This window comes from Rhipicephalus microplus, unplaced genomic scaffold, assembly GCF_043290135.1.
Source record: "Rhipicephalus microplus isolate Deutch F79 unplaced genomic scaffold, USDA_Rmic scaffold_15, whole genome shotgun sequence".
Lineage (NCBI taxonomy): Eukaryota > Metazoa > Arthropoda > Arachnida > Ixodida > Ixodidae > Rhipicephalus > Rhipicephalus microplus.
Window position 1 is genome coordinate 9,864,795 of NW_027464588.1, and position 72,089 is coordinate 9,936,883.

The following is a 72,089-nucleotide window of genomic DNA, read 5'->3' on the forward strand; positions in this document are numbered from 1 at the left end:
AAAGAAGAGCCAAAGGAAATGATGTTTTTAGAATTGAGACTATTGCTTTCACAATCGAGTGTTGGGTATAATTTCTAAATGTTTCTTTGAGTGGCTTGTGAAGCGTCAGAATAAGTAAACGATGATCGACGTTTTCTGGCTGATGACAGTAAAAGCAAGGAGGAGACTGTAACTGACCAGACCTGTGTAAATAAAACTTAAGAGGTGAAGTCGAGCATCGAAATTTTGTGAGCACACCTCCAATTTGCGAGAGGGGCACCAATTATTATTCCAAGAGAAAAAAAAACCTGTCACCTGCACCCATGCCATCTTGTCAAGTCAAGTTCCTTGAAGATATAGCGAATACTGACGCTGGGAGATTGGCAATGAACAAGATAGTTTTCATGAAATACTTCTTTAATAACAAGTTACGGTTGCGCTATTTACAAGAAAAGAAGAAAGGTGAAACAGGACGAATTTGATAGTGCAATAGTAAGTCAACTGACGTGTAATGCAATGAAGCGGTGTATTTGAATTAAAAATTATTTTGGAAAAGTATTGAAATCTATCGAACAATGATTACAACACCTAAACCTCTTTGAGGTTTTGACGAACTCCTGAAATGCGTCAGCAATCTTCCCCTTGCTGTGGTCAAGAGACAAACCCCTAAATAAAGCACACTTTGAGCCTACAAGTCTGTTCTGAGGAGGCGGCAAACGCCATGCACCTAAAGTGTTTTAGGGTAAGGCAGAGTATCTGTTACTAGAAGTGATGTAATGTTCGGTTAACTCATTTACTCCTTAAAAAGAACAAAGAGGGAAAGCTGCCAGACCAGCTCTGTGTAAATGTATATTTAGCTGCTGATTTCAAGAACCCAGTCTAGTGATTGCAACTTTCAATCCTCTAGTTTGAGATATTTTACTACTCTAATGATACTTGAAAAGCTTGAATTATGATGTGGCCGTTAGTGAAGGTGTAGAAAATTTCTCTAACAGCAGTTGCTTTCCTCTTCTAGGGCCTGTCAAGAATTTTATGGCAGTAATACCTCAATAACAGGCCCATACCAAGATGACTTTGCCAGCGTGTCTGTAATTTCATTTACAAATAAGCCCTTATTTCTTAAACCCAGACCCATTTGATCAAAATGAGACGCGGGGGAATGAAGTCTTTAAAGAACTTGCAGTAAAGGAGCACATGCTTATAGTGAAACTGTAAAGATTACTGCCGAACCTACTGCTGCCGTTATTTTACGGAGAGCCCTATAATACGATTGCGAAAATGGCCAATCTTCTTAATAATGTAGAGAAATAGGCTTTAGCATGATAATTTCGCTTTTAGATGCCACTTGAGCCACTTGCTCGATTGGAAGAAAAAAGGTGTTTGCGAAGATGATAAATAAATTGTATCACTGATTTGTAGCTTTTTTTCAGCGAGACAAGAGGCATGCAATAAAATTTGTTGTGGACTTCATGACTAATGCTACTGAAGATACGAGGTCAGTGTTATTTGTGATGTGTACAGTTTTAAAATACTATCAAAATGTCAATTGGAAATGAGGAGTCACAGCGCTGTCTGTGACTTGAGTGCTACTTTGTGAAGGCTCGTCAGATGTGGGTGACAGTTCTCAATTACGTACACGTTCATCCTCTCACGCCAAGAGGCGGAAATAACTCGGAGTCTGTCAGCTGCTTTTCTATCATGCATATACATTGTTCTCATTGTTTCACTCTAATGAGTTGTGGTGCGCCCAGCGGTGATCCTAGATTGACTTTTACACTGAAGTGGATGTTACTGTGAAACTTGTACCATAACTTCAGTGCGCGTGCTTTTTGTTCAATTCTACGCTTTGTTTTGCTGCTGCTTTCTACATCTAATGGGGCTTTTTCACATCACCTATATTGCTTGTAGTGTTGGCTGGTTATATAGTCAAGGCTTTTAGGCAAGGTAATTTTATTAGGACATTTTTTATTCGGCAAAAAGCTGTTAGCAGTGTGAATACAACATATACACGTTTCTGAGAGGAATTGCTTCGGGCAGTAAAAAAAAACAGCTGTAAAAAACCTATTAAATTCACGCGGCCAGCCACCTTGATGTCAAGCATGCTAAACAGACGTAACAAAACATGAGGTTGCTGTTACCATCTGCCATCGTTTATAACAGTATAATTAAGCTCTCCTTCTTTGCTTCACGCACATCATTGCGTTTCAATCTTTTTTGAACCTAACGAGCTTAGACCTCATGAGCAGTTAGGTAATACAGCTACAATAAAAAGAACCCAGGTCAACGTGTGACGTGTGTAGCTTCCAATAAAACTGTACTAAGTAAATAAAACCTAGTATGGATGTATGTTGAAATTCTATTGCCAAAGATAGAGTTAGAATCGTCGCTCCATTTGTAAGAGAAGAAACATGTCTGCCATTAAATGGAAAAGTGATGCCCGCATCTGCAAATATCAGTATTCATTACATTTCATGCAATCAGTAAATTTTAAGAATATGTATACTTATAATCAGGCTTTTTGACCGGCAGTTCATCTCGCGAAAAAGTGCCGACATCAACTCACTATGCACTCTCTGCACTTTTCACTTACGGTAGCTATTGCTTGTGTTGCATTCGTCGTTACGCCTGCCTCGTCGAAGGCACCGCACAAGCTTGAACGTAACGTTACCGATACGTTCGAGGTGAGTTACATTTCAGAAAATGTACATTTTTATTCCTTTTTACAGCAGCATGTTCGTCTCGGTGAATGCATAGATATGCCCGCCAGCCCCTACAAAGCTTTTTTTAATGTATGGGTGTAGATATTTATAGATATTTATACTGACAGCGTAAATTTGTTTATATGGCATAGCCGTACTAAACTATTTCAGCGTAGCGTCAAGGTAAAGTGCCGGGGTAATTGCTGTAAAGTTCTTGAAAGCGAGTCAACCAAGGTACACAAATTACTTACGGTTTCTATAAGACCTCATTCTATACCCGCTAATATATTTTTTTATCTGAGATCTTTACATCATTAGAAAAACCAATATAGAACTTTTGACAGTTTCTCAGTTGGTTGAGTGTACACCATATATTTATTTGAGATAATTGAGGGTGTCAGCTTAATGAGAAAGAGCCAAAGTTGCTGAAAAGACATCTCCTATAGCACTTTGTAGCAAAACTGTAATTTGGGCTGCTTTGTAAAACTTCATTTGTGTGGCTTTGTCATAGTCTTATATCTATAGTCCTTGTTTGGCACTCCACTAAACCTTTTTCCTTCAATATAAAACCTAGAGCTTCTTTTGAGCAAGTGTTAGTGCCAAGCATGTTGCTCGTTATGATGAACACAGAGACTGTAACACAATTTGCATGCTGACGAGCCTGCAAGCAATTTCTAGTCAGGTTATTGTTTGACACTCGAATATGAAACAATTTTTTCTGAAAGTTTTCAATTTTTCTTATACACCATAGTTGACCTTCCTGACAGCCATGGGGTAGCAAGCACAACACACAAACGATGCGTGCGAGTCCTGATTCGAGAACTCTTTTATCTCTGGCTTGATTCTGTGGTAGCGCACAAGAGTTGCTTTGGGCTCCCACTCTTTTCGGACCTCTGTTCGAAAACTCCTATTGTAGGTTTGCTCTGAAGCGTGTCTATAGCAGTGTGCTATTACAAATCGCCTAAGAAGTGGATTTTTTTAGGCTCTTCGGACAAAGCAAAAGTGGAGGGACGCCTTTCCTTGACAACTAGAACTTGATGGCCCAGTCGGGCCCCCTTGGCATGCTATTCTGAATTGGTAGCCTGGCCTCAGTTTCCATTTGAAACCCCAACCACGGCTCAAGAAAAAGAACGTCTGTGCGAATAACGTTGACTCTTTATAGCTATTTTTGAAAATCTACCGGAACTACAGCTGGAAAGTGCCACGTATACCATAGACTTTTTTTTCTTTTCTAAGTCATTGAATGACGCACTACAAGTCCTCATAATAACATGCTAACCAATTTAGCAGCACACTATGTTGATGCGATTGCTGATGATGACCAATAAATATCTCGTAGTGGTTTGTATTGAAGGGCCTTCAATTTCCTCTCTTAATGTACAATTCATGTGTGTTGACAACTGACGCAATTCTACGTTTCTGCCTAGCAACATTGCATGCGTTAACAAGACTCCTCTCATAATGAGGCATTCCCATAGGAGTTTTCCCAAAGCAATTACATAATTGCATGGCTCTTTCGTGAAACTTCTGAATGTACTACATGCCTCAGTTCGATTACTGCACTAAAAGAAGGTAAATAAGAGTTCATTTAAATGTTTCAAAATTGCGCTCACTGGCAACGGTTACATCTCCCTCACAACCAACTACGCCCACGCCGGAACTTCTGCGAAGCGACTTGTTTAATGCTACCACGGTGAAACGCTTCAGCATTGCTTTGTTTTATCTTTATTTTATGCATTGTGAAGTACAGGGGTGACGTGCACACAACACAATCATATTTTAGAACTTTTCTTTTTCAGTACACGGGCGCTTAGGAGCTTTCAGTCATCAACCTCCTTGCACTAAATACACTAGCATATATAGCAGACGGTGGATACAGTAGCACAATTCTCTGTCTTTAGACAAAGACGATTCTCAATCCTGATATAACTGGCATCCGGAGACGGTGCCATGGACACAAATAATGCCGAAAAGCCAGTAATTTTGATGAGTCTCTCGTGAAGGCAAAGGCGCTGTTAGCTAAGTAGATGACTGGATATGAAATTTTTATTGAGGTTCGTTACAAGATGCCACGCTAGCGTCACCGGCGCAAAGACGAAGGCGGGAATGACAGCTGGTTAGCTCGTTCCGTATGCAAGCAGAGCAGTGAAGAGATTCTAGACGTGTGTGGCACAACAAAACGATAGATTTATTATGCTAGTATATGACACAAGAAATGCAATGCTTAAAACAACAATGAACACGCAGATAAAGTAAACAAATGAGCTTACAAGCCAGGTGTAATAACTGGTACTAAGTTGACGCACGATAAAAAAAAAACTGTTCAATAAGTGAACAGTTCATTCATTCACACCACTTAGACGCCTGCCTCAAACTACGTTGACGCCCACCATATTCGCCCACGTCTATGCCGCTTTGTACTAAATACTCCTCAAATAGGCAAACAAAAACACTTCTCAAATATAAATAAGTTTCAAGTATAATGAAATAATGAGTTTCAAAATAAACACATTTCAAATATTAAAATGCCGTACCACTTTTTATTCACTTCCTTCTTCTCTCATAAGTATACCAAACATCACGAAATGTAGATATAATTGAAGATCATGCGCTAATAATGTTACAGCTAGCCCATACATTTGTGTGTGGTGCATTTTGGTTACACCAATGTCTGTTCAAAATTATCTATTCTATTGAAATCGGTATATGTGCAGCGTTTCTGCGATTACTTTTGTTATTTTTAGCAGCATGTGCTTCGCATAGCGGCAAAATACGTCCATTTCATTGCAGCTACAAAGTTTCCGAACCAAATCCTTTTTGTTCATTTTACTGTACTTAACGTAAATATATACGCCTATACAAGTTAGGGTGTCACATTTTCAAGTGTATTTTGACTGACTTTGACGTTTGAAAAATAAATAAGAAACAGTAACAAAAGTCAAGAAATTCGTAAATCATCACGGATCCTTCATGAACAGCCAGAAAAAACAAGGCATTTTTACATTTTTTCAACAGGATGGCTAATAAATAGGCAGGCATTGTTGAAATCAAAATTACTGGTGGCGTAAGTGACAGTGCAGGTGCAACTTTGGTAGCTTTATTAATCTTTTTAATTCTGCTTCTTTCCTCTCACCGTAAAACCAGTAAATCAACAGTTGTGTTGAACATCTAAATATACAAAAGTGCACCTGTTCTACACCAAGCGGCACAATTGTTATAGGACGTTTTTGTTGTTATTCGTTGGATGCGGACGAATCACATTCACCCTGCTTTTTCATTGTTTGTTTTGCAGCTATTCGACAAGTTTTCTTATGTTGTACTTGTGTATAGTTCAGGCGAAGACCCTGAATTTCAATGCCTGACCCACAAGCGAACTGAGTTGGATATGCAAGCAAAAAAAGCCACGTACGTTTGGATGTTCAAGGGTGGAAACGGCCGTACTAGGTAAATGGTTCACCATTTCAAGATCAAAGTGTTTACCAGATATATTGAAATACATTTATTCATATGCAAAAACTACACTTCAGAAAGACAACACTAAAGACATTATGCCTGATGAAGTTCTCCCACCAGAAGTAACAACAGTTTGCACACAGGCAGTGACAACAAAAACCGAAAGCAACTGAAACGCTTGCATAAAAGTAGTATTTCACGTGCAACTTTGAACGCATGTAAAATATAAAATAAAATTCTTCAAGTGAACACACATAATCAAACGTATCATAAATGACGCCAATAACATTGAACGCAATTAGCAGGCAGTATGCACTTAATGAATTACAAAAAACTATGAAAGAAGTAGTTGAAATACTTGGGGCTTGATTATTTTTTTCTGTTTGTGATTTTTTTAGGATTTCTTCTATACTTTTGTTGTTGTTGCTCAAGAGTGTTGTAAACTGGTAGTGTTCGTTTGTACTGTCTTGATGAATTTTTGGCTTTTCTCTGTAAAAAAAAATAGTGATTGCAAATTAGATTGCGTAGTGCTTTCCCAAACCGATAGGCAGCAATAAAGGTATGGTTGCACATGCCACATATAGGGTGAAGTATCTTTAATCGGAACAGGAGCTGATATAAGACAAAGCCGTGTATTTTTAATTTTCTCTGTGCCTTTCTACGTTCCATGCACTGCTAGATGAAGGAAGCCTAATGTGAAACCAGTGAGCTTACAAATGCTTGACATACAAGTTTTCTGCTATCGTGAACACTCTTATACTATTTCTGAACGTTGGGAATACAAGCTGCAACATATGAATTTGTCACTGATTCTGCTGCAGTCTTTCTTTTCACCAATGAGCTTGAAAAGTGGTCACCTCGATCATCATCAGCCTGATTACGCGCACTGCAGGGCAAAGGCCAGTGGCATGGCCCACAAGTAAGGTGGTCGTGTATTTACTGCTACCACGTTATACCTGCGAACACTGTAATCTCATCAGGCCATATATTTTTTCTGTATCCCCTCGTGCGTTTGCCTTCTCTGTTAATACAGTCAATTATCCTTAATGTCCAGTGGTTATCCTGCCTACGCGCTACGTGCCCAGTGCATGTCCGTTTCTTTTTCTTGACTTATATTATGATATCCTAAACCCCGGTTTGTTCCCAGACCCAATCTGCTCTGTTCTTGTCTCCTAAGGTTACATCTATCATTCTTCTTCCAATCGATTGCTTTGCCACCCTCAATTTAAGTGGAATGCTCTTTGGAAGCCTACAGGTGTCTGCACTGTAAGTTAAGTAGCGGCAAAATGCAGCTGTTATATACCTTCCACTTAAGGATTAGTGGTAGGTTACCATTCATGATTTGAATATTCTTGCCGAGCGCGATCCGCCCTATTCTTATTCTTTTAGTTATTTCACTCTGATGATTCGGTCCCATGGTTACTACCTGTCCCATGTAGACATCAATCAATCAATCAATGAAACTTTATTTTCATGAATAGATATATGCAATTACAGGGATTATTTGGACCGATAGCCTAAAGTGGCTAGCGGACGGTCCAATACAATGTGCAACATAAAAAAGTGTACGGGTCAGCTCTGAGGTAACAACATAAAAAAAACAAAAAAACAATCATATGATACAGATAACACAGTAATACAATTTTTCCTGCAGATATGCATACTTATTAGCTTGCAGCTAGTTTCTATACATAGGCACTTATTAAAAAAAGATATACAATGAAAATCGAAACAAACATACACATGCTTACATGTCTTGACTCCACAGAAAAAATGATTTACATGCCATGCTGAAATTACGTGCCGTTTTAATCTCTAGGGGGACCGTGTTCCATATTTTTGTTCCATTAAACTGTATCAGGCTTTCTCCGTAAACATTAAAACATTTGGGCAGATTGAAATTACCATTCGAAGCATGTCGCGTATTGCGTTTAGGAATTGAAAAAAGATGAGCAGGCAAAGGTGAATTTCTATTAATTATGTTATTTACTGAAACGGCAATTTTGTAGTCACGCATCATCGGAACCGAGAGAATGAGTTGTGATTGGAAAATATTACTTACTGATTCACCTTGGCTTATGATTTTCAGTGTACGCTTTTGAAGTCGTTCAAGAGTTTTTAGATAACTGTTGTACATCACACCCCACGATTCCAGACAGTAACCTATGTGACAATGACACAATGAAAAGTAGAGTGTGCGAAGTATAGCTTATGAAAAATATTGGCGAGCTTTTATTAGAGAATAGCAGCCATAGGCTACCTTTGCGCACACGCTCTGTACTTGCTCATGCCAGTGTAAATGTTCATCAAAAGTGACGCCTAAATATTTAAAACAAGGAACTTGTTGAATAGGAGCGTTGTTTATTGTTAGGTTAAGAGATTCAGCGTCAATACGTTTCCTACGAGAGTGAAACACCATGTACTTTGTTTTAGTACAGTTAACAGTCAGCTGATTCCTGGCAAACCATTCCGAAATTTTCGATAAATCGGTCATCGCGTCATTTTGTAAATCTGCTAAGGAGTGTCCTGTGAAAACTAAAACAGTGTCGTCCGCGTACATCAGTGCCCTTGTCCTCTGTAGGGATCGCGGGACATCATTAATATAAAGAGAGAACAATATAGGGCCCAAAACTGAACCCTGTGGCACCCCGCATTTAATATAACCGTAAGATGACTTGATGTCACCAATGACTACCTTTTGTTTGCGTGCCGATAAATAACTAGAAAAAAAATCAAGCGAGTTACCTTTTATCCCTTAGAAATGCATTTTTTCCAGTAAAGTGGAATGACTAATAGCATCAAATGCCTTTGGTATGTCTAAAAATACTGCTATTGCTATGTTGTTTTCATGTAGCGTGGAATTTAATATATTGCGTAAGCATCGAAACAGCAGTTCAAGTGGACCTGTTTGCAACAAAGCCATGTTGCTGGGGACAAAGTACATTCTGTTCACCCAGGAAGCGCCTTAATTGCGACGAAATTAGTTTTTCAAGCGTAGTGTTAATACTACTCAGGACAGATATTGGTCTGTAGCTGTCCGGAAGATTCCGATCACCAGATTTGTACACTGGTATTACTTTGGCGGTCTTAAGTATACTAGGATAAGTTTTAGAGGAAAATGCATGATTAAATATATAGCATAAGAGACCACACAAAACATCAATATTCTCCTTTAAAATCCTTGATGATATGGCGTCATGGCCAGCTGCCTTGTTCCCTGGTAACTTATTAATTACTTGTCGGATGTCATCCTCAGTTACATCACATAGATCGAAATTATTGGTAACAGTACAGGGTGCATTTAAATTCGGCATATGAGCAGGGAACTTCCTTGCAAGGCTGAGACCTATATTAGTAAAGTAATCGTTAAAGTTTGCGGCCACTTCACGAGTTGGATTATCAGGTATAATGCTTTCTTTGCTACCCATGCCAGTGACGTCTTTAACAATCTGCCATATCTTCTTCGTGTTACCATCATTTTCTTTCACTAGGTTGGTATAGTAGCACTTCTTGAATTTTCTTATCATTGCTACTGACTTATTTCTGTAAAGCTCAAAATTTTGATGGTAGTATTCATTGCTCCTGTTATTTTTCCATTTGTCGTAGTAAAAATCTTTCAGCTTCAAAACCTCAAGTATATTTCTATTCATCCATGGACATATGGCATGGTCATAATTTCGGCGCGAACAGCTACGCGTTGATCGTTCAATGACATCCACAATGCATTTTACAATGTTATCACACTCGACGTCCACGTCTTCATCATACAGGGCATCAAAATTCGTACCTTGCAGTAGTTTTTGCACGGAATTATAGTCGACACGTGTTGTTCGTTTAATGGCAGGTATGTTAGGAGCACAAATGTGTTTCTGGGGTAAAAATAGAAAGGTGGGATTGTGATCCGCAATAGCAACAGCGTATACGCCTGCCGATACATCCAGGTCAGCGTTACACAACACGTGATCAATAATCGACTCCGAGTGGTCTGTTATGCGAGTGGGTGATGAAATAACATTTCTCAGATTAACTGATTGTAGCAAAAACACGTAATCATCACATGTATCTCCAGACACGTCTATGTTAATATCACCGCAGACAATAAAAGGTGCTTTAGAGGCCACAATGGGTATCATGGTACTTTCCATCACAGTATGAAGTCAGCCACACTTGAATTTGGTGGATGATAAATTACACTGATGATAACGCCATTTTGAAGATTAATAAAAAGAGTCTCTGCCGATGAACTGCAGCATGAGCTATTGCTAAGGTGAACGAAACTAAAACAGTCTTTGATAAATAGCGCCATGCCCCCTCCCCGTGTAGCACTGTTTCTAGGTTGCGAAAGCATGACGTAGCTGGGTAGATGAACTGATTCGCTTTCTCGAAGCCAAGTTTCAGTTATAGCGATGACATCATATTTAAACGAGTGCTGTGATAAGTACGAAAGCAGATGATCGAAGTTCTTCTTTATGCTGCGAATATTACAATGTAATACTGCGAAATGATCCTGCTGCAGCCATATGTTTTCAACCTCAGAAAAAGAAAACGCCATTTAAAAATATAGGAAACTCCAGGTTTACAGAAACAAGCAGGCAATCCTCAAACAACTTTGGAAAGATCCTCAGCACATGTGACGTGAAGCACACGTGAATTATCCCCCTTCCGCATCAAAATCTTTCCACCAGTTACCCAGGTGTACTTCCAGTTTTTTCCCGCTTTGTCTTTAGAGCGGCTGTTAGCAATTCCTTGTTTGCCGGACACAAGTGCTCATTTATGTATACTGGAGATGCGATGCTCTGAAAACCTAAAGCTGTCGTGTTAAGTCGTTGCTTCTTAGCAGTCCTCAGAACATTATCTTTCACAGCTCTCGAAAGAAACCCAACTATGATGTTAGGTGTTGACGCGTTCCTTGATGGCACTCGGTGCACGACGTCTATATCTGTTTCCTTGACTTCAACTTTCAGGCAGCTGGCAAGCTGTTGCATTATGGAGACCAAGTTTTCTCCTTCCATCACAGGAACTCCCTATATTTCTAGGTTATTCTGTCTACTGTATTGTTGCTGAGCAGTGAGTTCCTGTTTTATTTCCTTAATATCCTTGGCGAGGCGACTGTTTTCGCTTTTAATCGCGTGGCTTTCTGCTCGCACCGCAGCAAGCTCTTTCTTTGTTTCGCCAAGTTCCACCCTGAATTGCTCAAAGTGCTCATTCATGAAGTTGATTGACTGTCTAAGAGTTTGTAGTTCGCCTTCAATAACCTTTGTGATGTCTTTCTTTAGCTCATCATGTTTGGCATCAATTCTAGAAGAAAAATCTGACAAGGCCTTAGCTAGTTCCTTCACAGTAGTGGGCGGCTTATCACCCATAACACCCGTCATTCACTGAGCAGTCCAGGAACTAAGAAGTTAAAGTACAAGTCGTTCACGTACCTGCGTAAAGCAAGGTAAATTTTTAGCTGTCGTTCAGCCTCGTTGCTGCCTGAACTGCTCGTGAAATTACGGCTGATCCTCGCTGGAGCGGTGGTTTTATAGCAGAGCTGTGACGTCACGGTATTTTAGGGGGCGTTGTTCCCGGTTCCGCCCACTTGATTCCTAGTAGCGCTGATCGCTTCCGAAGACACCTTGTCTGCTTCCACCACCAGCGTTCTGCGTAAAGCAAGGTAGATTTTTAGCTGTCGTTCAGCCTCGTTGCTGCCTGGACTGCTCGTGAAATGACCAATTTGTTTCGTTACAACCTGTTTCTTACAACCATGTTTACAAACACATGTTTCTTTACAACCTTCAATGTTTTTTCACCTACCTTTAAGCACTGTTTTCTGCCGAGACTGTTGTACAATACTTTAGTTTTACGCATATTAGTTTTCAGACCTAGCCTTCTGCTTTCCGTGTCAAGTTCTGTAATCATGAGCTGTAATTCGTGCCCTGAGTCGCTCATCAAGGCAATTTCATCAGCGAATGGCAGGTTACTAAGAGACTCCCCACTAACTCTTATTCTGAACCATTCGCAATCTAGGGCCCTGAAAACATCCTGTAAACACTCGGTGGATAGCATTAGAGAGATAGCGTCTTTCTGCCTTACGCCATTCTTTATTGGGATTGTGTTGCTTTGTTTATGAAGAACTATGGTGACTGTGGGTCTGCTGTACATTTCTTTATTATGTTTACATAAGGTTCGTCGACGCCCTGATTCCGTAGTGCCCGCATTATTGCTGATGTCTCGACCACGATGTAAGAGACACCCTAGTCTCAACTGAGTCAAATGCGTTTTAGTGATCTATGAAGGTTATGTATATAGGTTGGTTGTATTCCATGCATACCACGAACGCCTGATTGATAGTGTGATTATGCTCTATTGTACAGTATACTGTGTGAAATCCTGCTTGGTCATTTGGTTGATTAAACTGTCATCTCGCTATATTTTTGTAAATAGTTTGTAGAGAACGGACAGTAGGCTGATCGGCTTATCATTTTCTATGATCGACGTTTTCTTTCCTATAATTAAGATGATATTGGCGTTCTTCCAAGCTTCTTGTACATTTCTTGTCAAGAGACACTGTCTGTATGAAGTGGCCTGTTTACTAACACAATATTTCCGCCATTTTTAGGCAAGTTCGTATTTACCCTATCCTGACCAGCGGCTTTGCCTCTTTGCATTCCTTCTAGAGCTTTCATTACTTACCTCTTTGTGACGGGTAGGGTGTGAAATTTGTGTGTGCTAATACTGATTCATACCATATCACCCTGTTTGTTTGGGTTTCTGTACCACTCTCTGTAGAACTCCTCCACCACCTCGACTATCCTATCGAAGTTGGTTATGACATTGCCTTCCTTGTTTCCTAACGCATACATTCCGTTTTTGCCTATGCACACATTTGCATTTACAGCTTTTAGGCTTCTGCCGCTCTTTACGGCCTGCTCGATTCTGTCCAAGCTATACCTCGTGAGGTCGGCTACCTTACGCCTATTGATAAACTTTGAAAGCTCCACTAGGTCTATTTTGTCGGTTGCAATTCAGGCTTGCATGATGTGTCGCCTCTTAACGCATTTTTCATTCTTCTGAGACAGTTTGCCAGTGTCCTGTCTAGTGACTGCCCTCAAAATTCTATAGCCCACTCTTTCATGATACTACTAAGATTATCGTTCATTCTGTCCATGCTAACAACGTATACGGCTGCGAATATACTCTAAAGCCATACTTTATTTCCTGTACGTTCACTCTCTTCACTGGCTCAATAATTGACTTCTTGCGTATCAGTTTATGCATTTGTTGTTCTAAATTTATGTTAATTCTGGCTTTCACCATTTTATGGTCACTGCATCGGATCTCGCCGACTATTTCTGCATCCTGTACAATGCCTGGATGTGCACACACAATGAAGTGTATTGCCTTTTTTGTTTCGCCATCAGGACTCCGCCACGTCCGCTTAGGGCTAGCCTGTTTTCTGTTGAATGTATTCAAGATCCGCAAATGATTATGTTCCGCGAGCTCTGCTGATAGCTCCCACCCGGCAGTTCTCAATCCGAGGCCATATTCCCCCACTGCACAGTTCCCGGCTGGTTTCTTGCCTACTTAGGCATCAACGTCCCCCATCAGAATAGTATACTGTGTCTTTACTTTATCAACTGTGGACTATACGTTTTCATATGAGCGTTTAACAAAATGATCATCATGGCTCTATGTGGGTGCGTAGGCTTGTACCACCCTGATTTTCTATTTTTGTTAACCTAATTGATACTTGCCACCCCCTCACTGATGCTAATGTAGTCCTCTATGTTGCCTACGATAATCTTGTGTATAAGAAACCCCACATCTATAGTTTTCTTTTTTAAACTAATCAACGGTAGCATAGGACGTGTCCGTTCTTAAGTGCAGTATAAGCTTCGCGTATACTTTAGCTTCGCTGAGCCCCATTGTATCCCATTAAAACCCCTTATATTCCCCGAATAGCACAGCCAGATCATTATCACTAGATAAAGTTCTAGCATTAAACGTAGGCCAAGTTCTAATTCTATTTGTGACCTGTTCGGTTCCATAGATTCTTGGCGTCCCCCACTGCGTCGCAGATCTGACCACAGCCTTGGACAGTTGCTTCACAGCCGCTGGGGACTGAGGGCCGAGGGTTTATTTGTGCGTTCATATTGCAATCAAGTATTGAAGGGTGGCCAATCCTGCTTCGGTGAGGGAATGCATTACTGGCAGTATGTAGGCCATACTCCCGATATTTTTCTCTTGTTATTTTTTCAACAACTCCCTTATCACGCGTTTTCATTGAATACACAATTGAAATTGATCCCGAATCGACATTACTATCATATATATTTTTTTTTCATTGCTTCCTATGCTAATGTGCTATCTCTAAGTAGGTGGTTCCGTTTCCCTCTTTTAGCACTGTAGAATACCACCTTACCACATATCAGCTCTCAACTTCACATTACTCGTAGCTCGCCTGGCCTTCTCCTAACTGCTTGAAACTCCTCATGTGTTTAATAATAAAAAAAACAACAGAGTGCGGTCTTGAACTTCTGACTTTGCAAGCTTCGGCCAGCTTTTTTCTCTGGTTTATCCTCCATCTCATGCATTTATTCTGCCGTAGTTTATTTCTGTCTTGCTCACTTCTGATATTGTTGGCTTTAAAATTTTAATACCGCCAAAACGTTGCTGATATGAGTTGTAGCATTCCCACTGTGACATTTTGTGACGGGTTGCGCGCTCCTTTCTCGCGCAGTAATCGGCTACTTCTGTGTGATTGTTGCGTTGAGTGTTACCTTGAGGACCGTTCGAGTGCGTGAAAAATAAACGCAAAAGTTTTACACTGCAATAGAATCCACCGGTGCTCCTTTAACGCTGTATTATACTGCATTGGCGTTTTGGAGTAGTAATTAAAGCTTAGGTAAGCAGTTATAGTAGTCGACAGTGATCCTCAGTCAGGAGTCAGATTTACGTACTAGTAATTACATCTACGGCTGGCTAATGAAATAGAAGAGTGAATGAGAAGGAAAGGACTAAATTATTTGTAGTTCTAGAGAGCGTCTAAAGATAAAAAACTTGATACAAAAGTAACGATGTGTTTGCATCACTCACCGCATAGCGGCAGCTTGAATTGATAGACCCGCGATGCCTGCCTTTTTATGCCAGGCAAATGACTATCACATCAAGAAACATATACAACGATAACTACAAGCGATAATATGGGCAACTTCACTTTCGTTCCAGAAAAAATGTTGCTCTGCATTTATCTGCTGGAGATGCACCGGACAGGGTTGTCTTCACCTTAGACGATGGTGAGTTGAGACACGCACCTGTAGCTACTATTGTCTTAAGCAGTACTCTTCTATTAAACTATTGCAGATGTGGAAACTTTTGTGACATTGTGAGTTATTTTTGACGGAGATACGTCAGCAATAGCAATACATTACATCAAATTATGCAGTGCTTGGCTCTAAATTTCTTGATGCAATAAAAAAGCACTGCTATGTGACTACACGTGTGGCTGATGTTCGAGCTTATTCAGTGTTGTCAAACATTTCAAAATTAAATTTGACATTCAGGTGGGTCGCACAGAAGCGTTTAAAAATTACCGGAACAGATGCCTTAGAAAGTCTTCCAAATCATATTTTGCGTATCCCAAAGTTGAAGCACTCGTAAAAAAAATTCGGCAGATCCCTTGTACCTGGGGATCAACTTTATGCGAAGCATGCGTAAACAAGGTGACCGGGTTGCAAATTTTTGTTGAGCGACACGTCGTGAAATGACGTCAAATATATGAACAAATGTTGCAAGCACAGACATTAGTTGAAGAATTGCAGATGTTCATATAACCAGTTGTTTGAACTTGCACAACGATTCCAACTGCAACACGCGCATTAGCAACGCCAGAAACTGATATGAAGTGCTGATGCTTGCGGGGATGCTGGCCCTGCATGCCGCCGCATAAATCAACTTCAGCTCATGACAACTAACCACATTTGACGTTAACCTGACGTGACGGCTCTATCAAAAGGGTAGATATGTAATGTTTATTAGGTTTGGTAGGCAGCACTGCAACTACTATTGATGTTTCACAAAGATTATCGTCTATTTGAAAAGAAGTTCCGATACTTGGCATAGCTCTGTGGTACAATGCTTCAATGCCACGCAAAATGCTTGAGTTTGACTTCAGCTGGGACCCTGACATTTATTCTGTGCATTCGTCGGGTCGACGCTACCGATGTCGGGTATTGCTTAACGCTCGCGCGTTAGAATTGTCCATGTGTGTTGTCAATCCTGGGTAGATACTAAGTGTCAATCACCTGTGGCAGATACCCGCATATCAGTTTCACATACCCGACCGTGGGTATATGCCACTGTCTGGCGGGAAGTGTATGACGACGTACGCGATGGGATTGGGACATTAATCATGTCTTGATCAGCGCTTCACATTCGTCAAACAATCTCACACTCCCTTGATAATATTGGTTCACGCCACGTTAAGGGGCCGACCGCGAGTGCCCCCAAACGTAAGCGGCTAGATAGATAGATAGATAGATAGATAGATAGATAGATAGATAGATAGATAGATAGATAGATAGATAGATAGATAGATAGATAGATAGATAGATAGATAGATAGATAGATATGATCAAAGTCGCCGAAGTTTGCTAAGAAATGCTTCGCATTTAAAATAATTTCTACAATATGACACTCTAGTCGTTTAACGTAACAAGATTACTCATGTTTTAATGCGTGCTTTGCAGACACCGAAAATACCAAGGTTGCCCACTTTGTGTACACGGACTATAAAGACTGCGTCATTGTGGAGATTCCCTACGACGGAGATCGTAAGAGATATTTCATCGCACTTTGACACCCATGCAATGTTTTCTAACAGATTTTTTTCCTTAGCATGGGTGTTTTATACTAAATGCGTGACAGTTCATCTGATGCTCTCGTCTGTTACCCCGTGATAGGGAGAGGTATTGAGTTCAAAAACATCTAGAAAGATGTTCTAATTACGAGAATATGCAAAGTGCTTTGCAGGATGCGTCTCAATGCTGGTGCAATTGCATGGATAGGAAAAGTTGCTGCTTCAGACTGACGTCCTCATTGAAAATGCTGAGGGGTACCCATGTGACCTCAGTGTCATGGCTTGGTGCATGCTGTGGACCATGCTCGCATAAGTGCTAAAGAAATTAGCGGCAGTGATTCACCAGAACACTCCGCGCTATCATGAGTGCTACCGCCAATTTTGACCAGGGTAGAAGATTCGATCACTTTATATAGGCTCATGCGCGTGAAAGAACTGTTGGAAGGGATGCAGCGATAGGGTAACAGCTGCTGCTTCAACGTGGCACAAAAGAGGTCATCGATGAACAGTGCCCATCGAGTTCTGGTTGGCTGATCTCGATTCTGGTTTCTTCGGCACTGAAGCCAAACTACTTTGGCAATGAATTATAAAATATTTATTGGCACACACTGACGCTAAAGGGGTGATCGAAGCTTACTGAATGAATAACAAATAAAATCAGAGGATGTCCTGAAATAATGCGTGTTAGTGTATTTTTTTAGGCAAACGAGTAAAAAATACAGGTTTTGCGACCTAATGTGCTATACGAATCTGGGTCTAGGCAATGTTCAAACTTTGTTACTGATGAGCCAGTGGTACATTGCCCTTATTAGACAATAACTGAATGCTCTTGTTATCGTGTGACAATAAGACGTAAATAAACAAATGCCAAAACCATATCTCTAGTAAGCAGACATGACATGACGGCATTTATTGCTGAACAAAGTACATGCAAGAACTAAGTGTTTTGCTAAGCACCTATGTGTAGCCTTGTGCTTGCTGCCAAATATGCGATGTTGACTTCTATGCAAAAGAACAGAAGTAGCTGCTGTCAGGTGTTGGTACCGAACTCCCGTTATATACATTTAATATTAAAACAATAACAAAGAACATAAAATTGTTGGTGAAGGAAGTTTTCTTTTTTTAGTAATCCTCTCTTTGACACCCTTCGGCATAAAAGTTGTATATCAAATAAATAAATAAATTAATATCAACTTGGTTTAATGGGTTTTTGTGGCTGACCAATTCACTTACTGTTTTAGCTTGTTTGTGCTGCCTTTTTTTAACAGATTGTCAGCTCTGGGTTTCTAAGGAAGTAGAAGATGACGTGCCCCAGCACTGCTTAGACCATCACGAGGATATATGCGACGTCACTGAGGAAGAGTACTCAAAAGAGCTCTGCCAAAATCAAGTAGGTGACATTTGAAAAAGCAATATCCGAAAGAAAGGCACTTACGCACAGTGTTGAAGTTGCTCAAAAATACTCTTGACGAATAAAAGTTGCAGATATTTCCGATCAAAGTAGACGTCTGTTCTTGCGAAAGGGGAAAAGATCGGACCCGAATATTTGTTGCTCTCTTTGAAAATAACCTGTATTTTTTGTTTTGAAATTTGCTTCTTTTGTTTATTGATACTGTCAGCGATGTTTTTTACAGAATAGGTCAAAGGCAGCTTTTCTGCAATCAATCGAAAATGTGAACAATACAAAATAGCATCCGATTTAACTCAATATAAAACAGAATATATGAGAGAGAAATCTTTGTGGAGCAGGCTTCATACAAAACAAAAATTCATACACATACACACAAACAGATGCTCACAAACACACACACACACACACGCACGCACACGCACACGCACACACACGCACATACACACGCACACACACGCACATACACACACACACACAAACACACACACACGCACACACACATGCTCACATAAGATGTGTGCCCAACAAATGTGTAGTAGCGTACACATTTCAATGTAGAGTTTTCTAATATATGCGCTTCCCATTGGTGCTTTATGGCGTTGATGTTGGTGTTCATTTCTATTTTTGATGGTTCATTGGAAATAAACTTGCGAGGATTGGTGTTTCTTTGTGGGTGTTAGAGTTACCTTGTTTGATTTTTCGTAACATTTTATTTTGTTGCACTTTTCACCAGTAACTCTTACACGTATTTAATGTGTTCATTGAAAGAAAAAAAGTCATTGGCCTAAGCGGAGCAGTTGCATTCAGCTTACGTGAGAAGCTTCGCAAAAAAAGTCTTTCATAGACAAAATCTTACGTCAAACACTGTGCTAGAAAGAACCTTACGCTTTAGTAGCAATCTCTGAAGTCTATCAATTAACGCGGATATATAAAGACCTTCAACTATGCTATTTTAGCCCTGACTCAATATATGGTTGCGACTGGGGCTTGCGGGCACCGGAGATCCGGCATGGAGATGCCGATGCAGGAGGAGATTGAACTTAGTAGAGAGGGTTTATTTACATTATTTACATGGCAAGAGCTCTACAATGAGAAGCTGTACATTGAAAGACTTTTCATAGCATAAACACTTGAACAAGTACACAGCGGTCCACGAGGGATGTTTTTAAACAGTCTTGTTTCCCCAGATCCATAGATCAGGGAATAGGTCCATACTGCACTGTCCAATAAAAGGTCCCGCAACGCACACGAGGATCATTATTCCGACGCCGCCCCCAACATACGCACATACACAAACCAAACACGTTTATGGTCCCGGCGATGCCGCCTTCTCCGGCGAATCTTGCTTCCAGCGAGTGGAGTGAAACGTGTTTGTCATCTTGCTGCTCGGGCCGACCACCCATGCTTTGTCGAACGGCAGTCGCGGCTAGGCGCCTCAGAGAGGCCATACCTGGACATGTGGTGCTGATGTGAGCATTGGTGGCTCATCAGTCAGAGACGCACAGTGCAGTGGTCTGATGTCAATCTTCGGCGAAAACTCGGCATTGTGGCTTTTCCTGGGGCAGGAAGACGCCACGTGTCGCATTTCTGCGCCGGCCCTAACGATAGCAGTGCTCCATCGAGTCAGTAGAACCACGCACCGCCCAGTAGATGAAAACAGCAGGGCATCTCTGTACTGCTATTCATCTTCACAAAGTGAGCTGGCAACGTGTTTTTTTTCGTTGCGGTGGCCGCGGCAAAAGGGTGGCCCACTGAATGCAACACTGTGTAGAGATATGCAAATAAAAATAATAAGTGAGACAGCATTGCACTGCATGCTGTGAGGTGTTTCGTATTCAAACTAACTATAATCTGATTTCTGGCTAATTCCTATTTTGTTGCTGGCATTCCTATCGCCTCAGGTCAATGAATGAACAGGAATGACTGATCAGTAACAACTGTAAAAGTGTCCTTATAGTGCCTGTGAATGCCTATTTTGGCATTTATGTCTGACGGTATAAAGTCCTTGTAAATGCCTGTTTTCAAATTTGGTACCTATATGAACGCTATCGAGCCTCTAATATTGCTTCCTAGTTCACTGTGAGACCATTGTTCATGTTACTGGGCAACACTGATTCTTCAGAAGTTGTCGAGTTTCAACCAAAGTCACTGCTTCCACCAACTTTAGCAAAACGGCCGCTCGCATCAGCGGATACGCACCGACCAGCATACGCTGCTACGTTGACATGGCACGAGTAGTTGGCGAATACGAAGCCACAAAGAGAAAAAAAGCAATGGAGAATCTAAAATAAACTCGAGTATTGAAAAAGTAATTCTGCTACACAACAATAACCATTTGTGGTCTAAAACGTCTAACCACTTTCCGCCTCCACTGGCCCGAAAATATTTTGCAAGTTTCTGGCACCGTCAAAAAAAACAAACTGTGAAAGAAATACTGAGACAACGTTTATTTTTGCTCCTGAATTACACAGGAAACTTTTTTTACCGATATTTGGGCGGTATATAGTACCGCGCAAAGTATTCTTATGAGTGCAGGCCAGAGTTGTTACTGCAGGTGTCTCCACCACCTCCGTAGTCGCCTCCGTCTTACTTGTGTGTCGAATCACTGTCATCTTTGTCAGGTGGAGACACATCCTACTCTTCCTCGCTAAAGCCATCCTCGAATTCACTAAAAGCACCACCGTAAAACGCACGTGGTGAAAACGTGGCCATGATTCTCAGTGAACCGCGCCCATATGGTTACGCTCTAGGCTCCATGCTGAACATGGCGCTGCACCCTAGTGTAAAGAAAATGTAAACACCAACAAACAAAGCTTACTTTTAAATGCCAAGCATTTCTTAGCGAATTTCGGCGACTTTGAGCGTATCTATCTATCTATCTATCTATCTATCTATCTATCTATCTATCTATCTATCTATCTATCTATCTATCTATCTATCTATCTATCTAGCCGCCTACGACTTTTAGCTCTCCTGGCCATTTGGATAATGGTATCAATACCAAACTTGGTATGGCACAACATGACTATATGTCGAGCATATTTGACTAGTCATAACATTAACATCAAGACATGTGTCATGAATGTCATGATTTACATTTCATGGTCTTGCTTCTCTTGTGGTGGTGTCATTCACATGGCATGTTACAAAACTGGTATGGTATGACATGATTGCATGGCTAACACAAGCGACAGACCCTAACATAGAAACATAACATGCCTGCCATGTAACAGCATGACTACACGCCAAGCTCATGATGCGCTCGCGGCTGTTCCGCTAGCGTCACATATGCCAAATTTGGTATTACAGTACGTGAATAAATGACGAAGGTATTTGACTGGTGCAAACATGATAATCTTGAGATGCGTGTCGTGTAACCACATGATTACAAGCCAACTCATGACGCGCTCGTGGCCGTTTCACTAGCATCACATATATAAATTTGGCATTACGTGACGCGAATGGACGACATAGGTAAATTACATATCCAAACATGATAATCACGATATGCGTGTCATGTAACAACATGACTACATGCCACACTCATGATGCGCTCGCGGCCGTCTCGCTGGCTTCCCATATGCCAAATTAGGTGTTACGTGACGTCAACAAATGACGAAGGTATGTGACTGGTGCAAACATAATAATCATGAGACGTGTGTCATGTGAGAACATCGCTACATGCCACAGTCGAGGTGTCAGTACACTTCGACGTGACCCGGAGCACGTGCGCACCGGCGTTCGTTTCGTCGCGTCACGCCGGCGTTGCCACGCCATGCACCGGTCCTGCGACGTGCTCGCAGGTGCGTGAAGTGTTGCTTTGACGCATGCACGTTTCAGATCATCCTGCATCCCTCCGTCTCGAAAATAAGCAGACGCAGTGCTGTCTGGGTGATGCGTTGGCGCCAAATGCAGCATGTCGCATTTCGCGCTGGTTGCCGTTGGGCCGCGACGACTGAAGCTGGTCGCACCTGTCGCGCTTCGTCAGGCTATAGAGTGCTCGTGTTTTGCTAACGTAGCGACGTTGTGCCCAGCGTGTGCGCGCGTCAACGTTACGTTGGAGTATACTGGGCCCTTCATGATGTACTCGAGGCCAATTCGCTAGCTCCACATATACGAAATGTGGTGTTACGTGACGTTAATGAATGACGAAGGTATATGACAGGCGCCGACATGATAATCATGAGACGCGTGTCATGTAAGAACAGGACAACATACCATGCTCACAGCATGCTCGCAGCCGTTTCGCTAGCTCTACATATACTAAATTTGGCATCACGTGACTTGAATAGATGACGAATGTAAATGTCACATCCAAACATGATAATCATCACACGGAAGTCGTGTACGGCAGCATATTTCTCTACCTCTTAACGTTGCGGTGATTTAAAAGTGACATAGCCACCTTCCTCACTCGTGCTTCGCATATTATCGATTCCCACTGTACGTGGGATCTGCCAATTTTTGCTACAAGAGATGGCGATTCATATAAATAAATAATGCGCCTGCCTTGAAGTGAAAAAAAAAATGGCAGCATATCCACGGAGTGAATGATGGAGAGTGGGGCGAAGCATTCGTCCGTTCATTCGTTATTGTTTCCGTCCGTCCATGCGTCCGCCTGTGCGACCATCCATGCGTCCATCCGCCCGTCCGTGCGTGCGCCTGTTCGTGCGTCCATCCATGCATCTGTCTGTGTGTCCGTTTCGTCCATCTATTCAACACTCCAAGTACCACCATCTCGCATCTTTCCATCTTATATTCCCCATATAGAAGCGCCACCCTCCAGCGGACATGCCAAAGAATAAAGGAGAGGTGGCACACGCACACCTTATTACGGCTTGCGCTTCGGGTCTACTTCCCACCTTTAACCAGCTCAAGTTCATGGTATATACTAGTTCATTGTATTCATGGCACTGCGGCTCAACGCTCGCTAAACCTTTCTAAAACTAAGGAGGTCACACCCAGCGAGCACAACGTAGCAACCCTTTCTTGTCAGATAGTGCTCAATGTACATGCCAATGACTGCTAATGGGGAATAAGAGACAAGAGCATTCGGCTTTTAGTAAACGCGCACGCCGCGAACTTTTTATTGTTCAACAAAGCACAGGGGAAATCTTCCACCGGCACCACTTTGCAGGTCAAAATGTAACATTGGTTACACACTAAGACTACGACTACGACAACGAGGGACGAACGGGTGCCGCTTTAAGGAGCTTAGCCCATAAAAACTACCTAATTAAAACAACGAACACGCCCCGCCGTGGTGGTCTATAAGGTACTCGACTGCTGACCCGCAAATCGCGGGATCGAATCCTGGCTGCGGCGGCTGCATTTCCGATAGAAGCGGAAATGTTGTAGGCCCGTATGCTCAGATTTGGGTGCACGTTAAAGAACCCCAGGTGGTCGAAATTTCCGGAGCCCTCCACTACGGCGTCTCTCATAATCATGTGGTAGTTTCGGGACGTTAAACATCACAAATCGATCAAAACAACGAACACCCTAGTCGGGTGGCGTCCGACAGTGGAACGCTACGGCCGTGTTGGTTGTCGGGCGCTGCCCGGCAACGGACCGCCAGGGGATTAGCGTTGTCAGACTTGCTCGCATTTACTTTCTTGAAAACCCGACGCTAGCCGATTTCCTGCCGAGAATGTTACGTCACACTGATAACGCGCGTGCCGTTCACAACCGGGACACCACCGGAGCCGTGCTGATAGAGCGAGGAAAGTACTCGAGGTATGTCGATTATTGTTGTGTAACAGAAACGCTCTCCAAATATTCATTTTTTGCGAAGCATGCTTTGCACCTGACTTGTGTTTAATTTGAAATTTGCGTTTTAAGATGTTTACCGACATGTGAGAAATTGTGCTTCATGCCGGCCATACGCAGCGTCCTTCAACTATATGATTGAGCAGTGTGGCTATTTACTCTTATACACGCTGCAGAGAAATTAGTGTCCATCTCTCCTTTATTTTTATTTTCCTTCTCGTCCCTTTTTCTCATATTTCTTGTCCGCTTCCCTAATATCGCAGTGTAGGGTAGCCAACCCGATGTCTTTCTGGTTAACTTACCTGCCCTCTCCCTTTTGTTGCTTCTTTCCTTCCTACTCTTCATTTGCCCTTGCCAGCCATGCCGAAAATAATGAGACCAAATACTTATGTTGAATAGATGGGGGACACTAGACTCACCGCCAGGACTGCACGAATATTGGAATATATCTAACAACGAGTCCAGTAGAGTTCCAAATAAATTATTACGCAATAGAAATGCCGGCTATTTCCGAGTCCTTTTTAGTAACAAGTGCCGAGGAGAAAACAAGCAAGAAAAAAATTCAGAGGAACGCTTCAAAAGAGTTTGTTATGTTTCCTAGTTTTACTTATGAAATTAGCAACTTGCATGCAGCCTAACGTCTTGCGGGAGTACGAAAGCCATAGGTCACAGGATCAAGACGTTTTTTCTAATAATTTCCAGCAACACAGAAGTGATAGAGGCATCAATCGAGTTCATTCATCATGATAATAAAAGTGAGCTTGACTTGTGTTTAATACCTGTGTACTATTTTTACTTCAAAGATGTTTACAAACTTCTGCAAAGAGTAGAAATGTCACCCCTAAATTTTAACTTTTAAGAAATTTTGAATAATTTTTAAGAAATTTTGACTTTTAAGAGAAGTTACTTTTAAGGCGTTAGTTGCTCCTGTACACCAGATTGGCTCAGTCTACGAAACTGACAGGTGTTTTGTTCTTTTCAGACAGGAGTAATTGTATGTTTGTTAAATCACGTGAGCATACCTTTCAAATAAATTGTTTTGTTGTTCTTGGACTGTTGCGAAAATGTTTGCAATACCGTTCCAAAGCTGCCTTGGGATCAGTCACCACACTATTCGAAAACTATTTGTATATTGTTTGTTTTGTGTTCCAATCGGTATGATCGCTATTCGACTCGCATTCGAATATGTTCTGAAGTTAGCGATTCGCGCTGCCCTACTCACCGAGGTAGAAGATAAAATTGGCAAATCCCACGTACATGGAGAATCGATGATATGCGAAGCACCAACAGTAGAGGTTGATATATCACCTTAAAATCAGCACAACGTTACAATGTGGAAGTACAGGATGCCGTACATGACTTCCTTGTCATGACCTTTATGTTTGGATATGTGGTTTACCTTCGTCTTCTATTCACGTCACGTGACACCAAATGTAGTATATGTGGAGCTGGCAAAGCAGCCGCGAGCACGCTATTAGCGTAGTATGTTGTCATGTTCATACATGACACACGTGTCAGGATTATCGTTTTTGCACAAGTCAGATATTTAGTCAACCTTTTACGTCACGTAACACCAAATTTGGTATATGTTGAGCCAGCGAAACGGTCGCAAGCGCATTATGAAGGGCCCAATATACTCCAATGTAGCGTTGACGCGCGCGCACGCTTGGCACAGCGACGCTACGTTAGCAAAACGCGAGCATTCTATAGTCTGGTGCCAGGCGCGACCACCGTTCGTCGGCGCGGCCCAACGGCAACCGGCGCGAAATTGAGACCGATGAGTAACCCAGGCAATACTGCGTCTCTCTATTTTCGTGATGGAGGAACACTGGACGCGCTCAAACACGCATGCGTCAAAGCAATGCAGCGCGGCGCACGCCTGCGATTAATGGCGAAACCGGCGCCTGGCGTCGCAACGCCGGCATGACGCGACGAAATGAACGCCGGCAAGCACGCACAGCGGCTCACGTCGAAATGTATTGGCGCCTCGGCTGTGGCATGTAGTCATGTTCTCAAATAACACGCATCTCATGATTATCGAGTTTGCACCAGTCACATACCTTAGCCATCGATTGACGTCACGTGATACCAAATTTGACATTTGTGAAGCTAGCGAAACGGCCGCGAGCGCACCATCAGTGTGGCATGCAGTCATGTTGTTACACGACACGAATGTCATGATTATGATGTTTGGATGTGTCATTTACCCATATCATCTATTCGCGTTGCGTAATACCGACTTTGGATACGTGAAGCTAACGAAACGACCGCGAGCGCATCATGAGCGTAGCATGTAGTCATGTTGTTTCTTACAGGACACGAATGTCATGATTTTCATGTTAGGGTCTGTCGCTTATGCTATAATATGCTAAGTCATGCATTCATGACATAGCATATCAGTTTTGCAACGTGCCATATGAATGAAACCACCGCAAGAGCAGGAAGACCATGGAGTGTAAATCATGACATTCGTGACATGCATGTCATGATTTTCATGTTATGACTAGTCAAATATGTTTTTTATACAGTCATGTTATGCAATACCAAGTTTGCTATTGCTGGCATTGTCGAAACAGCCAGGAGAGCTAAAAGTCGTAGGCGGTTAGATAGATAGAGAGATAGATAGATAGATAGACAGATAGATAGATAGATAGATAAATACGCTCAAAGTCGCCGAAGTTCACTAAGAAATGCTTCGCATTTAAAAAGAAGACGGTTTTGTACACCGTGGGGGGAAACGATTGCGAGGCTGCATTCATCTGCAAGCTGCTTTTCTGTCTAGCGGGTGCGCGAGGTGGCCAACAGGCTCGGCTTGCCGGTCCCTACGTGGAACTGAGCAGTGTGCGTCACTCAGTCGCGTTCCGCAGGACCAGAATAAAGTGATTTTCCTTCCTTCCTTTGTGCCATCATAAACATTTAGTGCTTTTTGTGTTGAATATACAAGTTGAAAAAAGTTGAGAAGATGTTGGATTCGAAGTTATTCGTATTTGTATATATATATATATATATATATATATATATATATATATATATATATATATATATATATACCAGAATAAAGTGATTTTCATTCCTTTGTGCCATCATAAACATTTAGTCATTTAGTGCTTTTTTGTTGAATGTACAAGTTGAAAAAAGTTGAGATGTTTGATTCGAAGTTATTCGGATTTGTATATATATATATATTTCGGTTTGGGGACCTAATACGTTGATTTGCTGATCTTTTTCTAGTGGTGCCAAAAACGTGCTCTTTTATTGGTTGCAAATCCTGAGTTCCGTCACGCGTTGCAGCTTTCGATGGCTGCGGCAGTGGCCGCGGGGTTGTAGGCAAATATTTTGGCGCGGGGAGTGTACTGATATCTGGCTGCAGGGTGTGCACTTTGTCACACGCACATTTGCCTGCGCCTGCTTCATCGTGGGCTTGTGTGCGATCAAGCATTTCTGATATCGCGATCTGATGCGTTATTAGGGGACTTGTATCCTGTTGCTATACTCTACTGTTGATGGGATGCGAATGCATAGCTGACGTCACTGTCGGTATTAACTGCAGTGTTGCGTTGGTAAACACGTAGACGAGAGATAGAAACCCGGAATGTAGGAAGAAAAGTTAATTTGGAGCATAGCGCAATGTGGCAGAGACAAATTATAAAATAAAGAGAGAATTAGTTGTCGTGTTTGCATTTGGACAGCTTAATTCAGGATTTCGGTAGTCGACTAAAATTGTAGGTCCAAAAAAGATAGTCTTTCACCAGACTTCTTTCTTGTAATATATTGCATTTTCAGCGAAGTGTAGGAAGTAGTGTAGCGTCTTTAGAACTACGTATGTATATTCTAGTATAGGAACGCACCCCGTGGTGGGAAAACTGCCGGACGCCCAATGATCCCCCGCTGGCATGGCGTTGCTATGTTGGTTGGCGGCAAACTGTTCGTGGGCGTTGCTGGCCCTGAACAATTATGGTTTGAGTATTCTGAAAAAAAAAAACAGAAACAAAGCCCCACCAAAAAACGGAGGCACCAAGTCTACTCACTATCATGAGTAATTAAGTATTGATGTTGCGGCTCAGATATGCGTAATAATTGCTTTTAGATCAACAATGTTCACGAGGATGAACGCAGCCACCAGTTCAAGAAGGCTGGGAGTTAAGCAGGTGCCTAAATTTTGACCGGGCGGCTGAATCATTTGTCAGGCAGACAAAGGGAGAGACAGAACGAAATTTCTGAATTCAAGTTTCGCAAAAAAGACTGCGTGTTAAAACAACGCCAAAGAGCGGTGAAAAAAAAAAGACAGAGACCACAGTGCCGTTGTCTCTGTTCCTTCTTTGTGCCATATTTCAGCGCCGTTTTTTGCGTAAAAAGAAATTAATATAGGTCAGCCACACATGCGCCAAGCATGGCTCTATCTCATTTTACAAGTAGAGAAAACATGATTGAACGTTTTAGTGTGTCCCCTTATTATCTGACTTGCGACGAAAATGTAGAAAATGCCCTTAGAAAAGACCCACGTAGTCGCTGTTATTGGTGGTTTTCCTCATTGAGTGGCTCACTGTTGTTTACGTCACAGAACAAACGCTGCCTTTCGTCGATTTCAGGTTTTTATAAGGAAATATGGTTGGACTTAGTGTTCTCAATGATTGTTTCTTAATATGTGACAAATCAAACGTTTAAGCGCTTAAGAATTTATTTTAAAGAAAACCAGATAATGAAGCCAAGAAAATTATAGGGAACTTTGATTGGCCTGATTTAAGTTTGTTGTAGTAATCGTGGTTTAGAGGTGAAGACAGCTTGCCACCGGCTGGCACCAAACATGCAACTTTTGGATTACGAGCGCAATGCACTTATTCCAATTGAGATACCGCGGTAATCTTTTCTTCGTGCGCTTTGGGGAGGGAGGATACTAAAGTGCATACAAAAGCCTGGAAGTGTCAGTCAGCCCATATCTAGACTAGGATTGTGAATGTGAAACTTCATTTCTTACAGCTGGCACCACGTCACGTGATCTTTTTATGAGCAGAGACCGGGCCCATAAGCCCTCACACACTGCTTGAAGGCATCAAGCATGCCGGAACGACAATTCACTGTGAATGCTGTGAATGCTGTGAATGCTGTTTGTTGTATACCCTATAAAAATTGAGGGGCGTTTTTCGACTCAACGTTGACAAAAAGCAGCAGATAATGAAGGCAAAAAAAGTGTGGGGAATGTTCACATTTCAGCCACAGTAGCAGCTGGGTGGATCAGATGCCTTTAAAAGAAAACGTAAAAAATATCCACGACTTCTATTGTGTAGATGATGAGCTTTAATAAAGTGATATAATACAATTCTCCCAAGCACTTGGCAGTATCTGTGTCCTGTAGCGAGATATAAACGGCTCATTCTAGCTGTATTCCAGCGCTGAAAGCCATGCTGTGAAACGTGGAGCGTTGATCAGCCATGAGGTCATAAACGGGCCCGTACTCCAGAACTCGGCCATCTTCCATAACGACGACTCTGCGAATAGATTGTGGAATTGTTATTTTTCTGCTACCAGTACGTTAAGCGCAAGAAAGCTGATCCCAGATGTTCATTTTTCAGCACTTCTTTTGAAGCGAAGCACCCACCCACTGCAAGGTGTCGTGCTGAAGGTCGAGAGTACGGGCTTCATTCCTGGGCATGCCGTCTACGTTCTCAAGAGGAAATTCAATAAGAAATCGGATTAATTATATTTTGCTGACCATCAACTATAACCAGAGCAAGTCCAATCTATTTATTCATCAGTATTCACTCCGCAATACCAGCGTGTATCATAATTATGTAGTGGTTAACTGCAACTGTGAACAAGGCTCCCGTGTTGGGAGCCGAAACGTGCTTTTTAATTTATTGTACATTTTACCTTGGCCAGAGTTTTTGTTCTTTTAATTTCGTTTATATGTGGGGTTTAATGTCTCAAAACCACCGTACGATTATGAGAGACGCCGTAGGGGGAGGGGGCACCAGAAATGTTGACCACCTGGGGTTCTTTAACATGCACCCAAATCTGAGCACGCGGGCCTCCATAAAGAATTTTCGCCTCCATAGAGAATGCGGCCGCCACCGGGATTGCATCCCGCGACCCGCGGGTCAGCAGCTGAGTACTTTAGCCACCAGACTACTGTGGTGGGACATTTTTGCTATTTTGTATTCTGTAGTGGTTGTGGCGTGATAAACACCAGCATTTTTTATTAGCAATAATGCTCTGAAGCGTTTTCTCCAGTGGATGAAGACAGCCCAAGTTCTATGCGATTAAATACTTAGTATAATATACAAGGCGTACACGGTGCATTGTTCGCACGCGTACCATTTCTGTGAATTTTTTTGCCGACGAGTATCAACCAAGCCCGCCTTGCTTCACTTTTTTGAGCTGTGTGCAGTATTCCGAAGGATATCTTGTAAACGCCCGTGTGCCCCCGTGTGGCATAATCGGGCTATTCATCTAGCTCTTAACTTCGTCTTTTTCTAGAGATAGAAATGATTACATGAATTTTTGGGCATTTTTGTTAACTAGATAGCGCAGCTAATTCTACAACTTTTGAATGGTTGAAACAGGCTCTCTGTGAAGACGCTTCTATACACGAGAGCAGGCAGCAGCACGGTCACAATAGTGTCACGCTGAGAGCTGCATACCATGTTATCTCAGTTATACTATAGAACAAACATGCATAACTTTGCAGATATGACAGTCATATGCAGCTGCCATTGCCTGGAGTCGTTATGAAATTGCCCTGTTCGACTTTCAATGTTTCTGTATTCGCTACTCCGTAAAATGGTCCATGTGCTGGCAACGATGGTTGAAAATTGGAAAACGATTGCGCTTAGCAGGGTCAACGTGGCAATTTCGCTTGGGGCTGTGCTGGAGATTCGTGATTGTGGCGTTGGTTCGCGTTGCTTCAACAGCATATATAATTTGATTGGTGAAGCAGCGGAAATATTTGCGTTGCGCGTGCAAACATCGAGTCTCTTCGGCGAATCACTATATAATTACCTCATGCTGAAGAACCCGTTTAGGAAGTCAGAGGTCGAAGAAGGAAACTGCTCCTGTGTAGGGGGCCTCTCCGAAAGGTGCTCGAATATTTGCGCTTCGTTGTTACACTGACTTGACAGTTCTTGAAGTAACTACGCTGCGATTCGTGCTGCTGATTGCATGTATCACGTTTAGTTCCATTCTGCCGTCAAAAGCTGAATACGCACGCTGTTCACTTGGTTGTAAAACGGAGCTATGATCGGGCCAGTGTATCTCGAGATGAGGCAAATCATAGTTTCGACTGTAATATGAGTGCTTCTTCATTTTCGTGTGCCGGTCCATGTCTTTAGTTTTCTAATGAATAAGGCCGTGTGCTTAGGAACACTCACGTGTTCATGTATGCAGTTGTTTATATTCTAAGCAGATATATGCAGGCAAACTACGCACGATACGAATGCACCGACGTGATACTACATATACGCACGAACATACACTCAGGCACGCGCGACCTTCACGCATTCGTTCGAGTGCGTGCACACACGAGAATAAAAATAAATATGAGTGGAGAGAAGGATATTACATCGACCTAGTTTGGGCATGGACAGCATGACCACTTGCGCAGAGAAAAAGCATAATAAAAATACATTCGCACACGTCACGCAATAAATTTTATAAAGCTCTTGCTTATATAAGCGGAAGTATACTCCGCGCTTGTAAAAGCCTGAATACTGATAAGAATGCACATACGCTCACGCTCTATGATGGCGTACTCACCGAGGGGAATGAAGTCGTCACGAACAAATTCATTAGAAAAACCATCGTAGTGTCCGTCACCTTATTTTCAATGTGTTAGTTTTTCGGGTTCTATATGAGTGCCGTTCTCAGTCACTCGTCATCTGCATCCTTCGAGAAATGATAGAATGACACGTTTTCTTCTTTCCACCACAACGCCACGCATTGCGGCACTCTGCAATGGTGTTTAGACATCGCTTTTCTTTTTTGCGGGCTCGCGCGTGTGGCATGGCGAAAATTAAGAAACTATGCGGCCGACTCTCAACGCGCGCTTCGTGGCCACACATCTCTTTTCAATGTTTACCTTGTTAGCACCTTATCGAGGCGTGGCCACTAGGTGGCGAGAGCTCAGTTGAAGCCACGAATAGTGAAGTGGGAGCGGTATATCATGTGAAGACATTTATAGAAAAAAATACTTTGATACTCATGTAAACCAAAGCGATTTAAGAACCAATGATGTATAGAGCTAAGACTGGCTTATATTTCTCTTTTTTTACTGCGGTAATTTTTCTCTGAACTGAAACAACAACACTGCGGTGAAGATGCTCCAGAATACTGCCCTGGTGTCACCAGGACAATGATATTTAGAGCTACGTTTCCGAGTTATTTGGAATACGTTCTGAATGGAGTTCGGAAAATGGTGCACTCCTAATCACCTGTCATAATCAAGGATGGTGTCGATGCGGTGTGCTACGGTGATCAGTGTGCAGTGCGAGAAGCATTCACGAAGAGTCGTTTGCACCCGGTGGTCTGTGTCTTGGTCCATCTGTGAAGTGGCTTCGTCGAGCACCAAAATCCTTGTACCTCGAAGCAGGGCACGCGCGAAGGACACGAGTTGCCTCTGGCCAGCACTGAAGGAGATAAAATTTAAAAAATAAATAATAAAGGATGCATAATACCATCAGAATGACTATAAAAAATTATCACAACAGGCATTCAAACAAGTGGCAAGAAAATCGAGCTTCTGTGATGGCACATACGATGAGTTATAACGTCTACGTCTGTTCGCATCACTGTTGAGCCGATCGCACAACTACATGGGTCGTAAAATAAAGAATGAGCCTTGGTTTGGTGCCCTCTTTTTAAAGTAAGCTGTGTGGACTCTGCGTGTTGTATTTTATTTGAGGTACTAATTAATGGTCAAAACGCAGTGGTCCCTGGCTTATGGGTATCTAATCGCTTCAAACATGGAACGCCTGAGCGAATGCGAGGGGCATCGAGAGACATGTCAAACGCCGTATAAAATGTCAAGGTGAGAGCCCTAAATGTGGCATCAATAGCTAAATATAACCTTCAGCGTCAATGCATTGTAGTGTTGGGACGAGTGATGCAAAAAATTATTACGCGACATCTGGCGGTATCACGTCAGTCTAACGTCACCGCCATAATATGACTAAGTTCTTATGATATCGACATGATGTAACACGACAAACTTCACAAGATTACGTCATAAGGTGACGGTAAAAGGTGCTAGGACTACGGAGACAATGCGAAACAAGGTCAAGTGCCTCCAATCTTTGATGCCATGCAAAAAATCACGTAAGGTGGAGTAAGCGTTCCAATGGCACCTACGCTATATCTCCAGAAGGACTAAGAATAAAAAATAGCTTTTGCCTTAGAGTTATGTGAAGTGAATGCAAGAAGGACTTTCTTATTTTTGTGTGTTGAAGTGAATGCGCGCTTGAGAGTCTTTAAGCCCATTACTCGCGCATGAATATTTCGTGACAAGCGTGTTTTGATATACCTGACACTTGCCAGCAAGAAATTACTGTTAGCCCACGTGGCTCAAAAGTTACTTGAAAAAACGGGGAATGCCAAGACCTGGTTCAATAACTGTTTGAATGACGAGCACGAATACGAATTTGACCTTGTGTACACAAGACAGGGAGAACTTTGTTGACGGGAAAAATGAATATCATGAATTTCACATCCGCATATTGTACGGACGGTTGGCCTGTGGAGATGAAGCATTTATACCTCCGTTTATTGTCGACTTAAGACCGTAGATTCAATAAATAGCCCTAAGTTAGCCGTTGAGCCTGTCATAAACCTTAACTGCTGTTGGCCGCCCGTGTATCCCTCCTTCACATATAGTGGACTAGAAACTGTAGTGGGGCTTGCAATACTTCTCAGCCGCTTACGTGCTTGGAGACTACGCACACATAAGGCGGCAATTGTTTTTAGGGGCGAAGGTCCTTAAGGCGTGGGTCTGTCCATTCATTATATGTATGTATGTATGTATGTATGTATGTATGTATGTATGTATGTATGTATGTATGTATGTATGTATGTATGTATGTATGTATTACGTAGCCACTGGTGGCACGCGCGCTAAAACAGGTATGTGCCACAGGGGATGCGAGATTGGAGACGGCGCTACTTAAATTGTTCACTAGATGGACGCACGGACGGATGGACATACAAACTGGCAGACGGATAGACGGATGGATAGACGCGCGGACGTATGAATGGTTGGACGCAAGAACAGACAGACACATAGATGGACGGACTCACGGACCGAAGCACGGACATACAGACGGACGCATGGATGCACGCACAGATGGTCACGCGGGCGGACGGAATCAAGAACGAATGGATGAACGGAAGCACGGACGGGCTGACGGACGCTTTGCCCTACTCATCATCATTCACTCCGTGGATGTGCTGTGATTTTTTTTGCCTATCCCTATACTGCTTTGCAGCAAAAACGCAAATGCAGCTCTGACTTTGATTTATTGTGGTCACCTATGCGTTAATGATGATCAGAGTCATGAGTTAACATGAGTAACGCCTTAACTTAGCGTTGAAGGTGTTGCAGACATCAAGTAAATACGCGACTACCAGTATTGTATGAAATCTGCGAAGCGTCCTACCCGTCACACTCACCTTAGGTTTTCACCTTTTTCAGATATTAAAAGGGAGAGACCACCCTGATTGCTTTTCGTGAATTTTTCAAGCCCGACCTTACGCAAGGCACACCAGAGCTCCGTGTCAGACTTGCTACGTTGCGGATCCAGATTCTCACGCAGGGTGCCGCAGAAGAGCGATGGATCCTGCGTAACAGAAAACCAAATCGTTTGCCCTGTCACCTTTAATGAAAAGTTTGACAACGACGCATGTCAAGATGTATACGTCCTACACTTAATAAGGCACTTGGCGAGAAGTGTATGATGATGAGCAATGTCAATGTCTTGATCTCCGACTGTGTTAACCGGAAGGCATGAATCTACCCATCTTTCAATGGGCTCGCAAACGCAAAAAAGAAAACGACAAACGCAAAGCCGAGCCAGTGGACCACCTTTTAACTGCTGGGTTGCATCCTCACCTAAATCAGAACCGACTCCGAAGTTTTGTCAGTTTTGACTTCACTGACACGTCGCAACTCATCGATACATCGCAATCGACATTGGTTCTGTCGGTACTGATGCTGGCAAAGCAGAGAGTATCTAAAAGTGGCACGGCGTGGGTCAATGGCCTTCCAGTGACACGGTGTACCAGTGTGGTGTGTCCGTTTTTATCCCAGTGGCGGAACGGTTGTCTTCCGGTCATGTTTCGTCCTCAAGCTCGCGATTTTATTTCTTCAGTGCGCACTTTTGGGGAGCAATGGCTGCGCGACTGGAACACTTTGTACACCATGTTACAAGAATAGGTAGCACTGTAATATTGTTTTGTTGGTGATAAGGATTGCGTGGCTTATAGTTGCAAACCATTTCGTGATCACAATAATTTCTGTGACATCCCTCGTTGTTTGCCTTAGTGCGAAATCACTTTCTATCAGCAGGGAACGACACAATTATTAGCACCAACGCGCGGCTACAAAGATCAGAAACGTCGACTGTAAGTGCAGCTGGCAGTGTGCCCTCGAAAGTTGTGTAAGAAATAACGCGGACATCGTGCATTTTCGTGGCATGTACTGGGACTCCCAACTTAGATTATCAGTAAAAATGAATTGCACTGTACTGTAAGAAAGCGATGTCAAACGCTGTTCTGGAGGGTATATCTGCTCTCTTGAGAATTATAATTGGCTACTTGCTCAAACGGTAGTTCCAGTAAGCTTTTGTGCTCTCGTCACCTACCCAACGCTCATGGCTGAAGGCTCTTTATAGGGACTGTTATTAAATGCCCACAAAACGCCATTTTCACTCGCCCCCTCCTGTGTCCCATAATTTCGCTGTTAGTGGCACCACCAGTTGATTTTGTCTTACTATCAATATTCAAAAAAAAGAGAAAGAACATAATAAAGGTAGAGAAGTTAACTAGATTACGCCTTGTTTGCTGCCCTGCATAGAATAAGAGAGTAAAAGAGAGAAAAAGAGAAAAGCAGATGGACGTGTATACATTGTACACCATCCACACAGAGCAGGCTATCACAGGCAGTAGTAGCTCAATGACATTGCCTTCCACGATTGTTGAAGGGCTCGTGTGGCTTTGTGCGCTTATGTAGTGTAAACCCTTCACCCATGATTCTTTCCCAAGTGAAGAGACAATTATACAGTCTCTTCAAGGCACACTAAAAGAGTTCGGTGATCTAGTTAAAAGTCGGGACAGTGACACAATCAAAGAAAAGAGAGATGCAAGAAAAGGCAATGATGTTAACCAGACTTGCGTCTGGTTTGCTACCCAGCACTCGGAGAAAGCGCTAAAGGGGGAAAGAGGTAGAAGAGAGAGAAGAAAACTACACATGATCACGAGTATGCTTGAGGGAGTGCATACAGTCTACAGAGTTGTTGAGTTCAGGTACTTCAGCACTTTAGTTGCGAAAGTTACTAAAGTTATGAAAGCACTGTCATAGCAGACGTCCAAGGTCCTATCTTGTACTGGAAATGGTCGGGAGTCGAGTTGTTTAAAATGGTAGTGGCTTAGCTCAGCTATGCCAGGATATACGTAGCGTTAGCAAAGGTTCAGCTGATTATTCTTAGCTTTCCAGATATCATGCTTAAAGCTGTTCCAAAGACACACACACGGTATACGTATTAGGTGGCACATGTATGCTTATTTTGCCGGGCAATTACTTCCGGATTTGATGAGTTAAGCTTCTCCGCTCTACTGCACCATTGAGCAGCATTTGCACTCTCCTTCTCCATTGCTATACCACAGTGACAAACGCCAGTCAGAGGCGCTATCAAGCGGCTCCAGGGCAGTGTCAGATGGCGACTGCACAGGGAAGGCGCGCGTGTCGGCGTCCATATGTCTACCAAGGCTATGACGGTACTCCTTTGGAAAGCGCACACCGGCGGCGGCGGGTCACGCGCGGCCGCGACCGAGTGCGAGGGAAGTGCCGGATCCGGTGCGTGACACCACTCTGCGCAGCGCATCGAATTGCGCGCACACCAGCGGCGAGCCGCGCGCGGCGGCGGCGGAGTATCAATGCGCATGCGCAGACCAGTGCCACGCGAAGTTGACTCAGCGAAGTCAGTGTAGCTAACGCTACAAAAACTATCCGGAGCGATCATCGCTATGCGTCAAAGCGAGAGCAGCTACACAGGACACGCTCGATGGTATTTTCAACTCCACATGAGTCGCATGCGGAGATGTCCACCATACCGAGGCGAAACGAGTGCGAACCGGTAAATGTAACACCCAAAAAAAGGCGGCGTAACAGTGCCTCATCACAGCGGGAAGTTGCGAAGGTAGATGTTCAAGAGTGTTTAGTTCATTAAAGCTTTCCGACACGATTATCATGTCAAGTGTTAGTCAAACTAATCAAACTCTCTATACTGAACGATTTGATGCTTCGATAATAATAATGGCTGATTACTGAGATCAGTGTTCGGGATTTCGTTTCTTAAATCGGTGTCTTTTTGGGTAGTCTGAGTAGCCAGTCTTTCAGTGCATCGGAGAGAAAAGTCGGAAGACCACATCGAACAATAAGTGTGTAGTGTCGATTTTTCAAATGAGTGGTAACGATTTGTTTTCATATAAGTCTAATCAGTCACATCACTAGCATACATGTTGCAAAGTGTCTCCCCCCCCCAAAAAAAAAGCATATGCGTCACTCTGTCGGCTCACCTGCGGTATTACTGCTACGGCCGAGCGAAGCCTCTTCAGCGGCACATTGTCGATATCAATACCGTCAATAGTAATAGATCCGAACGTCCGCTGAATTATTCGCAAGAGTGCTAGCACAAGCGTCGACTTTCCAGCCCCTGTTCTTCCCACGACAGCTACCTGGAATTGAGAGACATGTGCATTTGTTCCGAATACCAGCTACGTGACGCGAATGCAGGTCAGTAGTTTGATACCATGCTTTATAGCTAACTATTAGAACTGCCACACTTATACTTGCAAGAAATATGGTTGAATTGTGAATACATTTTAAAACATTATTGCTTCAGTACGAGTCAAAAGCTCATATTGAAGGGGGCTTTCATGTGTCGCAATGCCAAGCAAGCAACAGTACAATCGCCTTAATTTAGTTAAATGGCACTGATATATTTTTCTTCTCAGAGGCGACACTACTGAATTATCATTGCGTGCTTTCATTCTTCAGCATGTTGTTAAAGGCAAGCCTCATAAATAACCGCGGGTATACTCTACATATTATCCCGGTGAAGAGGACATCGAGGCAGTAAATGTCTTGGTGGTACTAGTAAGCTGTTTTCGGCCACCAGTGTAGCGAGCTTGCTCGTTTAGTCTGAATTGATGAATTAGATTGTAGAGCCTATGTGTACGCACCCAGATCTTACGTCTAATTTTACTTTGAGGGGTACTGACACGAAATTTTTCACTTATCGTTTTTCAGCGCCTAATTTATGGCCAAGCACCCGAGAGTGTAGAAAATGTACCGGTGAGCATGAGTGAGCCCTGAAAAATTATTTACAACGTGCTTTTAAAAGCTAGTTTTTACGGTACTCTGACGTCACGACTTGGTATGAGCAGCACCAGCAGGTGACATGTGCACGCTCAGGTTTCGCGACGTATCCATGTCCACGCATCGCTTGTTGGATCGGCTGCTTCGTCTCCTGCGCGCAGCACGTGTGGCGACTGTTTCGGCCGGGGGCACAACACTGGGAGGGCATCACATTTGAGGCGAAGATTTTTCGTTTAAAATCAGAGGTAGGTCAGCAACTGCATGTAGTGAGTGTACGCGTCCGCAGTGAAATGCAGTGAAATGACCTAACTACACTTAATTAGCGTTCAGTCTATGCCTCACCCCCTACAGCGCACGAAGTAGACGCAAGCATGTCTGAGTGCCGGATTGGACGGGAATCGGTGCAACTTGCCCCTATTGTCCACTGTTCACTGGCACGAGACTTCACACAGCAAAATAAAGGCGCCATCACAACAAAATAAAATCAAACAATATCCTTTGCCCTCGCCTCGCCCTTGTTGTCTAGTGACTAAGGTACTCAGCTGCTCACCCGCAGGTCGCGGGAGCAAATCCCGGTTGCGGCGGCTGCATTTTCTATGGAGGCGAATACAATGAAGGCCCATGTGCTCTGATTTGGGCGCAGCCCCGCCGCGGTGGTCTAGTGGCTAAGGTACTCGGCTGCTGACCCGCAGGTCGCGGGTTCGATTCCCGGCTGCGGCGGCTGCATTTCTGATGGAGGCGGAAATGTTGTAGGCCCGTTGCTCAGATTTGGGTGCACGTTAAAGAACCCCAAGTGGTCGAACTTTCCGGAGCACTCCACTACGGCGTCTCTCATCATCACATGGTGGTTTTGGGACGTTAAACTCCACATATCAATCAATCAAGGAAACCGAGGTTGCCAAAATTTTATCAAACCTGCGCCGCTATCCCGTGCTCCCTAATCATATCGTAGTTTCCTCTCGTGAAGGCAGTGCACAACAACCTAAGTCGTTCGAAATAGGAATGTCTTCTTTATGAAAAATGCTAATAGGAACTGTATTGACCGGAACATGCCTTCACCTTCTGCATTATTCTAAATTTTGTCGGCGTGGCTCGCAGTGAAAACTTCAGACACGTCTCTGGTGATGGTGAGTTTTGGCAGCTGGCACTTTCTTGTATTTTGATCGATAACAAAAAAAACATGTATTGTAAATTTCTAAACATTTCTATTTTGGTTTCAAACGGCTTAATATTCGTTTATTTAGTTATTGTTTGATTAATATGTATTAACAAATACTGCTTGCCTAGATGATGAGATGTAGCAGAAGTGCGCACATGAGTTAGTAAATTAAGCAGCAATCATACGATTAAGAGTATCACACAAGGTTGTTTGGCCATTCGGCCACGAACTTTTCTGGGTGCTTTTTTCACGTAAGGAACCATATCGGCTGTTCCATATGCCAAGAATGCTTGAAAAAAAAAGATCGCCTAAAACAATCCACAAATGGCTGAAAAGGAACAATACTGAGTGGGTGCAATCGGCGCGTGGCACACCTAGTGAAATGACTGAAACAAATCGGAGCCTGAATAAACCTATAGCAGTGTAACACTTATGCAGCAAAGTGACACGGTGTGGACGAGCCAGTGGCTCTTACCATAAAGCGCATGCGTGAGATTAAAGACAAGCTTTGCGATTACATCGGCGAAAATTGAACCATATTGCTTTCTTTTGTATGACCTCAAACTTAATTATGTTAAGTGCAATGTAGGGGGACCATGCCACTTGGGCGTACTTGATTAAAGGTATGACGAGGACAATGTAAGCGGTTCTTTTAGTCTTTGGTTGAGGGCTTGTGATTTTGTTTTAAGTATCTAAATTACCTAAAGGTCCTAGCGCAAATTGTTTCAGTGTGAAGGTTGGGCTTTAGATTTTCAGTAAAGGTAATGCCAAGATATTTCGAGGCATTGACAGAATTGAGGTAGTGCTTATTGTAACTATAACTGCAATGTAGTGGCTTTTTTTATTACTAAAAGTAATTCGTGCAGTATTTTAGTAATTGATACTTTACCACGCTGGCCTCAAGCCACATAAAGGACGCAAATACATTGCTAACACCCTCTTGATGCCGTTTGTTGGTTACAGTGACGTAAAGCACGTAGTCATTGTTACTTTGATATTCAGTTCGCGTGAATTTGTTCTTTATCGCAGATTGGTACAATTTAATGCGTAGAATTTAGGATCACGCCATGTTGCGAAGGATGCGTTTCTTTTTTTGCTATTGTTGAAAAACGTCACCCTTATGCGGGAGTTTCAAAAAACGTACCAAACAAACCAACCCAAACAAAAAAAACACATACATGCTTTACGTCACTGATCTTGCTTTTTGAAAAGATATTCGTTACTTCTGCCTAACGTTTGCTTCAGCAATGAGGCTGTAGACTAGAGAGGGAATAAAATGAGGGAAAGGCAGGGAGGTTAACCAGAAAATGGAGCATCCGGTTTGCTACCCTGTACTAGGGGAAGGGGGAATGGGGAAGAAAGATTGGAAAGAAAGCGTAGAGGGAAATAGACGCGCGCAAAAAAAGGGGGGGGGGGTGAGCTGGGGTGCTACAGTTTATACAATAGGCCGCTGCCACGCAAAAAGTTCAGTAAGGCCTTCACTGATTTTCTGTGAGCACACAAATCATGTCGTCTTTCCAGCACTGATTGTTCAGACAAAGGTCTGTCGTCAAGGCGAGCTAACGCAGCAGCTAGTTGCCGTCTTTGCATGCTGTAACGAGGGCAGTGACAGAGAACGTGCTCTATAGTTTCATCGCTGCCGCAATGACCGCAAGCAGCACTGTCTTCCATGCCGATTCGGAAGGCGAAAACTTTGGTGAAGGCGACACCAAGCAATAGTCGGCAAAGCACCGTTGTCTCGAGTCGAGAGAGTCTAGATGGAGGCCGGAGTCGACAAGACGTGTCCAATCTATGCAGTCGCGTGTGCCGTAAGCACTCGGCGTTCCACAGGGATTTTAATTCTGTATAGCGATTTTTCGAATGGTCATTGCAGCATCAGTCCTTGAAAGTGGTATAGATTCTTCTTCACCACCTTCGTGTGCTGATCGAGCAGCTGCATCGGCATGTTCGTTGCCCAATATGCCGCAGTGACTTGGAAGACACTGAAGACTTGGAAGACACTTCGTCGAAGAGGTGGTGAAGCAGCTCTCTAATTTCCAGCACTAGTTGTTCATGTGGTCCCCGGCGTAAGGCGAATATCAAACACTGTAGTGCTGCCTTAGAGTCCGTGGGCATGCTCCATTTCTTAGCTTCTTGGTGTTTAATGACTTGAATTGCGCTACGTAGAGCAGCAAGTTCCGCAGCTTTCGATGATGTCTGGTGGGATAAACGAAACTTCACCGTTGTTGCTGTTGCAGGAAAGATCACTGACCCTGCAGACCCATTCACTTTAGTTGAAGCGTCAGTATATAGATGAGTATGCTCACTGTACTTCTCACATAACAAGAGAAGAGAAAGCTGCTTTAGCGCTGCAGACGAGAGCCGGGCTTTTGACCCTATGCCTGGAACCGTGAGTTCAACATGTGCATAGGTCATACTCCATGGGGGAGTTGAAATCCTCGATGGAGTTGTATATCCCGTAGGAAAGCGTGTGCGATATGACAAGACTGTCTGGCCAAATGAGGCACGAGGTCGGGCATCTGGCAGTGAAGCTAGATGATGGGCAGGGGCACGAGTAAGATGCCTCACGTGTGCTCTGAGCATTTCCATCATGATATGCGTCTTGAGCGGGTAGCCATTAGCGATCTCGATTGTCTCAGCTGTCGATGAACATCGCGGTAGCCCCAGACAAACTTGCAGAGCTATAGCCTGGATGCTTTTGAGAGTCCGAATGTTGGTTCTACAGGTGTTGGTCAACACAGGCAAACTGTAGCGCAAATAGCCAAGAAAAAGCGTCTTGTAGAATTGCATCATTGCATGTACTGAAGTCCCCCAAGTTTTTCCTCCGAGATACTTGAATAAGTTTGCAATTTCTGTCAGCCTCTTCTTTAAGTGGGCCACATGTGGGCCCCAGCAGAGGTCTCTATCAACGAATACGCCTAGAAATCTGTGCGTCCCGACATATGGTATGACTTGGCCATCGATTGATATAGCGTATGGTCTCATTGGCTTTCGACTAAAAGCAACCAATGCGCATTTTTCTGGCGAGATTTTCAGACCATGGTCCTTGAGGTACACTGATACCAACGTCACAGCTTTCTGAAGTCTTGCGCGTACCTGAGGTCTTGTCACGCCAGATGCCCAGGCGCAGATGTCGTCAGCGTACATGGATAACTTGACCACACTTGGTAGTCGTTCTATAGGACCAATGAGAACGAGGTTGAAGAGGGTTGGACTCAAGACGCCACCTTGCGGAACTCCACGATGCGTTGGGTGTTGGGAGGTTGGACCATCTGCAGTGTTCACAATTAAGGTCCGCCCTTGTAAATAACTGCGTGTCCAACAATACAGTTGCCCGCCTAGGCCCACTGACTCAATGGCTTCGAGGATGGCGTCATGTAGAACGTTGTCGTATGCTCCTTTTACGTCAAGGAATATGGCAGCAGATATTCGTTTACAGGCCTTTTGTTGCTGGACATATGTGACGAGATCTATAACATTGTCGATCGAACATTGGTGACGGCGAAAACCAGCCATGGCGTTCGGATAAATCTCATAGTATTCCAGGTACCATTCAAGCCTGGCCAAGGTCATTCTCTCTATTACCTTTCCTACGCAACTTGAAAGTGCGATCGGTCGGTAAGAGGCAATGTCCAGGGGAGATTTGCCAGGCTTAAGAATCGGTACCAAGCGGCTAATCTTCCAATCTTGCGGAACGACGCCAGCTTGCCAGGAATCGTTGAAGATGTTAAGGAGTGCTTCTCCTGCCCGTTTACCAAGGTTGCACACCATCCTGTATGAGATATCATCCGGGCCAGTTGACGACGACTTATTACATAAGACGAGCGCCGCATTAAGCTCCTGTGATGTAAACGGTAGATCCATGCGCGGGTCGCGTGAGTGGGGAATATGATTCACTCTATGTAGGCTTGTGTACGCTGTCTGGCCCACAGTCATAGCGCAGAAATCTTCTGCTACCTCAATTTCGTGCTGGTGAGGGAAAAGTGCAAGGGCTTTGAAGGGAAAACGCTGCTCTGGAACAGAACGTAGGCTTCGCACAATTCTCCATATCTGAGACAGTGGTTTATGAGGATCTAGCGACGCACAAAATTTCCTCCATTGTTGGGTGTCTAATTTGTCGAGGCGCCGTTGTATCTTCTTTTGGATGCGCCGGGCTGTTCGTAGATCGTCTGCGGAATTGGTGCGTCGGTATCGTCTTTTGGCACGACGGCGGATCGCACGAAGTCGCTCCAGCTCGAGGTCAAATTCAGAGTACTTCGAAAAGCATATTGTTGTGCGCATAGCCGCATGTGCAGTTTCCTTAATAGCTAGCTGAAGACCATTGGACAGACCTTCTTCCGAAGCATCCTGAAGTTGAGTTTTGAACACACTCCAATCTATTCTTTGTGTAGTGGTAGATGAGTACGTGTTCGAAATACCTTTAATCTTCAGGTAAGTGGGGATGTGGTCAATTCCGTGTGTTTTAATGTCCAAAAACCACTTTACCTGTGTAGCAAATCGGCGTGAAACAAAGAACAAATCAAGGCAGCTGCTATATGTAGTGCCTCGCAAAAACGTAGGACTGGCGTCATTCAGAAGGACGAGACCATGGCTGGAAATCAATGATGCTAGACGTCGTCCTGTTGAATTTAGCCTTGAGCTTCCCCAGATGAGATGATGCGCATTGAAATCCCCAGTGATAATCCACGGACCCGGATGTGCCCTTTATATTCCGTCTAGTTTGTTGGCGTCGAATTGACTTGATGGGGATATATACACACCTAGAAGTGTGAATGTCACCTTTCCTTTTTTAACAGACAAGCACACATACTGATTGCCGTCGTGAGGTTGCACTGGCTGGACGACGTAAGTAAGCTCCCGGCGAATAAATACAACAACCTTGCTACTTTCAATGTCACTTGAGGGGAAAAATGACTCGTAGCCGGATAATCTGATTGGGTGCGATAATTTTGGTTCACATATAATCATGATAGGAAATCGGTACAGATGAACGAACTGGCGAAAATCAGATATGCGAGATCTCATACCTCTTGCGTTCCACTGAAAAATCAACGCTTATCTGACCTCCTGTCGGAACAACTAGTGATTGTCGGCCATGGCTTTATTGGATGCTTGCAAGGACCGGACTCAACGCGTCCAGCACCTGTAGGCCGCTCCTAGCAGTTGGCGTATTGATGCTTGTCAGAAGACTTCTGATGACACTCACAATGGATCGCAGCATAGGAATAGTTTGACAATCTGCTGTTCGAGCCTCGTAATCAGCAGCATTGGCTTTCACTGGGAGCAGAGAGCGGGAAGGCTCCTCGGAAGGCCATGCGTTCACAAGCACCGGCCAGTTTTCAGGGGAGAGAGGCTTCGCCGGTGGAGGTATTCTTGTACTCTCTGGCTTTCTACTGGATGTTGATTGTGGTGTAGACCAAAGTGGTGCATGAATATCACCATGACTGGAACGCTTCCGTCGGTGGCGACGTCGACGCCGGATTTTCTGTAAAGCTTTTCTATTAGTGGAGTTATCCCTGACCATTTCTTTCAGGATACCCATTTCTTTCTTGAGCCTTGGGCATTCCTTAGACGTGGCTTTAAGCGTACCTCGACAATTGCCACACCTATAAGTTGTTGCACAACAGGTGTCTACCGTGTGCGCCTCCGCGCACCGGGGGCATACGGTAGAGTTCGCACAGACGCCCTTGACATGGCTGATCTTGAAACACTTGTGGCACTGAAGCGGCTTTAGGACAAAATGCCGTACCACATGCCGGAAATGTCCCACCTTAACGTGCGTAGGGATTGAGTCGCCCTTAAAGACTATCTTAACGCAGCGACTGTTCCCGAGGCGGCTTATTTGCTTAATGACCACTCCTTCATACGCCGGTTTTATCAGAATGGGTAGATCCGTGTTTGAGATTGTCAAGTCAATGTCGTAAATGACACCTGCAGTGCAGGTCCCAGTCATCGGTACGACCGCTTGTACTTTTTTGGCCTTGCGGCTCATCACAGACACGAAGCTGCCATCTGATGAGTCGTCGCCGTCGACTGAGTAGATGTCCATGTCTTAACTGGAGCTGCACCAAGAGCTTCGTTTCCTTGCGGAGCTTACAAATGTTCAGCTGTAGCCAGACGGGCCAGCAGTTGGTTCTTCGTCCATGGGCACGAGAGCAGGAGCATCTCTTGAGCCGTTGCTGGTGATGGACCATGAGGCTTGAGCCACAGAAGAGCTTGAGGGCGCCGACATTTGACCACGTGGGCCTGTAAAAGTCGCCGCTGCCATCGCCACAAGGCGGGACGCAGAGAGCGTCCCAGGAATTGTGGAAAATATAACGAAAAACAGTTAGTAGTGACAGACGCGTTCTATCACTAACTAACTTCGTCGTCCTTTGGGCTGTAGACTATTTTGCGTAAGACACGTGGGCGCCACCATCTTGGGCTGCGGAACGAATGTTTTCTTTGCCTTTGTTCCGCGCGAATTGATTTGACCAGATTAAAAAACGTCGAGTTCACCAGCAGAACCATTGCCATCCGTATACGTCCACTGTAGCAGTGCTATTTTTGTTGTTCATAATAAAAAAATGGCAAGGATAACACACCGATATGGGGACCTTAAAACTCGTCTGTGAAACAGTCTGCCTTGAACGGTAAATTTCAAAGTACCAACCATTCTATCATGACATTATTCCCTGTTGAATATGAGTAAGCAAACCTGTGATCTAAATATTTCTCAGTATTCCTATGGAGAAAGTTTGTGCCGTCATAATCATTTTTATTAAGAATCAGCGTGTACAGTTTCGCACGGTGCTTAGAAAAGTAGATACAGGTACATCGTTGAAACAGCAGTTCACTGTATTGCTACGATGCTCTGTCGGCTGTGGGTCGGCGTAGCTTTTACTAATTCGTTCAGTTACCGCATTGGTACAGCTGACTTATCCTATTGTTAAAACTCTTGACCACGTCTAAGCCACTGCCCCAACTTTCAACAAGATCACTGGACTCTCCAGTGTATTTAAAAAAAGGGTTAATGATTTAGAGTACTTCATATCCTACTACCGGATGATTAAATTCCTTCTGAGGAGAAGATCTTAGGTGCATGGTTTTCAAGTACATCAGTCCAGAAAGCTTACCGAGCCCTTCTACAATTCTTGATGACAAGGTCAATGAGCGACTGCCTGTGTAACAATGTAGATTGTGCCTCTCTTTTTCCTTTTCTCTCTCTTGTTGTCTCTTATTCCCCTTTCTCAACACTTAGCATAGCAAACTGGTCGTAGTGTAGTAGACTTCCCAATTTTTCTTACATTCTTTCAACTATAGAGTCGAAAATCTTTACCTTCTCTCCTGTGTACGCCTCGAAGCAGATGTCTTTGAGAGCGTCTTCTTGAATGCCAGGTCGATAGGATGCAATCAAATGCTGAAATTTCACGACACCCCGGCTGGGCCAGAGGTCGTCGTATGGTTCCAGAAAAAGGCGAGGATTCAGGATTTTAAGTTCACAAGAAGTGCTTAGGCCACATGATGTGTCCTGGGTGAGAAAAATAGAAATGTGTGTGCAATATCAAACATTCTATCGGAATGCGTAACCGAACATGTTAAAGGTTTCATTGCCTGGGCTGGACAGGGTGAAAGACAGTGAGTGGGCTTAAAAAATAAATTATGTTAATTCGCCATGGTCATGCTTGAGAATGGACATCTTTCATAGAAAAATTGTCTCCTGTTTCGAAGAGATAGATAGAAGCTGCAACTTTCGAGGGCTAAAGCCTGTTTGAGAGGGGCAGACGACTGCCGTTCTGTTTTCCCCAAAAACAAAACTCTTGCGACTTAGAGTGAAGAGAACGTATTTACAGCTATTGCGCATGGCGAATCTTCTCATAAGACTGTTTGCTTCCAGCGTTAGCCAATAAACTTTTCACTCGCTTCAGTTCTTTTTAAAATCTTGCATAAGTAATAACAAAACAGAACACCAAACCAAGTCTTAAAAAACCTGCTACGAAGCAATTACATATTCCTACAATTCGCTTTTGAATGAGGAAAACTAACGTAACTTCATTCAGAGGCAATCACCTAAGGTATGCGTAGCCTTTCTTGATGTTATTTCTGATTCTCATAAAGGTGTTTCGAGCACGTGCTTCACGGCACGTGTTCGCGCATGCGTATGTTATTCCACGAAACGTGTTTTAATTTCACATTCTACATGTGCCCCTTGTCTGTGCCACGTTGCTCCATAAGCGTTCATCCTTGTCTTTTTCTTTACATTTTGGCGGTGGGTGGGTGCAACATTAAGACCAAGTTGCCAAATGTTTTACATTGAAATAGCTACAAAAGCAAGTGCTGTGTTGGACGAACTCGTGAGCTGCATGCTATATAAAATCAACTGCAGCAGAACAGATATTTTCCGCACTTCATTTAACACTTAATGTATTGAGTACTTCTTGGAAAGAGAGCAACGCAGGGACAAACGCATGAGGTGCTAAACTCATGAGCGCTGCCTTTACCTAGTTTGAAGAAGGAATGAAATAGACGAAACTCAAGATCTTAACCATTAAAATACTATGCGTATCCACAATGAGGATAGACACAGGAAAGTCCAAAGGTATGCAGTAACAGAGAGGGAAATAAAGTGAGGGAGGGCGTAGCAGCAAAACCTGTGCTGCACCGTCGTATTCATCGGCATCAAAACGAAGGGGCTCGTAAACACTTGTGAGCACCAAAAAAAGCTGTGACATACTTTCTTTACCGCCTAAAACCCCACATAAGCAATTCTCCAAAACATCAGGATAAAACGTACAAGTTGTTACTTTCAACAAGTTTATATTTCTAATGCGCACAGCTTCTGGCACTCACCTCGTAGTGATCAGAGACAGCGTTCACAGCAATCGCTTGTAGAAATAGATTTACGATTTCTCGCATAAATTCAGCTCGAAGTTTCAAGTTCATTCTTGCATGGTCCGTGTAGATTGCACCAAGTTGTGGCATGTGCACTAATGCTTAGCACAAACACTATTGCGTATTTGTTTACTCTGCTCAATCATCTATGGCCGATCAGCTTAAGAAAACCTTACGTCCACTTTAGATCCGTAGTTTACTATGTACGCGTAGAGCACTTCATTGTATATAGATGCGCTATCAATCTAACCACGTGGATCGCATGTGTTTGGGTAATAGCTGAACTTCGTCCTGTTGCAGCCGATAACAAAAATTTATCCCGAAATAAATACATTTCCTGATAAAATTTTTTTCATGAGAAAAAACTCAAGAGTTTTGACAGATAACAAAGAGCTGCTGTCGACATTAGAGACCGATGATAACGTCTTCATGATCGTGAAAAAGTTGTCTTTTTGATTTTTAAATGAATTGTTTTGCAGTCTATTTTGCTAAAGCACAAAAAATCACGGCATATTCACCGATGGAATGATGATGAGTGGGTCAAGGCATCGGTAAGTCAGTCCGCGCTTCCGTCTGTCTGTTCGTTCTCGTTTTCATCCGTGCGTCCGTCCGTGCGTTTGCACGTCAAACCTAAAGACAACGGACGAACGCAGCCAGTGGATGAATCAAGGTTTGCCAATATAACCCTCCATAGCTTGACCCCACTCATCATCATCCATTCCGCGGATATGTTGTGAGGTGGTTACTACATACATGCACACAAACAGGTGAAGACCGACCCACGCCTTGAGAAGCTTCGCCCCTAAAAGGTTACAGAACTTCCTTGCTAGCAATTATAAACTGCTATGCGTTCGAGGTGACCTATTCAATCGAAGAAGCGTGTATATAACAAATAGTCCACGTGTATTGCGTACTCTACTATGAAAGAGCTGTAATCAGATGTCCCTTGGCAAAGTTCATAAACGCAGTAATGCTGAGACGGCTACTATTTTGGCATTTATGATATTCATCATGGTTGACTCGTCATACCTCTTCGACTGGTAGTTCTGTGTATTCCAGTGCTCGTTCTAGTGCCACAAATGATAAGACGCCCCAAAATATGACCAAGGATACACCAGTCATTGCGAATGGTACCTTTAACAAACAAAAATTGCAAGTTAAAAAAAAGAACACCGTGATTACACACGTGCTATACATAATATAATACAGCGATGTTCGCCAGAGACACTAACAGAGTTACCAAATGCCACCGAGCAAACAAGGTAATGCTCATCACAAAAGAAGTCGAAAGATTCAGATGGCAATTTCTCACTTTTGGAAATTCTTTTAACTCGCAAAAATGTTACTAAACTACGTGTGAGAGAGAGTTTAAGCAATCACCTAGTTGTTTTTTGCAGATAAAGTATACGCAACTATGCCCGAGAGCACATAGCTGTTTTAAGAACTGTCTCCAGTATAGCCTCAATTTGGTAGAAGACAACCAATCATTATTAACGTTACTTGAAGATTCCCTCATTGTATGTTTGGACGCAAGAGGCATACGTAGGCGTGCGTACAGGGTGGTCAGGGTGCGCCCTTACCCGTCAAGTGAAAAGGGGGATCAGTAAATCGGCCCCATAGGTTGATTTGATGGGGCATGGGGAGGCGCTTCGTTGACCCTTGACACGCGAACCCTGGGCAAGACTAAGTGATCAAAGTAATTGACAATCATGGTAACGGTAATTGATTTAGGCTCATTGATGAGCGCTAGGATACCTGCAATAAGTACATTTGGTATAAAAATGCACATAAGCTTAAAAAAATGTCTCCCCCTCCCCGAAGGGATTCTTGAGGAAATGCGAATGCATTACGTAGCGTTCATAACGGCATTTCGCACATGAGAACTCAGTGTTAGAGAATAATGTTTTCTTTTTTTGTGTGTGTTACGCCAGGGCAGCCAGTATTTTACATGCACGTCGTAAGGTTGTGCTGAATTTAGAGTGACCTATCAACTTTCATCAATAGTGATTTGCATATCATCTATTCCCATTGTGCATGGGATCTGCCAATTTTTTGGTAGAGATGCACGTTATAAGTGAGGTTTACGCTGGAAGTATTCTCTGCATCTGGCGGTGTGGTAATGCTTCGACAAAATTGCACTTTCCTCATTCCATACGTCCTGAATGAGACGGACGCGTAGAAACGACGCTTTGAAGGAACTCTTCGTGGACGTCACGGTCTTCACGCAATACTGCATTTTATTAAGAGTACTGAGACAACGTAATGGTAGATATAAAAGCCTTGTTTGTAAAGCTTACTGAGCAAGTGACCATGGCGCAGGCATCTGTTGTCGCGGACCAAGACGTTACATGTTTGACTTTTGTTGACGGCACTTTTTTCTTTGACTTTTGATCATGTGTATTTTGAAAGTCAGATTCGTGACGGAAATACGTCACCCGATTCTATGGTGGACCCCACCATAGAAAAACGCTCATGTTAAAAAACGCAGCAAGAAACTGGAAAGTTCTACAAGTGACTTCTAGAAAACAAAAGCCCCAACTCCTTCGTTATAGGTGGCACTGGCAACTCTGAGAACTAATGCACTGCTCGAACTGGTATAGCCTATATACACTTCAATTTTTTTTTCCACCACGCAAGGTAAAGAATAATCTATTCAGAAAGCTATCGAGCAGTTGCGAAGAGTGTTGCGTGGTGATAAAGCTATACATGATAATCAGAAAACATTTCTGATAAAACATTGCCTCATTAGAATTCATTAAAGTAAAACTCGTGTAACTAAACAAAGTTACAAGGAAATCACTTGTATTCCTTCCATTGCGTTTTAGTTTCCCGGTGCTGCGTTTCTATTCATAATGCAGTTCTCCAGTTAATGTTACAATTTTTATCCTCAATCACTGTTGTTAATGAAGTGTCTGTTCTAGGTATAAAAAATTTCACTTGGACGTAACACTAACGCCTCCTCATTCCTTATCGAAATGCGTTGTCTCACCATGGAAGAAAAAAAAACAGTCTACATAAGTCGTATAGTGTAAGTGCGGGAAATATATAAATGGCCACTGTCGTACAATCTATCGCAACTTGGCTTGAAGTGACGTATTTTATGACATACCCTACGTCCTATTTTACTGAAAAGTATTAAGTACCTTCGGCCTGTAGAAAGTTGTGTTGACGACAAGAAGCGGCAGACATCATCATGGCGATATCCGTGTTCGAGTAAAGAACACTACCTCATTTATTGTAATAGATTCTCTGCCTTACGCAAAAACACTTTAGGTGACGTTTGCCACCTTCTCGGAACCAATTTAAATGCGAAAAATGTGCTTTCTTTTGGGGCCAAAGCAACGGGAAGATTGTTGACGCATTGCGAAAGATCGTGAAAAGTTCAAAGAGTTTGAAGTGTTGAAATCATTCTTCCGTAAATATTACTTTTCCGAATTGACTTTAAATCAAATGCGCTGCTTTATTTCTTTACAGTACAGATTATTTACTATTATACTATCAAATTCGTCCTGTTCCATCTTTTTTTCCTCGTAAATAGATTAATCTTAACCTGTTATTAAGAAAGTAATTCATGATAACTATCTTGTCCTTGGCCAATCTCCCAGCGTGGATGTGCGCCACATCGTCAAGGATATTGACTTGACTTAAAGAAGAGGTCGACTGTGGGCTTCGCCATGCGGTCAGCGGCTTGTGCTTTTCTCCAGACGGCCTACCCCGTACTGTCAATAGCTTGCGGATTAAGCAACACGCGCACCTCTCAAATCTGATTATGCATGATGCAAGATTGTCCGGCAAGGCGCTGTATATCTCTTTATTGGCAATGCCGCAGAGAATACATGAAACGCTCATTCTATATTTTTGATACGACGTCTTTTGAGCTAATGAAACCCGAGCGTTGTGCTTCGTTGAAAATAATTTGGGACTTTGAAGATGGTTTATTAGCGTGAGAAAGGTTGTACATATTCTCTAGAGCTGAGCAAAGTGGGCTTACGCTCGTTGTTGGAATACGTACCACCGAAAAATTGTTAGAAGTGCTTACGCCATCTAACTGAACCTACGCTTGACATTTTTTTAGGAATTATGGACATTGAATTAAAAATGACGCAACAACATGCCGAGTGCAATACTTTGTGGCCCATTGCAATGTTGTTTTACCCTTTGTACGCAGCATGTGCGAATGATGCACCGTAATATTGTTTTGGCAGTGTAATCAGTGTTGCGTGTTGCGCATTCAGAAACAATTTAGCTGCTTGTCTTCGGGAGCCATGGAGTCAATCCTAACCCCTGGTGACAACGGGACTGTATGAGCTTGAGGGTCAGTATAATGCAAATACTCTAAACGAATGTAGACGCTGTATCACAAAGACCAAACATAAACCATGAATAGCAACAGCCTCATGTTCACTTAATTGTTATGGGCGTATTATAACTTTACGCAATTTAAACGGCAGCGTGCATGGAATAGGGAACTATGAAACTGTTCATCTTATATCTGTTGTTTCGAAAGACGTTTGTATGACAGTCCGCGTGACGTTCAAACGTCTACGACATTTGTATAGGAAAACCTTTTCAACCTTTGTTGTTTGGTGCATCCATGGGGTCCATGGCTTGCATTTTTACATTACCAAGGTGTAGTAGTGACTATCGCAGTTTTGTAGCGGATGCGAAATTCCGCACAAACGTCAACACGAACGGCTGATTTTGCAAATTGTAAGCATTGTTCAAGTAGCTCGGCGAGCAATTAAGCCCGACGAAGCTACAGCCAGCTTTCGCATAATTTTAGAGTACTCATTTGAGCGCTAAGTATCTGCTATCCAAATACTAAAACGCCACTTAGCTCAGCATAGAGCTGTCTACGAAATTATCCTTAATACTGACAGACAAGGCTGCTGTCTCTCTCACAAGAAGTATTTGCAGAACGTACCATCAAGGCCGAAAGAAAAGACAGACCAACCGGAGCTGCAGCTTCCTCGTTGCCTCGGCTTGGCACCACCACAATGACTATAGTGAGAAGAATGACAAGCACACCGAAGACGGTCACAATGAGTCGGGTCAAGGAGTAGGAAAGAGTGAAGGTGTTGAAGGCTTCGAAGTAGTCATTCATGAGTCTCCTGTACCGGGCACAAAACTTTTCCATGACTCGATAGCATCGAATCATTCCAACAGAGTCGAGTGTCTCCGTTAGCTGCTGCAGCACCATCGATAACCTTGTGCTCTCGTACTGCCTGCTGATTGTTGTCGCCCTGATGACGTAGCGCTGCAATCGTGCAAATGGAAATACCTTTATATTGTGGTAAAATTGCTGAAAGTGACTCCTTGTACAATGGCTACCACTTGTTTACGCTAATATTATAAGGGTAGGCTTTGAAACAAACCTGTGGTTGCAAGGTAGCTTCAAATGTACACATTGTTGCTGATGGCTGCGCAGCTTGCCTAACGAGTAGTCATATATCTGGCCACACAAGACTTCCAGAACATCATAAAGTGCGTTTTTGAATAGTATAATATTGGCAAACAGCAGGAAGTGCTAACCTCGGCACTAACAGTAGCAAATGCAAAGCTAGTCAGTATAGACTTTATTTTTTTACAATTTATTTACCAAGCCGTCATAACATGCAAAAACTCGAACGGGTGGTAATATCATTATACCAAATAATATGCCTCAGAACGCATACATTAGATGTTAACATCACGCTATCAGCAACCGAAACATTGAGTTGATAGATGCGAGAAGCTCGTAACGCTGCGTGATGTGTATAAGTGCTTGCCTGCTGTCATCTATAAAAAAACTCTTATCTCCTATCTAAAATCGGCGGGAAACGGGGCTAACAAAAATATTTCCGAGGGTATTAAGATTACCACTACACATATTGATGATTAGGATTCACACGTCACAAGTTAATCCCTCGAAGCCAAGTGTAACTCGTTGTCTTGGCTTTTTCATGTGTACACTGTGACTGATTTTCTTGCACAATGTTTAAGGCTTTGCACATAATCTCATTACTTACCGTATCAGTTCATCTAACATATCTGATTGCACAGGCTGTGTACAAGACACTCGCTGAAGTTGGGATGATGAAGTACATTTTCCGCTCCCCTTTTTGTCGGAGCAGCTACTCATTGTAATGCTCTTGTCGGTGTACTGCCTCCGACACCAGTCATCAAATGTACTTGCCTAACGCGCCCATTCACTTGAATTGTTATATTGCGTCACGATAACTACAAGCCCACAATTTATCTAATAACCCCACGGGATCCTTTAGAGAATCAAAATAGAATGAAACATAGTCGTTTGTGGCTGTGTTCTTTCGAAAGCTCATACATATGGCCCACAGAAAAGGCAGCCTTATTTGAAAGGGCACTGTGGCATTTTGATTTTGTTTTTATGCCTAAAAATGCTGATATAATCTTCATACATTACTTCATTTTATACTTGCTTTCTACTGTTTTCTGCCTTTGTTTAAAAATATTTTGCGCCATATTATATTTACTCCGTTCGTAGAGCTTGTTCGCTGTCGAATCGCGTAGCAACTTAATCAAGAATTTCCTCCTGACTCAGGCGGAGCGCGATTTCATCAACTACTGAAGCACAAGAGATTGACTACAGAAATAGGGGAAGACAAATTACGAAGGACTCGATACTCAGCATGTATATGTCGCGATAACTTGCGAATGAAGTAAAGTGAACCTACCATAATGAAGATGAGTACAATCTCAACACCGCAGGCCAAAATGCAAACTGTGAGCGCCTGCGTTCCAATGACGGCAAGCCGCGCTACCACTGCAAGTAGCGTCTGGTAAAACTGTTTCATTGCGACGATTGCCCGGCTGTCGTTCATTTCCAGGTCCACCGAAAAACGGTTCATTATTCTACCTCGCGGGGTGGCGTCGAAAAACGACAGCGGGCTGTTGGCGACGTGCCGTATCATCTTGTCGTGAAGGCTGATTGAGAGGTGTCGAGTGCCACGAGCGAGCGAAATTCCTGCGACCAGTCGGAAGAGTACTGCGTAGCATAAAGAGACGTTATGACGCATTGAATCATAGGAAAAGATGCAACAACTTGAAACGCAATAACTAGAATGTTGATCTTAAATTGTGTGCTTAAAATAAATTGATAAAGAACCACTTACTTATAATATTTCATTGGATAGTATCCGTAATTATAATAGTACGTTTCGCGAAATCGAACCGTGTATACGAAATGTAACATGTAATGCCGTGAACTTCTGCCTCAGTCATTACATCTGAATTGGCAAAACGCATGGGTGAGTTGATTGTACCACGCACCTCGTCAGCGGCGTACTGCGGACATTCATGCTGAATTGACATTAGTAGACCTTTAGATATGAAGTAGGAGCAAGATCGACAGGCAAGGAGGTCAACTAGAAGCACATTTGGTTTGCTACCCTACACCTATAGGAAGGAATGAAGCAGCGAATAGCAAGAAAGTTGCCCGGGCAAATGTGCGCCATCAAACGCTTACAAGCAATCAAATTACCCGTAGAGAATAATAAAGCAATATCAATATGTTTTGCTGCGAACCTACTGATAAGGGGTAGCCGAGGAGATATGGACTTCAGCTTCTTCACAGAAAAACAGGTGGGACAGAACAAAGCAGTATCAATGCCCACGTCGCTTTGTTGGCTTGCAAAGCGTAAAGCCAGGATGTGAGGATCTTTTCTTCGGATAGCGGTCTGTCGTCTACTTTGTTCAGCGTATTGCGCGGAACATGGCGTCCGCTCAATCACAGAACACACTGGTTGCGAGATATGAATCTTGCCTGCACTTACCATCTCCAGTACAGGTCAACGCAAGCCACATTATTATGTCTTGGCTGGAATAGCTCGAGTCACTTTTACGTATTTTGAGTGCTGCCCAAGCTTTGACGCAAAGAAGTTGCCCGGCTGTCATTGCGGCGCTAAGTGCGAAGCAGGAGAATGCCAGGACCGTGCAGAGGCCCGAATACTTTATGTACGCCATTGCAATAGTGAGAAGACCCTGCATTGTTAAAAAAGAAGAAAAAAGCACACTGTGATGAAGTACATGATATGCAAACAAATTTAGGAAATTTTTAAAGAATGTAGGAAATTGCATAACGTAAACTAAATGTGAAGATTGTAGAAAATTTGCATAACGTAAACTATAATATAGAGAAAAAACTGCCGTAGTTGAAAAAATTGACTCTCAAACAATAAATGCCTGCAGCTTCTACACGTATCAGGTGATAGACGTAATAAAGTAAGTTTAGGAGAACATGTTTCAGTGATTTTACTCCTGTAATTACTCCTGTAATGTAATTTCGACAGATGTTTTCGTTTAATAGGTAAAAGTGACACGTTCAATGATTATGCAGCTGCTCTTGCTTACGACTTCTAGATCTCTTGTTACCATGCTTTATTTATTTATGAAGCCTAAAAGCAGCAAATTATTGAGAATTTTATTCTTGCAATTACGAAACCTTTTTTTTTGCGGCTGTGTTATTCTGCGGGTGAGAGTAATAAGCGCGGTTGGCAGGCGCCAAGCACGTGTGACTTCTGGACGTACCTTCCAACGCTTTACTTTCGTCAACCACTTAATTTATAGCTAGTTTGAAAGCGCATGCAGTGCATCTATCAATTACTTATTAAAGAATTTTTCTCGCTTTTAACCAAGCAGTCTTAAAGGAACGAAGACATTACCTAATGACTTATTAAAGAATCTTCCTCGCTTTTAATTAAGTAGTCTTAAAGAAACGAAGACATTACTTTGTTGGCTGATAGCCCCTCTTCTTTAACAACCGCACTCGACTCCAATGTATTGTCCGTCTTCTTATCCTTTTTTCTGTAGAAAAAAAAACGTAGCATGAATGCTCCCGCTAGCTCAGGACAGAAATTCAGGTAGTGATCTTGGATATAAGATGAAAAGCATTCCTTCAATGCAGCCTGTTGGTGAGTACAAAATGGTAATCTTTCACGCTGCGCTTTGGTGTTTGGCATTAAGTGATCGATTGATTGATATGTGGGGTTTCCCCCTATCTACCTATTCATTATGAGATCATTACTACCATATCATTATGAGAGACGCATTAGTGGAGGACTCCGGTAATTTTGACCACCTGGGGTTCTTTAACATGCACCCAAATCTGAGCACATGGGCCTACAACATTTCCGCCTCCGTAGGAAATGCAGCCGCCTCAGCCGGGGTTCAATCCCGCGACCTGCGGGTCAGCAGCCGCGTGCCTTAGCCATCAGACCACCGCGGCGGGGCATTGGCAATATGTGAATACAGCACGTCATACTTACACACCATAGATTGAAATATTTGGTTCGGCTGATGTATTTATTGGTATTCAAATTTTTAGTGGCCTCTTGCTTCTTGGAAGGACTGAGAATTCCTCGTGGTTTCACTATAATGGGAAGGCTCATGTCTGTTTCGAGAACGGCATGACATTTTTATGTTCGCAGTCAATATTTTAAAAGTGACTACAGTTCGAGGTAGATGTACTCCCTACATTTATTTGTATATCCCCTAATGACATCATTTTCTGGGCTATCATAAAACCTTCGAAGGTACGTGTTAAGTTTAATAGCCAGCAATGCAATTAATTCCTGCGTCTTTACAAATGCAGCTGAAAACAGGGTCGGATCTTAGATGAGTTTATACTTTATTAAAAGCTTTATTGATACCCTCGAAGCGTTCGCGTTGCATGCTTCATGTAGTATGAAAAAACAATTTAAGTTTACTGCGTCCCCGCAGTAAACACGGAAGTCGTGTTCCCGCATAGGCGTGAAGACAAGCAAAAAAGGTTGCATTACTTGAGAATTTAGAGCACCACCAATAGGGAAAAATCACAGCATATTCATGGAGTGAATGACGATGAGTGGTGCGAAGCGTCCATCAGCTCATCCGTGCTTCCGTCTGTCTGTTCGTTTTTGCTTCCGTCCATCCACGCGACCATCCGTGCGTCCATGCATCCGTCCGACCATTTGTCCATGCGCCCGCCCTTGAGTTCATTCATGCGTCCATGCGTCTGTCCGTCCGTTTGTGCGACCATACGTCTAGGCGTCCGTCCATTTGTCCATCCACCTTCTGTATGTCTGTCCGTCCGTCCGTTTGTCCATATAGTGAAAATAAAAGTACCGCCATCTCGCATTCCTTGTGGCATGTACCCACTCCGCGCGTCCATCTATTCATCCGTCCGCCTGTCAGCTAGTCAGTCGGTCCATCCGTTCATGCGTCCGTCCGTGTGTTCATCTAGTGAGCACTCCAAGTACCGCCATCTCCCATCTCGCATTCTCTGTGCACATACGCGCTCTAGAGCGGGTATGTGCCACCGGTGGCTACCTACACCAACAGAGGATAGACAGACCCACACGCTAAAGAGCTTCGCCCCTAAAACACAATTACAGTATATCGTTCAATCTTCCTGGTGTCAAAACAATACACAAACGCAGGTTTCTGCTGGATGACTGACTAGCTGTCATGTTGCGCAGCAAGATATTTGATATACATAGAATAGTAGGGGGGGGGGATGAACAACAAGAGAGAAGGCAGGAAGGTTAACCAGGCACATGCCCGGTTTGCTACCCTACGCTGGGGGAATGGAAAGGGGGCATAGAGATGAGAAAAAGGGGAAAGAGAAGAGAAAGAGAAAGAGAAAAAAAGAGGATTGTTAGTCGATCGGCTGGCGTGTACGCAGCGGTGGCACTAAACAAAAGTTAAAGGTTGTCACGTAGGCCTGTAGTCCTCAAAGAGCACAAGACAGCTTTGACTACTTTCTGAGCCGACAAAAGGCGAGGACGGTGTTCCATAAGCATCTGCATAGAGAGTGGCCGATCGTCCAATTGTCGCAATGCTCCCAAAAGCTTCTGTCTTTTGGCAAATCAAGGCAAATCATCAAGGCAAATCAAGGCAAATCAATCATCAATCAAGGCAAATCAAGGGCAATGGCTTATCTGATGGTCCATGTCTTCTTTGGCGCAGCAGACGGCACATTCCGCATTGTCAGGCAATCCGATTAGGGTTCTATATGCTTTTGTGAAGGTAACCCCCCGCCAAAGGCGACAAAGAAGCGAAGCTTCACGTCAACGAAGTTCGGATGGAGGTCGAAGTTCAAGTCGTCGGTTTATTTGGTAGCGTCTTGTATGTCTAATGCTTGGGGTGTTCCACTCCTGCAGACACAGACTACGTGCCAGGTGACGAAGTTGCTTTGCAGCATCAGTCCTTGACAAAGCATTCGGAAGGATGTGTTCTTCTTGGTGCGATGTGCGAGCCGCGTCGTCCGCAGAATCATTGCCACTGATCCCACAATGGTCAGGAAGCCACTGGAACTTGACCTCGTGGCCTGTTTTTGTGACGTGGTGAAGAAGCTTGACAACTTCGTAAGTTAACTGTTTATAGCAACATCGTCGAAGGACTGACTGAATGCTCTGTAGGGCCGGCTTCAAGTCGGAAAACACAGCCCATTTACTCGGTCTTTAAGATTTGATGTACTCTAAGGCGCCACGCAAAGCCGCAACTTCTGCCACCATAGACGTAGTGGCGTGTGACAGCTTGATTCGCAGAGTGATTCCTCTAGCTGGAATCACCACCGCACCGCCAGAACTAGATGCTGTGGTTGAGCCATCGGTGTATATGTGCACGTGGTTATTGTACCTTTCGTGCTGAAGGTTCAAGCTCAATTGTTTTTACGGCTGATGAAGGCAAATGTGATTTTTTCTGCATTCTTGGAATTGAAACACGCACTTGCAGATTTGTCAGGCAACACGGAGGATACTCCAGTTTCTCAGCAGGCGTAAAAGCTGACGTAAACGACGCACGATGTTCACAGACAATTGCACTAAATTTTGTGTGGGGCCTCTCAGTAGCGAGGGTTTCCAAGGGGTGGGAATGATTCCTAGCATGTTGCCTGAGGTACGTACGCATCGTTTCAATAATTTTTTATCTGCTGCTCTGTTTCTTGACGTTAAAGGGACATGCGACAATGTCACCCACGAAGTCATTATCAGTGCACTAGAAGAAGTGGGGCTCGGTGGCAGGATATAAGGGAGACCCCCTCAGGTTTGCCCGGCGACGCCAGCGCTTGCCTTTCCCTTGCCAGAAAAAGCGCACAATAGTAGCGTGTAGCGACCCTTCCGCTCCCTTTGGCTTCCACGCATTTACGCATTTGCGAAGCACGCGCTGCACGTGAAACGTCCCTCGTTCCACGATGTCACTCCAACAGAAAGGGGGAATTATTGCTGCATCGTCAACTGTCACAATAGCCATGCAAACACGAAGGGGTCGACACCACCAGTGAAATTATACCGATTCCCAAACCGATGGTACGAAACAAGCAGACGACAGGAATGTATCAGTGGGCCGAAAAAAGTAAGAAAACAATTTTTTCATAAAAATGAGCAGGCGCACAATGCATTCAAAATAACGGGGGTTAATTCCTGCATCACCGTTCCTCTAATCTATCGACTTACTGGGAGATGCACATCCCCATCTTAAAAGTATAAATTTTCAACCTCCCTCTTTAGAGCACTGTTAAAAATTGCAAAGAAATATTATATGCTGTTACTATTATTCAATATTGTTGGGAACGTAGTAGTTGAAGTTGTGTACACATGTGGTATTGGTGATGTGTTGTTATATATTTTTGTATCTACGCGGCGCTGACGGAAGTGTGTGGTTGCCAAAAGCTTGGACAATGATTTGTAGCAGGCATTTTGTGGGAAACTGCTAAAATGACTCAAGTCTGCACCCGTCGTTTGTGCCGACAGTGTTTCCAGCGACTTACAAGAAACGAGCACCTCACGCATAAACGACGCAGATGTATGTTAGGCAGTGAAGCGCTTAACTATCTATGCATTTTAAAGCATTTTCAGAGGACTCTTGATTCCTGATTTCAAGCTCATCGAGAATTCGTTCCGCGTATTTGAAGTTATCAAATAAAAGTGAAATAGAAGGGTTTTGATCAAACATGGCACTTTCACACCGCCACATTTCAGGAATAAGATTAGAACGCGGTTGGTAACAAGCGTATAAAATATTTCTGTGCACACAGATAGACACAAGTGCTAGTTTTTTTAATGGGGCACTTTGCCATCGTACATGTTTTCATAGAGTTTGATTTCATATGCAGTACTTGTTTTATATTGTGATTGCAAGGCGTTACTGTTACTAACAAGATCACAGAAAACCCTTAAACCTATACTCATTTTCAGACTTCTTGAACATTTTATGCTTGAAGATGATAAAAAAACTATTATTATCTGGCGCACTGCAGATATGCTCAATGTTGATCACCGTAAAATATGTGAATAAAAAAGACTCCAACGTATGAACGTTCTTGTGAACGGCATGATCTAATCTCTGCCACAACCTCATTTTGCTTAGGTGAAAGCGTCATTCTGTGAGGGCAGCCAGAACAGCATTAAATTCCATGGAGCAGGCTGTGCCGCAAGGTAATGCTCAAGACGACCCAGAAATGCAAAATGAAGAGAACTCTGTTTCCCTCAATGTCTATGACACGCTTTCAAGTGATTTAGAATCGCTAGAGACGCCTGCGATGCAATTACATTTGCCACTGGAGATGCGAAGCTCCCGTTTGAGTGGACATGACAAGTACGAAAAAAAGGAAAAAAAATACATTAGCCGTTGTTGCACGTCCATTGCCAGACACAGTGACTATAGTTGGTACTGAGTGTGCAGGGGCAGCCCGAACAACAATGTGCATTTTGTGTCCAAGATAAAATGCCTTTATAGCACTGTGCTCTTCCACTGCAGATTAGGCACACAAAAAAAGTTTCTCTGAAAGCTGGGCGCTCATCATGATGGTACGCATGCTGTTCGTGAACTCGAAGTATCCGCGATGAGAACGGTGATAATGCAAGGAAGGACACGCGAGATAGATGTAAATTTTCGTTATGGGTCAGAAAGAAGCTCCAAATAGACGATTTCTTTTTGAAGTGCTGTGTATATACCCACGATAACTTGGGTGGGTGCTAGTAAACTAAGGTGTCCCAACTAATAGCAGTCACAGCGCAAGAACCGCTTAACCTAAAGCACGAGAAGTGACCGGACCTATGCATCCAGTAACAAACATAGTGCATAGTACACACAGCAAACCAAATAAAACAGGTATATAAGTATGAACGTACAGAAAGTTGCATTCACCTCTAACTCCACGTCGTAAACAGCATCGTCTGCTACAACTTGTTTCGCATCGGCTACATGGCTAAGCAGGCGCTGCCTTTTTACCACATTGCTGCCACGAAAAAAATCCTTCATTGCAGTGATCCTATTAAACACGGACAGAAGCGTATACACCATAACCGTGCGCGGCCCGAAACTCTCAAAAACACGTGCAGAACGCGTGCAGCGTGCGAGCAAACCAACGCGTTTTCAAGGCGGGTTGAAAGAGACAGCGGAAGGGTCAACACTCGGGTAACCAGTTTTCACCCCACATTGACTGATAGCGCCAGGCTCTGCAGCGCCTCCCTCGGCGTGGGTCTTCCCTATATGCGGGGGTTCAAAGCTACCTACATAATAGATCATTTCACGTGAAGACAGAGAATGGCCCGACACCCGAGTATTACTGCAGCCGAGGAGTCCCGCAAGGCAGAGTGCTAAGCCTGACGCTGTTAATCTAACACTCATTGGACTAGTTGGCTAGCAACTAAGCAGTGTACGACTTTTCATTTATGCTGATGACACATGTGTGTGGACATTAGGTGTGACTCGACTTCAACTTCGCGCTCGACTTCAGAAGGCAGCATCAGTGACATCGCACCACCTACGCTAACAAGGGCTCGAAATCGCAAGTGCAAAGTGTGCAGTCATGGCTTTCACCAGAAAACCAATGTCCGCTTATAGCATATCAATTAACGGGCAGTTGGTGTCATGCAGCCGGAGTCACAGGTTCTTGAGAGTCGTAATCGACAAAAACCTGTCTTGGACACCCCACGTAAACTACGTGAAAAAGCGGCTGACCGCCTTATGTCACTTATTCAGGTTTCTTGCCGAGAAAAGTTAAGGAATGTCGGTCGAGTCTATGTTACAGCTGTACAAGGTATTATTTTTTGGATTCCTGTGGCATAGCCTACCTGTTATATCTACCACGTGCAAAACGAACCTGCGCACAATCCAAAAAGTATTCAAGCCCAGGCGCTTAGGATATGCCCTGGTTTACCCCGCTGCGCATCGACAGCTGAAACAACTGCCATTGCACAGGACTACTTGATCATGACTCACCTCACCATAGAATAGTAACCACCACGTTAAAATGTAGAGCATAAACTGAGTAGGCTTTTGTTACACCAAAATATTCCTATGATAATACAAATTTGTATTGAAACCCAGCTAGCAGCGAGAATGTTGGGAACATACTGTTGTTGACCTGGCTTGCAACGCTACAGCAAATGAAAAATCGTTTTTTGATCCACGGTAATTGAAAAAATTGAACAGATAGTTGCTTATGTATTGCTAGAACTCTTTGAGCAATCCGAAACACCAACAAGGTTTTTATAAAGTGACGAAAGTTTCATTATACCTTCCATCAAACGGTTGTTGTTCCTACTCAAGCGCAAAATTTTCTTCCAAAATTGGAGATGAACTCTGAAATTATACAATTTGCTTGACATACCTCTTGTATATTATAGTGAGCCCCATTCGAAAATTTGAATACTGTAATACGAGAAACGTAGCAGAACGTAGTATTCCATACATATTGCTCTTGAAGAATTTTGTTAAAACTTTCACAGGTTCATTCACGTGTGAAATATTTTCATTCCAACATTTTCATTTTACGCACTTTTATAGCGTTGCATGAGAGTTTTCAGTAATAGTGAAATACATTGATGTAATGTCAGTTTAAAATTGACGTACGTGCACCTATTAAGGAGTCCTTGTTTTTGTAAAGGTGTATGACTTAGAATAGTAAGTGTTTGGAATGCAAAGCAAAAGCAAGATACGTATGAGCTGTCATTGTGGCATATATTTTTAAAACTATCAGTGAGCATTACAAAAACAAAGCCCCAGGTAATAAAGAAGAAAATAAATAATGTTATCCCTGAGTGCCCTTCCCGACAGTTAATGTCGGGAAACATCATCTTTTTAATTTTCGTCATGTTGTGTACAGCGCAAGTCTAGTGTGACAAGCCAATCTTAGCAGAAGCGAAAAGACTCGTCGAAGCAGATGTCCGACGTTAGCCAGGTGTTAAGACGGTATACTTCAAATAAAAAAAATGCATATTACTGCTTTCAGCAACTAGATGATAGCCACCCACATCATAAGAATGTTCATGGGTTCGTTTTTGCGCATTTTCGTGTTTTTCTAGATTTCACGTAAGAGAAAACAAATGAATTCAAAGAGGTGGAGCTAAAGCCTTTTATAATTGCCAACATCCTAGGCACCTTCATTGAAACGACGGAGATCCTGTCAATGGTATGAAGGCAGAATATGCATTTCAGTATTCATTTCAAGCCTGATCTGACAATAAGTTTAACATCCCTAAGTTGCAACTTTTGCCACATCTGCGCAACCGAGAAAGTCTACCCACATGACGAACAAGGCAATTTGGAAATGTATAAGTGACCAGCACCACCGGCGACGTTCTGAGGGTTTTCTGGGTGTGCTAAGCATGACTAAAACGTCAAAATGCGTAGCTAGTTGGCAAGTACACCTCAGAAGAGTGAAAAGCACTCCAAAACGCATACAGAAAAAGAGATAAGGTCAACACGGGCACCGAAACTTGTGTTGTTGTGATGTGGTCTAGTGGCTAAGGTACTCGGCTGCTGACCCACAGGTCGCGGGTTCGATTCCCGGCTGCGGCGGCTGCAATCACGATGGAGGCGGAAATGTTGTAGGCCCGTGTGCTAAGATTTGGCTGCACGTTAAAGAACCCCAGGTGGTCGAAATTTCCAGAGCCCTCCACTACGACGTTTCTTATAATCATATGGTGGTTTTAAGACGTTAAACCCCACAAATTTATTCATCATTGTTCTGATGCGATCTTTTTGTCTTGTTTTCATGCCTTGACGTCTTTATTGTAGCAACAACGCAACCTTACGTGCACATGACGTGTCAATCTTCCTTGCCTTACATTTACATTTTATCATAAACGTAATATAGGCATGTGGGCAAGAATTATTTGCTTGCTTAGCTTTTCCGGGTGTGAACATTACCTCACTTATAATCTGAATAGTAACCTTTGGCAGAATTTGTTTGAAAGGTGTTGTAGATTATCTGTTTTTGTCATAAATCTGTTTTTTTGAGAGGTCCTAGTCATCTTTTTCGAAGTAAAATGCCACAAGAAAATTAACATTGTGTAGGTGTCGATCAAGTTTTCAACATACATAAAATGAAGACGTGAGTTTCGGAGAATGCAGGGATTCACACTGCCGAAAAGACGAGACATCTCGTCGAAACGTTCATTTCTGAAACAGCACCTGCTGAACAACTTTTCATCAAGAACGGCATAATGAATAGTAAAATGCTTAGGCAATTTCACGGAGCATCTTCTCGTTTATTACACGAAGGCGTTCGTAGGAATTTATGTAAAATCATAACTCAGTGTTGCATTTATAGCTGTATATACGTAATTGTGGAATCAAACTGATTCGCTTTAGACCAATATCGCACAAAAAATTTGCAGGTGCAGGTGCCATAGCGGTCTTCACAAACAAGTAATAAGTTTGCGTATTCGCGATGCCCACGGCCTATGGGTAGCACGCCGTGCAATCAAAGATGGCTGCGCAAGAATGAGCAACCCGTGATCTCGCATATTATAGGACGCATGAGCATACTCCCTGTGCCGCTTTCACAGGATGAACTTTTTATCATCAAATGAATGTATATCGAACCAAACTACTTTCCCAACCGATAGGAACTCCTGAATGTTCGCCACATATTACGCCGTCATCATTACTTACGATGTAAGAATCATGCAGCTGCTTCTTCAACGGAACACAAGTATTTAACTTCCCACTAAGTAGAGCTTTTGTCACAGCCATGATCAGGCTAACAGTGCACAATTCCCAGCACTCGGATGTTGCAGTTTTCATCAGCGCGATCTAAACAAGGATATCGACACGCGTACGCTTTCCGCAACGTACATTGCGACTTTTTGTGGAAAAAGAACGTTGTTCGGACAACACCGTTGAAGTAAAGGAGAAGTTAGCGTGAACTGTAGTCATAACTGATCATTTCATTGCTCTGTTTCACTTCGCTGGTCAAGCTCGAGCGTGTGGGCGGCTTGCGGTGCTTTGTAATATCCACTATAATTGGAATACATTCACTGCACAAAAAAGTATGCTTTTATTGTCAGCTTGCTCAGGGGTAATATACAATTAATATAGTAAAGGTGACATGAGCGTGGAAAAAAACAATAACGAGAGATGGGACGTGAAGTGCAACTTTCTGTTAGTGAGCTAGCAGCTGATCGTTCATCACCGCTGTAACTCTCATCGCGTTGACAACCACCTGCGCCCAGTGAAATGTTCTCGACGTCAAGACGGTTTATTTGAACGTCACTGCTGAAAGTAATCTGAGAAATTCTGTTCGCCAAACGACTTCGATAGCACCAACAGTGCGTCATTCACCACGCACAAAACCCACACCGAGTCACTCAACACGTTTATCTTAGGGTGCGGTCATTTCACTCCTATACCGAGCTAGAAAGAGAGAACATAAAACATTTATTTGTGACTACGGAAGGAATGTCAGTGAGTGGCATCTTTTGTCCGGAATCCCATTGGCACGGGCCACTGTCTTCGCTCGTCTCACGAGGCCCTCGTTGGTCCTCGGATCCGAGGTGGACAGAGCTGCCTCTCACCCTGCAGTGTTGTGTTGTACTCTGGGTAGTAGAGGAAAATTGTGTGGGCTTTCGCATACCTTGTGGTACAGGGTGGCTGTTTTATTTACGCAGAACCTGCATTGTGGTGCTTATGTGTCTGGATCAATCATGGACAGTATGTATGGATTGGGGTATGACAAGGATTGAAGTAACTAGAAGAATAAAAATGTGGTGGAGCACATTTGGCAAGCACTCTCAAATTATGACAGGCAGATTGCAACTATCCCTCAAGAGGAAGATATATAACAGCTGTATCTTGCCGGTACTTAGCTATGGAGCAGATACCTGGAGGCTTACAAAGAAGGTTTGCCTTAAGTTGAGGACGACGCAGCGAGCAATGGAAAGAAAAATGGTAGGTATAACGTTAAGAGACAAGAAGAGAGCAGAGTGGATTAAGGAAAAAAGGGGGTCAAGGATATCACAGCTGAAATCTGGAAGAGGAAATAAACATGGGTCGGGCATGTAGCGCATAGACAGAATAACCGCTGGTCATTAAGGGTAACTGACTGGATTCCCAGAGAAGGCAAGCGGGTTAGGGGGAGACAGAAGGTTAGGTGGGCAGATGAGATTAAGAAGTTTGCGGGTATAAAATGGCAGCAGCAAGCACAGGACCGAGTAACTATCGAAACATGGGAGAGGCCTTTGTCTTGCAGTAGACGTAGTCAGGCTGATGATGATGATGACAAGATCTGCAGGCGACGCCATGCTACCTGAGATTCTTTACTGAGCTTTGGCCCCGGGGGCGGATGTTTCCGTCTTTGGAGCCTTGATATTCTAGAATATCTGTGTATATTAGGAGCGGGTCCATACGCATAGCCGAGGGTGGGTGCGATATTCCGGAGTCGGAGGTCCAGAAAAGTCATTCTTGGGCTGAGGCATGGGCGAGCTCATTGCTTCTAACTCCGCAGTGGCCGGGCCTCTGAACGTGAAGACGAGAGTTGTGTAAGAAGTCGATGCGCAATCGGGCCAATGTAGCCTTTACAAAACATTCGGTAGGCTGCTTTTGAATCTGTTAGAACGAAGGTCGACCTTTTGTTACGTAGGGTGAGGGCAATTCCTACTTCTTCCATACTGTGTTGTCTTTGTCCTGGTCTGATATACACTCAACTTGGTTTCCACGATGATTGACGCTTGCTGTATGTTTGCCGTTCACTTGTCCAGCTGCACCGACAAAGAAGGCGCCCTCAATATATAAGTAGTTGTCGTGAACTTTTACCCGAGCCCGACGTCGATGTTCGTGAAACTGAGGGTGCATGTGGCGTGGCAGTGGTTTGATGATGAAGTCCGGCCTCTATTCATGTGGAATACTTTGTTTTCCTATTCTCTAAATGGGGGATTGCAGTGTGGTGCTATCCACCAACAAACGTAAATAACAAGCGGCGCAGCGAAGGGCAAGGTTTACAAACGCAAATCGCGAGCATGTGCTACTTTCCTCGTTAAATGATTGTTATGGAACTCATGCACTACGAAAGCACCGAGAATGGTATACGCACTTAAAATAAGGCGAGTTTTAACTAGAATGGTCGGACGACAACAATTAGTTGTTCAAAGTGACTGCAAAAAATTTCGCGAAGCTGATATGTGTACCCGGCTGGCTATAATCGAAAGCGAGAGTTGCCACGTACTTTTTCGAAAGCTTCCCGTCTCGCAAGAACGAATCAGATTTATCGTGTAGCGGACGGTCCGGTGTATTCACTGATTAAAAAAACATACAATCTGGCTTGTGTTCGTTTCTTGCTAACGCGCTGACCCTGCAGCTAGCAGCGCCGAACAAGGGATCATTGGGAGCGTCTCTTTACTGATCATTTTTGAGGAGACGCTCCTGAATTCCGCTAAGTGGTGCGACAGCCTATGAACATTGCGAATACCACGGGAAACTTCGAACTTTTATGCTTACTTTTCTTCTGCGAGGACTTGACGGACAGGTTTACTGCTTGGTGCTTTGAATAGTTCAGTCGGTGCTCCTGGGTGCTGCTTTAGCTCACCCAGGTCTTTAAAAAGCACTGCGGTCCTGTTATGAATAAGCACCCACTGGTCAGGACAGAATGGCAGCCACGTGTTGTTGCTTACGAATAGACGTGTCTGGAGTAAAAGACCACAAACAGGAATATTCAACACATGAGTGAAAAGGCGATGCCCAAACATGCACAGACTGTAATACTATTCGAATACAAAGCAAATAATGCTCATTTAGCTGTGCGCTCCCATGCTCACACTAATTTTCAAGGAATCTGGTCAACTGAATATATTATAATTGGAGGATTTTTTTCAGTTTGTTACACGTTGTGAGTGGAACGAGGATAGATCGAAGTAAAAACCGAGGATAAGATGAAGTAATCTACTCGTGGAAAAAACATGATAACATTCGAAATACAAAAAGATTGCGTGGATTGCATTCAGTTATTAACAGTGGTTATAGAAAAAAAAATGATAGGGCATAACCCATGGCGCTTGATTTAAATGTTAGGCATCAACATTGCTTGCGTGCTAAACACGATGTTTGCAAGGTTGATGCACGCGTACTCTTTCACATAACAGAAAATCAAATTTACACAGCATGTTAAATTGTCTGCTACATTATTTAAAAGGTATTCGTGCGAGTCAAAGATTTCACAATTTTTTTAAAGTGAGTTCGAGGGAATGGTGGTGACTCCTCGATGCCATTTTATTTCCTTTCAGACGAACCAGCGGCCCAGCGGGACCATTCTCAGCGGTCATATATGACACAACCATTCCGTAAACACATAGCCAATAGCTCATCTTATTAATATTATACAGTGCACTGGTTTATATTACAGCCCACTAGATTTGAATGAACCCTGGCTGCCACATTCGACAGGCGATCAACCCCCTCAGCTGCTTAGCGTCACATCAGCTGCTTAGCACTCATAGCACTCGAGTACACCTTCGAAAAATTTAGGTGAATTGTTGCAAAATGTGCGAATATATTTATTAGAAATATTCATAGGTGATGATAAAGGGAAAAAAATGGCAGATACCACATACAGTGGGAATCGATTATACGCGAAGCATGAATGAGAAAGGTGGATATGTCAACCTAAATCAGCTCAATGTTACGAGGTGGACGTAGTTTACGTTTTACATCACTTCCGTATCACGTATTTCATGTTTGCGCCAGTCATTTGTGTTCGTCGCTCATCCACGTCACGTAAATATTGAATTTCGTATATTGAAAGCTTGTGAAATGGCCGCAAGCGCGCTTTAAGCGTAGCATGTTGCCATGTGTTACATGACACGCATATCGTTATAATCAAGTTTGGAACGCGTTATTTACATTCATTGTCTATTCACGTCACGTGATACAAAACTTTGCATATCTGAAGCGAGTGAAACGGCCACGAGCACTCTATGAGCGTAGCATGTAGTCATGCATTACATGACGCACATATCATTATTATAATGTTTTGACGTGTCATTCAGTTTCATCATCACTTCACCTCACGTAGCACCAAATGTGTTATACGTGACGTTAGCGAAACGACCACGAGCACGCTCTGAGCGTAGCATGTGGTCATGTTTTAGATGACACATATATCATGGCTATCATATTTCGACGTTCCATTTATCTTCATCGTCTACTCACGCCACGTGATACCAAGTTTAGTATATGTAGAGCTAGCAAAAGGGCCACGAGCGCGCAATGCTCGCAGCATGTAGTCATATGTTACATGCCACGCATGTCATGATTATTACGTTTGGACGTGTAATTTTCTATCCCCGTTCATTCACGTCACGTATTAAAGAATTTGGCATACGGGACGCTCGTGAAACGGCCACGAGCGCATCATGAGTGTGGCATGTATTCATTTTCTTACAAAACATGCATATCATGATTATCATGTTTGCCCCTGTCATATACCTTCGTCATTCATTCACGTCCAATAATACAATTTTGTATATACGAAGCTAGCGAAACGACCGCCAGCGCATCATGAGCGTGGCTTGTAGTCATAACTTACATGACCTGCATGTGATGATTTCCACGTTAGGTTTTGTCACTTATGTTCGCCATGCAGTCATGTCATACCACACCACTTTTGCAAAATGTCATGTGAACAAAACCTACGCTAGGGCAGTAAGACCATGAAATGTGTATAATGAATTTCATGATGCACATGTTATAACTTGTCAGTTATGCTCGTCATACCCTCATGTTATGAAATACCAATTTTGGTACATGTACCATTATTGAAACGGCCAGGAGAGCTAAAAGGCGTGAGCGGTTAGATGGATAGATAGATATATATATAGATAGATAGACAGACAGACAGACAGATAGATAGATAGATAGATAGATAGATAGATAGATAGATAGATAGATAGATAGATAGATAGATAGATAGATAGATAGATAGATTGATAGATAGATACGGTCAAACTCGCCGAACTTGTCTAAGAAATGCTTCGTATTTAAAACATTGTCACCTTTGTCCCCAACAGACCATGTGGCCCAATCACGTGCTCAAGGATATTACGAGCGACGTGCGGGTC

At 43.2% G+C, this 72,089-nt stretch overlaps 2 protein-coding genes across 2 annotated transcripts; one reads left to right on the forward strand and one right to left on the reverse strand.

Annotated features, from left to right (window-relative positions):
- The first annotated feature begins 2,536 nt into the window (after positions 1 to 2,536).
- LOC142784761 (uncharacterized) lies at positions 2,537 to 28,292 on the forward strand. Its single transcript, XM_075883259.1, has 6 exons — positions 2,537 to 2,660; positions 5,971 to 6,122; positions 15,342 to 15,409; positions 16,862 to 16,945; positions 18,240 to 18,361; positions 28,236 to 28,292. Exons 1-6 carry the CDS (start codon positions 2,544 to 2,546, stop codon positions 28,290 to 28,292), a joined length of 600 nt encoding a protein of 199 aa, XP_075739374.1. The 5' UTR covers positions 2,537 to 2,543.
- A 1,186-nt stretch (positions 28,293 to 29,478) lies between these two features.
- Positions 29,479 to 56,748, reverse strand: LOC142784597 (ATP-binding cassette sub-family C member 3-like). Its single transcript, XM_075883019.1, has 9 exons — positions 56,547 to 56,748; positions 55,449 to 55,759; positions 53,681 to 54,013; positions 49,786 to 49,890; positions 47,204 to 47,395; positions 37,925 to 38,083; positions 34,802 to 34,968; positions 32,572 to 32,766; positions 29,479 to 29,634 (listed from the first exon to the last, which is right to left on the reverse strand). Exons 1-9 carry the CDS (start codon positions 56,734 to 56,736, stop codon positions 29,517 to 29,519), a joined length of 1,770 nt encoding a protein of 589 aa, XP_075739134.1. The 5' UTR covers positions 56,737 to 56,748; the 3' UTR covers positions 29,479 to 29,516.
- Positions 56,749 to 72,089: the final 15,341 nt, after the last annotated feature.

Excerpts from the sequence above, each read along its gene's own strand:
- LOC142784597 (XM_075883019.1), bottom strand. The coding sequence starts at position 56,736 with ATGGCGTACATAAAGTATTCGGGCCTCTGCACGGTCCTGGCATTCTCC. Across the intron at positions 54,014-55,448 it reads TTGTACTCATCTTCATTATG|CGCTACGTCATCAGGGCGAC; the intron begins GTAGGTTCACTT and ends GCACGATTGCAG. Across the intron at positions 34,969-37,924 it reads CCGTAGCAGTAATACCGCAG|GATCCATCGCTCTTCTGCGG; the intron begins GTGAGCCGACAG and ends TCTGTTACGCAG.
- LOC142784761 (XM_075883259.1), top strand. The coding sequence starts at position 2,544 with ATGCACTCTCTGCACTTTTCACTTACGGTAGCTATTGCTTGTGTTGCA. Across the intron at positions 2,661-5,970 it reads ACGTTACCGATACGTTCGAG|CTATTCGACAAGTTTTCTTA; the intron begins GTGAGTTACATT and ends TTTGTTTTGCAG. Across the intron at positions 18,362-28,235 it reads AAGAGCTCTGCCAAAATCAA|ATCAACAATGTTCACGAGGA; the intron begins GTAGGTGACATT and ends AATTGCTTTTAG.